The 54,295-nt window shown below is 43.3% G+C and overlaps 1 long non-coding RNA gene across 1 annotated transcript; it reads left to right on the top strand.

Moving 5' to 3' along the window:
* The first annotated feature begins 23,793 nt into the window (after nt 1-23,793).
* On the top strand, nt 23,794-48,557 carry LOC125164684 (uncharacterized). The gene is made up of 3 exons (XR_007151855.1): nt 23,794-23,865; nt 24,528-24,828; nt 48,392-48,557. It is a non-coding gene; the product is annotated as an uncharacterized LOC125164684 (long non-coding RNA).
* Nucleotides 48,558-54,295: the final 5,738 nt, after the last annotated feature.

Here is a 54,295-nt window from a genome sequence, read left to right as displayed (position 1 = left end):
GTTGGTAGAGTGTGCAACTCTTGATCTCAGGGTTGTGAGTTCAAGCCTCACGTTGGGTGTAGAGATCACTTAAAAATAATTTTTTTTTTTAAAAAAAAGGTAAGTTGAGAGGAACAGAACCAATTTCATAGAGGAACCTATACACAGTTAACTTTAAAACACATCGGTGCCCAGGTGGCTCAGTCAGTTGAGCATCCAACATTGACTCAGGTCATGATCTTATGGTTCGTGAGTATGAGCCCAACATCAGGGTCTGTGCTGACAGCTCGGAGCCTGGAGCCTGCTTCGGATTCTATGTTTGCCTCTCTCCCTGCTCCTCCCCTGCTTACACACACTCTCGTTCTCAGAAATAAATAAACACAAAAGAAAATTAAAAAAAAACACAAATATATATTCAACAGGTTCAAAGAATGCTGGTCTACTTTGGCGTTAACTACCAAACCTTTGTCATTAAGGCATTGATGAATCTCTCAGACAAATGACATAATTATCTGGGTACTGATCCTTCTTCAGTTGTTTCAAATGCTACTGATATTCGAGTGGAAAAGAACTGACAATTGTCCATTGGATGTATTAATGTAGAAGTGACCTTATTAAGAGCAGTTTCATCCAAAGGGTGTTGGCAAAAGCTTGACTAGAGTGTGTTCCATAGAGGATTTTCCATTTGGGTCTAGCTGAAATGCTAAAGAATGGGGCCTTCTTCAGCTATATTTCCATAGATGTCTATTTTTATTCAATTATAGTTCTGTCCTTTGCTACTGCATGAATCTATGCAAAGGCTGGAGATGCGGTTCTCTTCATATGGGGGGAGCACTCTGTGGCAAAGTGATAAGACTGCCTTGAGTGTGGGGAGCTAAGAATAACTGGGGTCTGGGGGAGTCTCTCACCATGTAATCAAAGCTCGCACCTGCAGCCCTTCCTGCACCTGCCTGCAGAGCTCTGTGAAAACAGGCAGCCCTGTGAGTACAGACAGCTTGAGATGACCGAGGGCCTGAGGATGTGGTTGGTGGTGGGTAGGGGGGGAAAGGGAGGGTAACCAGGCGGGAGAGAGGACAGGTGAATTTTTTAGTGCTTCCAAGAACTATCTGAACAGAGATTAAAGCTCTGTGGAAGGGGCCAGGGAAGAACTGAGTGAGGCAAAATTGGGCTTGAACTGGAGCCCCATGTGGCCTTGCCGTGACCCTCTGCTCTCCCAGCCACAGTGTCTTCAATTATAAAGTGATGGTCTCCATAATGGTGAAGGTCCCTTCTGGTGCTCTGAGCTGGTATCATACCACTGCATGGGTTGAGAAGTACTTTTTTTTTTTTTTAATGTTTACTTAGTTTTGAGAGAGCACAAGTCGGGGGGGAGGGCAGAAAGAGGGAGACGGAAGATCCAAAAGCGGGCTCCACGCTGACAGCAGCAAGCCGGATGGGGGCTTGAACTCACAAACCGCAAGATCATGACCTGAGCTGAAGTTGGGCATTCAACCGACTGAGCCATCCAGGTGCCCCAAGAACAGTTATTTTTTTTAAGCCTTTTTTGTTTTTCTTCTCCACAAGAAGGAAAGAAGATTTCAGAAGTGAAGTTTATTTTGGAGCCCAATACTACATTCAAAGGATAATAACATGAAACTGTGTTTTCATTGCTCTTCTAATATGTTTCTTCTAGGCTTTTTGAATATTTAACATGATATTCTATGATATTTAAATTTTTACTATTGAAGTATAGTTGATATACAATGTGATATTAGTTTCAGTTGTACAATATTGATTCAATAATTCTTTATTTTTAAAGATTTTTAAGAGTTTATTTATTTATTTGTTTATTTAGAGAGAATGAGTGAGGGAGGCGCAGAGAGAGAGACAGAGAGAGAGAGAGAGAGAGAGAGAGAGAGAGAGACTCTCAAGCAGGTTGCATGTTATCAACTTGGAGCCCCACACAGGACTTGATCTCACCACCCTGAGTTCAGGACCTGAGCCAAAATCAAGAGTCAGGTGCTTAACCAACAAAGCCACCCAGGTGCCCCCAATCCAACAATTCTATACACAATTCAAAACTCACCACAATTAAGTATAATCACCATACGATGTTATTACAATATCATTGGCTATATTCTTTATGCTGGACTTTCCATCTCTGTGACTTCTGTATTTTTTCAAGTTTATTTATTTTGAGAGAGAGAGAGAGAGAGCAGTGGAGTGGCAGAGAGAGAGGAAGAGAGAGAATCCCAAGCAGGCTCCCCCCTGTCAGTGCAGAACCTGATGTGGGACTCAGTCCCATGAATCGTGTGAGATCATGACCTGAGACAAAATCAAGAGTTGGACACTTAACCGACTGATCCACCCAGATGGCCCTGTGACTTCTGTGTTTCATAACTGTAAGTTTGTACCTCTTAATCCCCTTCATTTATTTTGTTCATCCCCCACCCAACACCCTTTTGGCACTCACCAGTTCTCCATATTTATGAGTCTGATGTTTTATAAATTTACATCAAGGGCATATGGTATAGAAGTTAAAAGCCAGGTTTTAGCATCATCAGATTTGAGTTTAAGTTCTCTCATGGCTATTTGTTAGCTTATTGACCAAAGGCAAATTATGTAGCTTCTCAGAATCCCTGTTCTTTTTTCAAATATAAATTGGGGTTATGCAAATACATTTCTTAAGGGTTTTTGTGGGGATTAAGTGAGATAATGAGTGTTAAGAGCTTAGCATAGGGTCTGGGACATAGTAGGCATCCATTAGCCACTCTCCCCACCATCACTTCCACCACCTGTGAAGTAGCAAAGGGCAAAAAAAAAATCAACCTCTTTTACAGGTAGGGAAACCAGAGTTCATATGCAACTGGCAAGATATAGGACGAGAACTGAGTCCCACTAAGCTCGTCAATGAAGCTGTCTTTAGTCAGTAGCTCCTTTCTCCATTAGTTAATAATGTTAAACCACAAAAGCATTCTAAACCTCCTTTGGAAGAATTTCAGAGTGGATGGAGGGGCTTCTACTCAATGGTAGCATCCAGAAAGAGGGAGATCTTCCTTTCCACATGAGCCAGTGTGGGATATGCTGGGAGCTGACTGTGACTAGACACGCTGGCTGTGAATATTCTATCCCACAACTCAGAACCAGGACAACTGGGGTTATCCTGTTCTGCCTGGTTGGGTGAACACACCATCCTGCCCTCACTGCAGAGTAAGGGTCAAGGATGAAACCTGTGTTTATTTCCCCTGATACAATCTGATTTGGAGCTAGAAGTGTTGGCATTGTGTTTTGTTCTGTTTGGTTTTTAACGATGAGGGATGAGTGTGGGTTTGGGAGTAGGAGTAAGGGAAATACCCTGAGTCTAAGCATTCAGATTGCAGGTTTTAAGAAAACAAAGTTATTTGCTTATATAATAACTTGTTCTTATGTCTACCAACAATCATTTAAATTTGTTGATAAATACTAATATAATAATATATTGTGCTTCATCTTGAGTAATGGATTACAAATACTTACAGTTTTTATGACAGTGTAGTATAAAGATCTACATTTTCCAAAATTAGAAATTATAGTATACTTGCTAATTTTTAACAAGTAATTAAAATGATTAATTATTGTTAAAATCTTATGAACATGGGATGGCACTTATCCGATATTCTTTTCCAGTTATTTTCAATGTATAGTTATATTTTTATAGTTGTTATTAATGTGTATATACTATTTTGTGTACATATTTTTTTACTTAACATAATTTTCTGAACAAATTTCCATGTTTTCCCATGGTGATATTTATTATGTGGCTAAATACTCCATCGCATAAATGGATGCTGTAAATATCTAAGTGTTTTTGTCTTTACATTATATTTCTCTGGGATATTTTCAGAAGGTGTTTATACTTTGATCAAAAGGCATAAATATTTCATAATTCTGACAAAAGTTGTTATTTAGTACTCTACAAATTGACATTGCTTTGGTCCCTATCAGTTCTCAGGGTAGTTCTAAAGTAAAAATCTCCTTTATAATTGGCTTTCTTTGGTAGGAACTTTCTAGAACAATGTACAGATTAGACATAATTTTTACAGGGGAAAGGGACTAAAGTAGCTTTATCTGTATCTGTCAGAAGTATTTTGCATCCAACTGGGCACTATGCAAGGATTTAGTTAAGTAAGTGGGAAATCTGGGATTTAAACCCTGGCAATATAGCTCCAGAGTTTATGCACTAAACCACTATACTGTTCTGCTAAACTGAACTCAATTCTTAAAGAATCCTCTGAGGCAAGAGTACTTAATTACACTTAACAGAGAACACAGAGGCCAAGAAGGGTTAAGAAGGGCTTACACTGAGAGGTTCATATATGGAGTTGGTGGATATTTTGTTCTCTATTCTCTCATTTTGCTTAGAATACATAGCTCTCTCCATCTCTATTGATAGTCATGATTGTAGGAACTATGTTAGTTTGCTCTTATCACAATTATGAGAAAAACAACCCCTCAAGAATGATAATTAATGTCATCTATCACTCAGCTACTGGGTCAGAGAGACAGTAAAGAACAGTGGCAGGAACAGTGGGGAGCTGCAAAACTCGTGCTTCATTCAAGGGCTTGCTCACCCCAGTCAAATGTTGCCGTGAGGGACAACAGGCCCAATGTGGCTGGGTATACCAGTTAGCTATTGCTATGTAACAAAGGACTCCAAAACTCTGTACCTTAAAATAATAAGCATTTATTATTGTCAGAATCTATGGATCAGGTGGGTGGTTCTTCTAGTCTTGGGGTCACTCATGTATATCAGTCAGCTGGAGGGTTAGCTGTGGGCTGGCTTTGCTGACCTTGGATAGGCTGTCTCCATTCTTGGGTCTTGGCTGGAGCAACTGAGACAGCTTGTCTTTGTTCAGTATGATTGCTCATACTCCACTAGGCTGGCCCAAGCTTGTTCACGTGTGGTCTTAGCAGGTTTCCAAGAAAAAGCAGTAAACAGGTCCTTTTAGGTCCAAACTCAGAACTGGTACACTGTCATTTCTGCTATATTCTATGACCAAGGTAAGTCACAAGGCTAATCCAGAGAAAAAGTGTGGGGATATAGACTCCAGCTCTTTATGGGAAGAACTAAAAGTGACACTGAAAAGTGTGTAGACAAGAGGAGGGGTGAAGAATTGAGGCCATTTTTGCAATCAATCTACCACATCAAGTCTTCCAAGTTTTTAGGAGAAGCCAGAAATCCAGCTGTCTGTATGAAATCTCCTGAGTTTTAAGTATTGTTCACTATAATTTATGAACTTTTAAGACACTGGTGGACCAATACTGTATGGGCCAAACAGCTCATGTCTAAGCTGTTAGACATAGTAGTATGTGGGCCATCAGTTTGCAACTTCTGGGTAAGAAATCTGCTCAGGTTCCACAATAATTGGATGAAAAGGAGATTTGCACATAGGGCTATTTGGACTCCAGGTCCTTATTCGATCAGCAAACATTTGTGTGCCTTCTAAGTATAAGGCTTCCACAAAGGAAGATAAATCAAATATGATCCCTTCCCTTAAGGGGCTTATGGTCCCGAGTGGGAGACAAAATGTAAAAAACCATTTAGCTCATGTGATAAAAAGCTACAGATGCTTCTTAGTGGGGAACACTTCTTGCCCACTCCTGATGCTCCCTTCCTGTGAAGAAAACTTGATCAGTGTAACTCCGGGTCTCTCTCTATTCTTTTGGGGCCAGGCCTCACCAAGGACAGCATGTTCTTCACTGATATTTCATGCCAGAAGTCCTGCCAGAGCAGGCCTTTCCATGCTGGCCTTTCTCACCCCCTGCCCATGGTGAGCACTGCTGAGAAAGGATAGGAAACATACCTGATTCTGGGCTTCAAGAAGCAAGCCCACTTAGCTCTCATATCAACTATGTCTTCCTATCTAGCTTTATCAGTAATAAAGGTGAACTCTTGGCCTCTGGCTTTCTCTTCTACTTTATTTCTTAACTTTGTACAGAGCCTGGTTATGGAAGAGAAATGTTATTTATTGTCGAACAGCCTCAGCAGCCTCAACAGTGCTGTGATTATGATTAGAGTATACACGTATGCATACATACAGCCTTCTGTACACATACACATGCATACACACACAGTGCTGTGAGCACCTGACCTCGACACGCTGCCTCCCAGAACTCAGGCTTGAGTCTGAGTGTGCCTAAGTGGGGGTGTATGTCTCATAGTTAAGCAAAGGAGACAGAAATGTTCTTAACCCAAGTAAAAGCTGGTGTTGATAATGTGAAGCAAGACATTCTATCACATTACAAAATTCCCCATTATATTTTGACACCTACATTTTCTTTCAGGAACCTCTCTCTCGATATCATCTTCTCTGATCAGACTGTAGCTTCTGTTCCCACATTGCAGCACCTGTACTTTCTTAAGCTGGGGGCCTATGTTTCCCAGGAGAAAATGGGTTTGATTTCAAAGGACTCCTTAGGCTGCATTCTGGGTCTCAGAATTTCAGGAGTTTACGCACCAAAAGGGTCCTGGGCGCCCACTAGGTGGTGGGTGCTGTGCTGAGTACAGAGGAAACAACAGAAAGGGACGCTGCATCCCTGCCCTGGGGTGGGAGTTGGGAATGGGGAGCTGGCATCTCTGAGGGAAACAGGAAGCCAAGAGAGGGAAGTGAGCAGCCAAGGGCCCAAGGCTGAGGAAAACTTCAGGTCCTGAGGTCCTCAGTGAGAGACCGAGAAAGCAAACTCTGACAAATTTCTTATTTCATAGTGTTTCTTTTTTTCCTGGTAGGGCTCAGGGTCTGTTGTGTTGTGAAGACAGCTTGAGGGGAACCATTCAACTCATCACATATTTTCCATCTGTTGAACATAAGAGGCAGATTGTCAGGTTGTGCGGGTTGGGGAAGCCCAGCTTCCCTGTGAGCTACAGCTACAAACTCACCCACTTGCTCTCTTTTGAAATTTTCTTTGCTTTCCCCCCTCCCTGTGTGCTGCAGCCAAGATGAGTAGAAATCTAGTCCATGAAAGGAATTTTATGTCTCTCTAGCAGTTTGGCAAGATAAGTTTGAAAAGAAAGCCACATCAAAAGAGGAGACTGCTGCCACCATTAGGTATCTCCAGTACGTATGAGTCAGTCACAGCCTTCATTTCCATGAGGTGCTGTAGCAAGCTAAGGGGCAGTTAATATTTTCCATTCACCAAGGTATCTGTGACCATTTTACAGTATATGTGTAAGAGTCCCCATGACACAACATTACCCATGTCATCTAGGGTTGACATATCAATGCTAGGTCCAAAGTAAACTTTGGTCTGATCACCATGTAATGGTCTAGTCCCATTCTTTGACCAGGGAACGATATCTGGGGAAGTAAAAACCATGGAGTCAGATGATCTGAGTGTAAAATCCTGAGTGACGTTGGGCAAACTATTAAACTTCCTTTTTAAAAAATATTTATTTGGGCGGGGGGGTACAGCACAATTTGAGGAGGGGCAGAGAGACAGGTGAGAGGGAATCCCAGGCAGCCTCCATGCTGTCAGCACAGAGCCTGATGTGGGGCTCAAACTCACAAAATCGTGAGATCATGACCTGAGCGGAGATCAAGAGTAGGACGCTTAACCGATTGAGCCACCCAGGTGCCCCAAGTTATTAAACTTTCTAATATCAGCTGTCTGTCCTGGATGAGATAATAATAGTACCCACCTCATAATGAAATTAAATTTAAATGAGGTAATGAACTTAGTACATGGGTGGGCCATATGAAGACTCAGTAAAAAGTTCACCTCTGTCATTTCTGGGGCACTCCCTGGCTTGCTGATGACAGTGAAATACAAGGGATGAGAAGATGCACCTATTGGTGTAAACTAGGTTGCCCAAGGTGCATGGAATGCACTTGTCCTCCACAGGGCACTGGAACATTCCCCAGTCCAGCAAGGTCTCACTGAATTGGATGAAGACCTTAAAAACAAACTAGGGCACAGAGCTGCTGACGTCTTTTCTCGTCCCAGAGGCAGCAGGTGGGGACAGGGTTCCTACTGTCCTGACACACCTGGATGAAGCAAGAAGAATGTGTTTTCCAAGCACCTTAGGCCAAAACACCAAGCAGAAAGAGATCTCAAGACGTATCATGAGAGGAAGGCTCTGAGGTCAAGTTGTTGGAGAAATGACAAAAGAGAGAGGAAAACAAGAGAATGAAAACAGAGGAAGTTTGACTTAATCCTCACTCTCTCTCTGCTTGATTCTCTCCCTTTTTTTCCTCACCTTCTTGAAACCGGACAGCTAGCTACCAGGCTGCATTTGGGATGTTTAGGAAGGTGAATACGGCACACGCCTGACCCTTATTTGGACCCTTATCTACTTTGGGAGAGAAACTTCTCTTGGGAAGTGCTCATTGGGGCTCTTGCTCTTACAAAAGGATGGGAAGCCCCAGTGGGTTGGGCACCCCCTCGGCAGGGGGCATTCTTTTAGCACCCAGGGTGCTGTGGCTGATGGGTGCATGGAGAGAATGAAGCACCATTCTTCCTCACATTGACGTAGGCTGATTTTCACGGTTAGACTCTTTAATAAAAACCCTGCAGTGGGTTGCCATGGTTATGCTTGTGTTAACAGTGAGGAAATTAGGGCTAAGTGGCTTCCCTCAGGTCTGGCAGCTTTTAGCTGCTGCATTTGGATTTTTAATTTCTCCTCCTGGGAGATGCTGCTTGGCAAGGGCGGGGGAATGGGGGAAGATCACAGACAGGTGCATCCTGGGAGCCACTGGGGAGGTGGCTATGAAAGAACTTAGGCTTTCTCCATAGACAGAAGGTAGAAAAAGGTCGGATAGCTTCATCTGAATCCCAGCTTCATTATAAGCCACCTACGGGACCTTGAGCACATGATCTAACCAACCTCTCAGAGCAATGGGGACCCCAACTGCAGGCACTCACAGGATTGAGTGAGAAAATGTGGGGCCTGTAGGAAGCTTCCAGGTTGTGCTGGTCCACCAGGTCCTTCTACTCACGTAATCTCAGGGGCTCCTGGAATAACTCCCAGATGCTGGTCTCAGTGCCATCTTGATTTTCAAGGGAGGGATTGAAGCGGGGGCTCAAGGACTTCCTAAGCTGGCCTTTAAGACTGATATGTGCATGCCTCTCTGCCTTCATCTCCCTTAGCTGCTGAGCCGGCCGGCCTCTCACTGTCTGCTCTCTTTGTGGAACTCTTCCCTGGCTTCTCATGAGATCAGCTGCTTTTCTTCCTTTGGGGTTCAGCTGAAAAGGAAGGCCTTTTCCAATCACTGTCATCAACCACCCTAATTGCTAGTTAATCTCTATCACTTTATTGATTTTCCTTAAACAATTCATTATAATCTGAAATTATTTTATTGTCTTTAAACAACTCAACAACAATCTGAAGCCTCCCCCAAGTAGAACGTAAGCTCCTGTGTTTCCTACTATATCCCCCAGATTTAACCTGATCTTGGGGACCCTCTGGAGTCTGTGGATAGAATTTGCACTCTATGAATTTGGATAGAAAAAAATGACACCTTGATTTTCGCTAACACCTAACTGAAATTTAGCATTTCCTTCCACTGTGAGTGTAAGCAACAAACCACAGTGGTATGAACTGTACTTGAGACTTTGTCACACACTATCCTTTTGCAGATATCTTGAAATATAATTTGTGGGGTGCCTGGGTGGCTCAGTCGGTTAAGCATCTGACTTAGGCTCAGGTCACGATTTCACGTCTTGTGAGTTTGAGCCTCACGTCAAGCTCTGTACTGACAGCTCAGAGCTTGGAGCCTGCTTCAGATTCTGTCTCCGTCTCTCTTTGCCCCTCCCCCACTTGCACACGCTCTCTCTCTCTCTCTCTCTCTCAAATATAAATAGACATTAAAAAATTAGAAAAAAAGAAATATCATTTGTGCTGCTCACTAATAGGAAGTTATAGTATTACTTAGGCCCACTGCTAGATTTTGTTATTTAATGCAATAATAAACAGACATGTTACTATATCACAATTTAAAAAGATTTTGGTAACTATTTCAATACATTTAATTTCTTTTTTAATCCTCCATATTTATTTTATGCATTTAAAAAGTGTCAGCCTGGGACACAATTCAACTATAGCAGCTTTCTTCTCCATCTTCACAGCCAGCAGTGGGGGGTCAGGTCCCTCCAGGTTTCAAATCTCTCCTTCCATTTACCTAACTCTTCTGCCTTCCTTCCTCTTCCACTGTTAAGGGCCTATGTGACTATATTAGACTCACCTGAATAATCCAGGATAATCTTCTCATAGGGACAATCTGCCTATATGAAAGTCCTTAATTCTGTTTGTAAAGTCTTTCTGCCATATAACATGGCATATTCACAGGTTCTAGTGGCTAAACATCTTTGGAGGTGGGCATATTCTGCCTATTGTACCAGTGTTCACTGTAATATTCTTTTCAACCTTGTTTGTAATATGTTGGGGAAAAGAAGGGGTACAATAATATTTACCTTATCTAACCATAGGCTTGTGGGGAGGTCCAAGTGAAATAAGGAAACAATTGATATAAAATGACATTTAAATACAATATCATCATCCCTAAAAACAAACAAAACCAAAAAACATTAGCCTGAGAAAGCGGCCCATAGGTTTCACCAGATTGCTGATAGGGTTCATAGTACAAAAAATGTTATTTACCGCTAAGACATAGGACAGGGCTTGGTATATAGTAGCCTGATAAAAATGTTTTTTGGTGAATGAGTTAGATGAAGGGAGGTGGAGAAGGAAACTGTCTTGGGCAGAAGAAACAGCATTCAAAGGCTGGGAGCTCTGCTCTAGAAACAGAAAAACTGTCTGGTGGTTTGAGCTTTGAGAGAGCTGCAGGCATGTTATAAGCTGACACAGACGGTAGGCTGGTTGAACCTCATCCTGGGGCAATGGGAAGCCAATGGGAAGCAGGGACAGGAGTAATTATATTGGGGTTTTTAAAAAATCTCTATGGCTGCCGAGAGGAGAGGAAAAGGAAGAGAGCAAGTGTGGACAGCACTGAAGAAGCTGTGGTGAGTGGGAAGTAGGCTGGTGGCAGAGCCAGTAGAAAGAAGTGGATGGATTTGAGAGCAATTCCGGAGACAAAACAGACACCCTGTGAGTACTGATTAGAAGTAGGGGGTGAGGGAAAACAGGAAGTACATAATGACTGTGGCTTTCCTGCCTGAGTTCCTGAGTGATGGTAGGTGGCTTTCTGAAAGGGGGACACAGTGGGAAGGAAGAGGGGGTACAGGGCAGGCTCCAGGGGAGCTGAAACTACAAGAAAAGTGTTCTTATTTTCTCAGCCTGGGCTTTGCTAAAATGCCTTTGAGCTCAAACGAGGCACTGTTCTCAACTTCTCTGTTTTCTCATCTGAACGATGGAGCTACTGATACTTGGTGCTACACACCTTGAATGCTGGAGGGACACCCTTCTCCCACCCACTTTCCTCAGGTCAAGTCCGAAACATTTGAGCCTGTGACTTTGCCAAAGGAGTCTCAAAGTTAATGCTTTGCCTGTCAGACTTGAATAATAGAGTCTTATATTAATATTGTCAAAAAATATTAATAATAAAAGTTAGTATGTATTGACTACTCATCATACGTCACACAATCTGCTGCATGCTTTATATGCAATATTCCTTGTAATTCCCTATGATAACACTATGAGGTAGTTATTACTATAAGTAACTTCTGTCAAGTCATATAGTTGTAGATGGTAGAGTACAAATTGGAACACATGGAGCGCCTGGGTGGCTCAGTTGGTTAAGCCTCCAACTCTTGATTTCAGTTCAGATCATGATCTCATGGTTGTGAGATCAAGTCCCACATGGGGCTCTGCACTGGATGTGAAGCCTGCTAAAGATTCTCTCTGTCCTTCCTCCACTCCCTCTCTCCCTAAAAAAAATAAATTAAATTAAAAAAATTGGAGTACATGATGCCAGACTCTAGAATCTATATTCCTTTTTTAAAAAAAAATGTTTATTTATTTATTTTGAGAGAGGGAGAAAGCATAAGCACTAGCAGGGGAGGGGCATAGAGCCCCACATGGGGCTTGATCCCACGAACCATGAAATCATGATCTGAACTGAAATCAAGAGTTGGAGGCTTAACCAACTGAGCCACCCAAGCGCCCCTATAATCTATATTCTTAATCACTACATATTCCTGCCTTCTTGGATCAATCACTGTTTTGGTCCAGGTGTTCCCTGGAATTATCCTGGCCCCAAAGATCTAGATTGCACTGAAACATCCTTCCGTATCCATATCCATATCCATATCCATATCCATATCCATATCCATATCCTCCCTGAGATGTCTGTGAGTTCAGATGAGCTTACATTTTTATGTTGATCTTTAGCTCAGAGCTCCTACTTCTGTGGGGTTATTTCAGTCTATGGACCATCTTGCAGATGTTCTCACTCTTGTCTGTGCTCTGTCACTCAGCTATGGGACCTGGTTACTCTCCATGATTTCTACCAAGTCTCTTTCTCACACAGTGAGTGTGTAACACATTTTGCCAAAAGTCAAAAGATGGAGGGTTTAGAACACAGAAAAATGCAAATTAAAAAAACTGAATAATAGTTATCTCTATTTTTCAAAAGTGCCGTAGTGATTTTTTTTTAAGTCCCCTAGTGATTTTGCCAATGTATCAGTTAAGGTTTAGGCTTAGCTGCTGAAACGATGAGATTCTTCCTTTAGCCCAGAGGAAGAACAGTCCAGGATGAAAGGCATCTTTGCTCTCTACTGTCACTCCAACCAGAGTGCCTTCTATCTTGTTGCTTTGCTAATGCCCTGGGGATGGCTGTGTCCTCATCTGCATGGTCAAAGCTGAGTTAAACCACATCCACAAGTAGCCCATTGGACACAGAGAAGAAGAGGAAATGGAGGCTAAGGATTTCTTTGTAAGCAAGTGCTTGCTTCTCATTTCATTGGCAAGACATAGTCATGTGATCATACTCGCTGCAAATGGAGCCTGGGAAATGCAGTCTCTAACAGGCTGTCAACTGCCCAGCTGGAACTCTATTACTACGCAAGAAATGGAGAACAGGTTTTTGGAGACTGGAGGTCTCTGCTTCAGCCAATCTGGGTTCCAGCCTCTTGATTTTTGCTTAATCTCCTTCTCTCTCTTCTTTCTTTCCACTATCCTTTAATCTCTAATCTCTTTCTCTCTCTGCCTCCTCCATTTCCCCCCCTTCTTATTTATTTCTAAAGCAGAACATTTTTGCTATCTCATTCCCCCCCCCCCCCATCTGTTCTCCCATGTCTCTGGATCTCCCTTTCCATCCCAAATGACCTATGAAATTATTGCCCTAAACAAAGACATTATATATTCAAATTGGGAGTTGGTGTCCTCTGTTAAGATATTTTTTCCTACCCTGCTACACAGTAAAAATAAAACAAGACATCATTTTAAGGGATTTTCCCCAAAAACACTGAGTGAAGATGCAAAGAAATCTATTGGTCTATAATGTAAACATCCCAAATCATAAGTGACTTTACAAACCTTCAAGAAACATAGACTTCCCAAGCTTAAAAAAAAACAACGTCACGCTACATCAGAGTGTAAAATCTGGACTTCCAACAAAGCTTGAGAAGGAGCAGCTGTTATTCTTATTACTTGAAAAGCAAAACGATCTTCATGAGAGAGTTTCGCACTCTTCTTCCCCACCTTCCTAGGGGCTACCTACCCTCAGTTCAGCCAAATCACACAAGCATTTAAAGTTCCTGCCAGGATGGGTATTTGTCATGTCTGATTACATTTCATTGGGCAAAACAAGTTATGTGGACAAACCCAAAAGTAAGTGGAGCAGGAATCTGTATTCCTCCTGTTGGGGGGACTACAAGTCATAAGACAAAGGACGTGGATGTACAATCTTATTAGGAGGAAATGAGTGAATTCTGGTGCATTATAATCAACTTATTGAGCATGAGAGGTAAGACAAGGAATGGAGATTGAATCTAGGGCACAGAGACCTCTGACCATTAGACCATGTAATTGGGGCTTTATTGGAAAGCTACAAAGATTTTAAGCAGGCTGGTGATGTGATCAGAGCTCTGCTTTAGGAACGTTGAGTAAGAGCATGACTTGCTCCACCTTCCAAACTCACTATTGTGGAAGGAAGGGTGGTGAAGCTGAACTGGTAAAAGGTTACACATCAGCATTTTGTTCCTGCCTCCATCTGGACAATGGGGTAAGCCACTGTATTTGTCAGGGTTCTTCCGAGAAATAGAACCAATAGAGATAGATAGATTAACAGATAGATAGATAGATAGATACGGATATGGATATGGATATCGATATGGATATGGATATGGAGAGAGATTTATTTTAAGGAATTGACTCGTGCAATTGTTGAGTCTGGCAAGTCCAAAATCTACAGTATGGGCAGGTAGGTTAAGGATCCAGGAAGAAGTGGCAAACTGCAGGCAGAACTCCCTCTTCCTTGGGGGAGTCACTCTTTTTTCTCTAAGGCCCTCAACTGATTGTATGAGGCCCACCACGTTATGAGGGGTAATGTTTTCCTCAAGTCCACTGATTTATTTAAAAAAAAATTTTTTTTCAACGTTTATTTATTTTTGGGACAGAGAGAGACAGAGCATGAACGGGGGAGGGGCAGAGAAAGAGGGAGACACAGAATCGGAAACAGGCTCTAGGCTCTGAGCCATCAGCCCAGAGCCTGACACGGGGCTCGGACTCCCGGACCGCGAGATCGTGACCTGGCTGAAGTCGGACGCTTAACCGACTGCGCCACCCAGGCGCCCCTCAAGTCCACTGATTTAAAAGTTAATCTCATCTGAAAAATACCTCACAGAAACATCCAGACTAGTGTTTGACTAAATATCTGGGTGCCTCTAGATACTGGCCTGCCCAAGTTGACACAAAATTCACCACTACAGCTACATACCTCTTTGTCCTTGTGTTCAAAATAGGAATCTTTACAGCTGGGCTATTGGCATCACATGGGCAAATGGCTGCTGGAAAGAGGTTGGTATGAATGATGGGCCATGAGATTGCTGATAGGGGCTGACATCCACATTAGACAGCCAAACCTCCTTCTATGAGACCCCCCAGGGGAAAACAATCTTCTGAAAAATAGTATTTGTGAAGTTCTCCAATGACTACCTTCCTCTTGCCATGGCCTCTGCCTTAGTTCAAGCCTTTATGACCTTGCCTCCAGATTAAGGCACTTCCTTCATATAATGCCACTCTCTTTTCCAAAGTACAACTCTGAACACACACTCCTCAGAGGAAAAACCCTCAGCGGTGCCACACTGCATTCCTACAAAGGCTGAGTAAATCAGGCCATCGGAGATCTGGTCCCAACCAGTTCCTCTAACAGAGTCACACTCTCTGTCTCTGCTACAGGATCTCCAGCCCTATCTCCCACCCCCTTGGAGCCTTAGGCCTTATGAGAACATGCTTCAGGGACCACGTCTGGGGAGAGGTATCCATCACAGGCCCTACACAACCAACCTAATTTTGTCTATTTTATCTCCTGGGCTCCCACGTATGATTTTTTTTTTTTTTTTTTTTTTTTTTTTTTTTTTTTTTTTAAGAAAGGATCTGTGTGTGAGGTGGGGCAGGGAGAGTTTGAAGAGTACTTATTGAGGTGCCTGAGTGGCTCAGTCAGTTGAGCATCTGACTTCGGCTCAGGTCATGATCTCCTGGTTGGTGAGTTCGAACTCCACATTGGGCTGGCTGCTGTCAGTGGTGAGCCTGCTTCAGATTCTCTGTCTCCTTCTCTCTGCCTCTCTCCTGCTTGCTCTCTGTCTGTATCAAAAGCAAATAAACACTTAAAAAAAAGAGTATTTATTTGGTAATACCAAACTGCTTGTAGTTTATTGCACATACCAATGTCCTTTGACACTTTGCTTGTTTGTTTACGCTGTTCCTGCCTCTGGGAACGCCATCTTTCTATCTCTGGGATTGACTCTTTCCTTGCTACAGAACGTTGCCGTTCCCTCCAAATTCATATACCTAAAGCCATAATCCTCAGTGTATTTGGAAGTGGGGCCTTTGGGAATCGATTAGCTTTAGATGAGGTCATGAGGGTAGAGCCCCCAATGATGGGATTAGAGCATTTAGAAGAAGAGAAACAGACCAGAGCCCTCTCTCTCTCCTTGGTGGGGAGAAGGCAGCTGTGTGCAAGCCAGGAAGAGGGGCTCTCCCGGGACATTGAATCTGCTGGCACCTTAGCCTTGGACTTCCCAGTTTTCAGAACCATGAAAAACAAATATCTGTTGTTCAAGTCACCCAGTCTGTGGTGTTTTGCTATAGCAGCATGAATTAAGACATTCCTCAAGCCTTTGCTCAAGAAACTTGACTTCTAACAAGTTGATCTGAACCCCAGGGTGAGCTAACGTGTTTTCCTGCATTTCCAGCAAAACCTGTGCCTGTAGCTATGTTAGTGTTTGCGGTGTTAAATTGAAAGATTACTTGTTTATGTGTATACTTCCCCCATTAGTCAATAAACTCTTGAAAGCAGGGATTGTTTCCTTCAGCACCTGGTGTAGTTGGAGCTCAAAACAGTGTGTGTGTGTGTGTGTGTGTGTGTGTGTGTGTGTGTAGTTTGACCAGTGTAGAACTGGTCCTCTGGAAAAGGGCCCCCATTCTCCTGTTTCTACCTTGAGCTCCACCATCCCTGAGAAGCTGGCCATGACTGAAGAAATCTCTGATGATCTCCATCTAACAGTCTACTGAAGCTCTATGACACCTTGAGTCTGTACCACATGGCTGAGCCTGAATACATACTCCACCCTCATGTGCCTCGACCTAAAAATTCCACTAAGTCAATTTGTGAAAATTGAAACACTGAAAATAAATTTAAAACATTAAAAAAGTTATCCATAGGGGCGCCTGGGTGGCGCAGTCGGTTAAGCGTCCGACTTCAGCCAGGTCACGATCTCGCGGTCCGTGAGTTTGAGCCCTGCGTCAGGCTCTGGGCTGATGGCTCGGAGCCTGGAGCCTGTTTCGGATTCTGTGTCTCCCTCTCTCTCTGCCCCTCCCCCGTTCATGCTCTGTCTCTCTCTGTCCCCCCCCCAAAAAAAAAAGTTATCCATAATCCTATCATCTAGTATCCACCTTCATTTAAAAAAATAGTTTCTATTGAAATGATGTTTTGAAAAAAATTAATGGCAAAGCTAATGAAACGTAGGATGTTTTCAAAACATGTAAGATGAAAAGAAAGAAAATAAAGGGGCACCTAGGCGGCTCAGTGGGTTAAAGCTTCGGACTTCAGCTCAGGTCGTGATCTCGTGGTTCATGAGTTCGAGCCCCACACTGGGCTCTACACTGACAGTGTGGAGTCTGCTTGGGATACTGTCTCTCCCTCTCTCTCTGCCCCTCCCCCCACTTGTGCTCTCTGTCTCTCAAAATAAATAAATAAACTTTAAAAAAGAAAATAAAAAGAATCCATAATCCTACGGCCCAGAGATAACTACAGTAACTCTTTGGTGCAATTTCTCCCATCTCTTTTCTATGTGTCTTATGCATATGTATGGATTATTATAATAACCAATACTCATTGAGCATGCTTCACTCTAGTCATTTACTTTTCAATAATCCTATGAGGAAAGTATTATTATTTCCATTTTAGACAGAAAAAACTGAGATAGTGAGGTTAGGTAATTTGTTCAAGATACATAATAGGTAAAATAGTGTGGCCCTGTGTGTATATGGGCTTATGTTTATATGTATTAATATTTATATAGATACCCATTTATGTTGTAGGTGCTGAGGGTTGGAAGTTTTATATCCACAGGTGTAGACAACAAAGTAACTCCTAGAAAACACTCAACAGTGGCTGATGGTTTGCAGAAAACCTCTGCATTATTATTTCACAGCTTGACCTGCTGGGGCTACCTAGGGATCAGGGCTCTGATTCTCTGTTGGCTCCAGTCCTGCTTCAAAGAGGGCTTCAAGGATCAATTCATTCTAAAGCTTCCCTACTTTTGATGGCTTAGGGAGCTAAAAAAAAAAACTCTTCTCAGGTTTATTCCAAGGAAAGGCTTCCTACCTGCTTCTCCCTCAGGAGAACATATAAAGTGACTCATATTTCTAGTTCTTATTACAGACTTATTTTGAAATAAATTGATAAGAATGATTACTGTGGATTGTGAAACTATTTGATAAGTACCTAACCCAAAGTATTGTGCATCATGAAAATAAGTGCTAAACTAATAGTTTCTAAGAAACTAAAATCAATAGGAACATAAAGCTCACAGTAGCCAACAGTGACCCAGAGGCAGAACTTTGTGAAATATATTGTAGTGTCCCGTTATTTATTGCAGTATAACGAATCACTCCAAACTCAGTGGCATAACACAACAATCGTTACTTGTTGCCTGGGCTCAGGAGGTCGTTCTCACTTGGAGCCTCTCACCAGTTTGCAGATGGATGGTGACTGGGGCTGAAGTCATCTCAAAGGCTGTTTGTTCTCTGGGACTTCAACTGGAGCTGAGGACCACAACACCTGTACCTGTCCTCTCCATTGTCACTGGGCTTCCTCCTGCCATGACAGCTGGGTTTGAAGAGCAAGCATCCCGACAGAGAGCCAGGCCAAAACACCCTTTATAACACAGCCCTGGAAGTCACATAGTGTCGCTGGGTCCAGCCCATATTCAAGGGTAAGGGGATTAGCCTCCACCTCTTGATGTGAGAGGGGTGTCAAAGAATTCACAGACGTGTTTTAAAACATTTTGCAAATTTTATGGTTCTCATCAAGGAGTGGTCATTCCTCAGTTCACTCCGCACAGTGAACTCATTCTCTGAAATGTCCTGGGCACACATAGATCATGGGCATCTTGTTTGCAGTGGCCCCCATTTGGGTACGTTACCTCTTCTGACAAACGGTTCTGTGATGCCATCTTTCTCCTGGATTTTGTCACTGCCTTTAAAAAATCCTTGATGGGAAAAAAATAAAATTAATTAATTAATTAATTAATCAATAAAAATCCTTGATGGAGGATGCCTGGGTGGCTCAGTTGGTTAAGTGTCCCCCTTGGGCTCAGGCCATGATCTCGCGGTCTGTGAGTTCGCGCCCCGTGTTGGGCTCTGTGCTAAGAGCTCAGAGCCTGGAGCCTGTTTCAGATTCTGTGTCTCCTTCTCTCTGCCCCTTCCCTGCTCGTACTGTCTCCCTCTGTCTCTCAAAAATAAATAAACATAAAAAAATTTAAAAAAAATCCTACATGGTTCTGGAAGTGCTTGGTGGGCCTGCCATGATCCACTGCATGAAGCTCGAAAGGGGAAATCCTGTATGAGGAGGATGGACGTGTTCTTCTCTGTTTTGTGAATTTCCCCTCCCCAGAACAGCTGCATGGAGTGATTTGCATGAAATGGAAGGCTCTGCTTAGGTAAACGGTAGGTAGTAACTGGAAAGAGGATAGCCATTACAGAAGTAAAGAGGAAGTGGATCAATCCTTTGGGCCACAATATGTTGCTAATAATACTCAACATTTATTGAGCTCTTCCTGTATGCTGGGCACTATGCAAAGCATGTTACCTGAATAACCTCATTTAACTGCTTTTCCAACCTTAAATGATAAACACGATTTTTATCCTTACTTTACAGAAAACAGTGGTCAGATTTGGGTAATCTTTGGCAATTAACCTCTGTGTTTCTAATTTTCTCTTTGGTAGAGAGGGGAATATATATGCATACACACACACACACACACACACACACCCCATAGGGGTTTTAGCATTTAATAGGAGGAGGCATTTAAGGGTTTAGCATTCAGCAATGTTACTTATTGCTCCTCCCCGTCCTCTACTTTGTCTTCTAGGATGGGAATTAATTAATTCTGTGCTAACAAAGCACAGAATGAGGAATCTGCCACAGACCCACTGTCCAACCTCAGCATTCAAGCCACTCATTTCAGTTTCTAGTGACTCTGTTCCCATCTGCAGAACGGGTACAAGGCTGGGATTCTGTGACGATGAACAGAGGGTCTGAAACACTTCTCTACGGTGGCGTCCCAGTCTTTTCTCTACTTCCAGGTCCAACTAAATTTGCCAGTTACCAAACCAAATACAAATGACACCTAGCAAAAAGTGATCCAGGAACTCAGAGTCCAAAAGGAGGCCTGGTGGCAAGCCCTGTCCGTCTCCTTGCTGTGTTCAAAGCTCTGTCCAGTTCACAGTGTGGCCAGATGCTAGTGTGTATCCGTTAAACTCTGAGGGGTGGGGAATGCTCTCTTGGTGAGGGCTTGCGCTGCAGGAAAGTGACATGGTCCCTCTGCAACACGACTCCATCCATGAGTGACACGGGGGCTGTGGCTGGAAGGCCCCACTCGAGGTGGCAAGGGTTGCGGCCTGCCCTTTACCATCCACGTGGCTCAGCTCTGGGTCAGTGCTGTCTTCTGTACCCAGAGAGGCTGGGAGGTTTTTACACAGGCCCCGTGTTCTCGCTCCGTGTGGTTCGGGCCCCTCCCAGGCAGGCTGATTTGTGAATGTGTTGAACTCCAGCACACTAGACAGCCTAACCACAGACTGGTGTTTTGTTTCTCTACCGGATACACCTGCCCAAAAAGCAGGGTTCACTCATGCTGCAGGCTCCGGTTTGTTTCACTTTTGAAAAATCGCACCCTCCAGATAAACCAGAGGGTATAATCGTGAGCCCTGAGAACCTGTGGAGGCTAACGAGTAACGGAATTGATTTTCTTTTCTTTTAGGGGCAGAGGACCATAGTATAAAATTGCTTTTTTCATCCAGATGAGCATTCTCCACATTCTGTCGGTCATCATTTCCCAAATCCTACCACCCAAGAGGATTTTACGGAGATGCGGATGCAGCATCAAAGAGCATTGAGTCACGGACTGGGAAAATCAGTCCCTTTTTAGTTTTTCCAATCTTCCTGGTTTTGTCAAGAAAAAAAAAATCTTCATTTGATGCCAGTACTTCTCTACCATCTAACACTTACTAATCTACCCTTAAAAAGCCCCAGCAACAACAAAATGAGCGCAGATCTCAGATTTTGAGTCCTTAGTTAGATGTGGTGTCTACTTAAACGCTATGTTGTCTAGCTCAAATTTGACATTATTGTTTCATTTATACTGTGATTATTTTTAGGATTCATTTTCGGCAGGGATAGCTGTTTGCCATTTATTCTTTTGAAATAAATAGCCTCAAGTTTTTAAAATGATAAAGAAAAATAGGAAGTAAATAATTGCACAGGTGCTATTCATCAACCATGTAAGTCATGAGGGTAGTATATGGTGATCTTCGGCTATGAGAGAAATTGGGAGGGAATACCCAAATACCTGACACGTGAACAACTGGGCTTTGGAGTCAGATGAACGGACGTGGGTTTAAATCGCCATCTACCACTGGATACTTGACCCAGAGCAAGTGATTTAACTTCGTTCCACATCTGCAAAATCAGGAGAATGGCCGTTCACTAACCACCTTGGGATTTTTGTGAAGACAACGTACGTAAGCTTGCATGTGTAATGCATGGTCCTAGAACATACTCAATAAGGTTAGCCATTATTATTTTTTCTGGAAGTTTGTACCTCTTATTACCCTTCACCTGTCTGCCCCTCCCCTCACCCCCCTGCCCCCTTACACGCCATGTCAGTGCCGTGCCTGGCACCTAACACAGTGAGGTATAACCACTCCCGTAATTTCTGTTATCATTAGCATCATGTGTTAGTTCATGTCTGCTTTGAAGCAGATGTCAAAGTGGGATTAGATGAGCACAGGACTTACGAAGGGGAAAACCTGTGAAGGAGAAAGGACCAGAGAGCAGGGGAAAGGGAAGAGAAGTCCTGACACCTGTAACAGGAAGGAGGCTAGGGTTGGAGAAGCCTCAGACTGCAGTACAGTGACAAGCCACTGAGGAGTCTGGGAGCCAAAGTCGACCAAAGTCAAGCCAAAGACATCCCTTTGCTGCACTCTGTCATTGGTTGGGAGAACTCACGGGAAATGTGGTCTTCACGTGGACGTGGTGGCAGATCTAGAAGGGCCTCCCCACCAGAGGATATCTGAGTGGCACATTCATGGCTGCTATGCCTATCATTTCCATCTTGCACGTGAAAAATTCAACCTGAGAGTTTCCTCCAATTCATTTATCTAGTTAAGTACCCGGTCATTGCAAGCCAGAGAGAGATTGAAATTACTTCACACCTAAAAGTGAAATATGATATTTGAAGGATGAAAGAAATTCATGGCCAACTTACGATTTTTTTGTTTCAATGACCAGCTAACAAACCAAGAAATGATTTACTTTTGAAGAGTTTGTCTTGATCACATTTTTTTTTTTACTAACCCTATTTGCCTTTTAGCTCTAATTTTGGGTTTCTAAGGTTTAGCATTTCAGTCAGAGTTAAGCACAGTTGATATTTTCATGCAAATTGAATCTAACCCAGGGGCCCAAATGTCAATCTACAGGTATGTTCAGCTCACACAATGTTAAAAATATTATTGAACCAACATCTTAAAATTGGGAGATACCATATTTAAAAAAATTATTTTTGGTCTCAAAAGCCAGAAGATCTGGAACATTGAGCCTGAATTTCAGCATGACAATATGACGTAGGGTGAGGTCAACTGCCCCTCAAAGTGGGGCTTTCCTGTTTGCTCCACCTGTAGGCTTCACTACCCGCATAAAATATGCAGACGTCCTTACACCCAGCAGGCTTCCCTTATTTATACACCGGCTTGGTCCTTTGGCCAGAGTGGTAAGTGTGCCCCCATATCACATTCTACCCTTCTTCTGTAGCAATGTTTTAGCTGGACTCATGGGTGCCCATCTAGGACTACATTTCCCAGTCTCCCTTGCAGCTTGCAGCTAGTGTGCTCATGTTGCTAAGTTCTGGCCAATGGTACAAAAGCAGAATTGATGTTTGGAACTTCCAGACTTTTTATTTTATTTTATTTTATTTTATTTTATTTTATTTTTAACGTTTTTATTTACTTTTGAGACAGAGAGAGAGCATGAACGGGGGAGGGTCAGAGAGAGAGAGGGAGACACAAAATCTGAAACAGGCTCCAGGCTCTGAGCTCAGCACAGAGCCCGACGCGGGGCTGCAACTCACGAACCACAAGATCATGACCTGAGCTGAAGTCGGACGCTCAACCGACTGAGCCACCCAGGCGCCCCCCAGACTTCTTTTACAAAAAAGCAAGGTGCCCTCCCTTCTTTCTTTCCTTCTTCTTGCCACAGCTGGAATGCGGATGTGATGGTGGGAGCCAGAGCAGCCATCTGACACCACAAGATGGAAGCCATATATATTGAGAACAGCAAAGCAAAAAGATAGGAGGACACCGGGGGTCCAACACCAAAGCACACGTACCAGCTCTGAAAAGCTTGTGCTCAGACTGTTACACCAGAAAAATAAAATTCCACTTTCGTGTCCCTTTTACACAGCAGCCTTAACTGTATCTTAACTAATACATACCCATTTGCAATTGAGTCTGGCCTCAGACTTAATTGGAACTGAGGTGTAAAGGAAAAGAAAATTAGTGATTTTGCAATTTTTTCCTCCTAAAAGGAACCTGTGTGAGCAGTATCAAAACAAATTGCACTGAGAGCTGAGATGAGGCATAATCCTCTCTAGCGTAAAAGCAGTACGGAAAACCCGTCCCTGTCTTAACAGGCTCTGTTTGCAGGTGGTTCCATTTTCCGGTCATGAACTGGTTTGTGCAAATGGCTCCTTCGGGGCCACTGTTTCCCCCACAGCTACATGTCGCGGGTTCACAGGCTACTGTGCCACATTCTCACTTCTTTTTCATCTCCAGCTTGTCTTTGAAGGCCACACTTGAGCAGTCAGCCCTCCCACCTTTTCTGGGCAGTGCCCTGTGAGCAGAAGAGAAGTAGAAACTTCTCGTTTGGTACTGTTCTGGCTCCCAAGGGGCCATCAGAGGTTTCCCAGGGCTAAGCGTGAAACCATTGAGGATTTTCACAGTTGCAAACTGAGCAGAGCCTGCTGCACTATGTGAAGGTAAAGGGCCAGTTATGGAAATTGATCTATGACCAAAAAAAGATGTCACTACCTCCCCAGAGGCAGGTGCCAAAAATGAATGTTACTGTGTTCCCTAGAATGATGAATGAAAACATTGAATGAAACCTGAGTAATAATTGTGCTAGACTATTTAGTGTAACCTGTGACAAAGAATCCATTAAACCGGGACTATTTGGGGGAATACAAGAAAAAAACGTGCTGTTTAATGTGCCATAATTGTGGGGCACCTGGGTGGCGCAGTCAGTTAAGCGTCCGACTTCAGCCAGGTCACGATCTCGCGGTCTGTGAGTTCGAGCCCCGCGTCGGGCTCTGGGCTGATGGCTCAGAGCCTGGAGCCTGTTTCTGATTCTGTGTCTCCCTCTCTCTCTGCCCCTCCCCCTTTCATGCTCTGTCTCTCTCTGTCCCAAAAAATAAATAAACGTTGAAAAAAAATAAAAATAAAATAAAAATAAAAATAATGTGCCATAATCGTGACGTACATTTTCTCGTTCCACCGTCTCAAAATTCCTCCGAGGTAGTATTATAGCTGCTGGTTTCTTGAAGCAGGTATGTTAAGTAACTGCACAAAGATCACACAGCTAGGAGGTAAAAAGCCAGGATTTTGACATCCTGGTGATCTACGTTCATTCCATATCATGCAGCCTCATGGATGCTCGAAGACTGGCCTAATCAGAAGGAGGAGGCAAGTGAGAACACAGACAAAACTGCCAGGGATGGAAGTATCTGGGTGAGGAGGATGCAGAAAATGGATGCAGGAAAGCAAGAAAAGGAAGTGGAAGAGAGAGATGTTGAGAAGACTATATACCGGCATCGGATCATCCTAAAGCCCCACAGCTTACAGAAGAAATCAAGATGAGCACAACTCCCTGGTCCGTGAGGGAGAAGGGGTCATGGAAGAGGCAGTTGGCAGATGTGTATCGGGAGGGCTGAGCCGGCAGCAAGGTGAGATAAATCTGAAAAATAAATTTTACTACGCTTTTTACCTTGCTGATTGGTTGGTATGCTATGGAGTGGAGAAGAAATTATAACTTAATAGTTAGCCAGACTGGAGTTAATGTTTCTGCTTATTTGTATATGTGTGCTTTCCCCCTTCCTGGCAGATCTTTTGTTCTGCCCCATGTACCCAGGTGATTCTTTAGATAGTTGGCCTCTATGTCCATTCATACCGCAAGATCAAAAGGGAAGATGATTCCCAAAGCACTGTTCTGGGACACTGAATGTCACCAAACCTCACACAAAATTATACCAACTTTTCTTTTCTTTCTATTATCACTTAACTTCTGCCTCCTCAGAGAGGCAGTTCATCTTTATTTTCATTTAGAGGTAAAATATTTTCTAACAGCATCAATGAAACCACATTCAAAGTCGATGACGACCCGCTTTTCATTTTTTAATTTTTTTTTATTATTTTCCTTCCGGCTTTTTTAGACAGACGACAAATGTGAGTTCTGTTTGGCACAAAGTGACTATTCACAAATCTTTTTATGTATTTCTTTCTCCTTCAGCCATTGACAAGTGCCTGACAGCTCCAAACTCCCTCAACATCGAACCAATTAGACAGATGAAACCCTCAGAAACAGGGAGGTTGTTTGAGATGTAGACGGTTACATATTTGTGGTGGGGGCGGGGGACAGGCTAGGGTCCCGATATCTACAGTTAGGCTGTGATAAGAATGATGTTCTCTCCCCTTGGTCAGCCAAGCTTTTTCTACAGAATGAGTGTCCTCTCCAGAGGAGAAGGAAGACAAAAAGATGTAATGAGGTACTAGGGAAAAACAGTTCTCCCCGGCTGTGGCCATGGCCTGGTTTGGAGAAAGTGAAACTAATTTGGGCAAAGTCATGTCCTGTTTGTCCTGTCCGTTCTGTCTGTGAGGCCCTGGGGCAGAGGCAAAAGGTCACGCATATTGGACTAGAATATTAAGGAAAGAGGAAACAAGGTCTAACGTGAGACTGTGGGGTCCGGGATATTTCCAAATTTAACAATTTTTTTTTCTGCTTTAGGAATTGCTCTTTCAACTCACCTTTTCTTCCTTCCTTCCTTCCTCTTTCTTTCTTCCTTCCTTCCTTTCTCCCTTTCTTTCTTTCCTTCGTTCTTTCTTTCTTTCTGTGAAGTTTCCGAGAAGAAAAGGCAATATTTGCTCTAAGTGCTACAATTTACTTCAAGCTAACTGGGTTCTGAACATGAAAGCCCTTTTTACTTTCACAGCAATTTAAAATACTAACAGTGATAATGGAGTGTTTTCATACTAACTGGTAGGGTCCCCACTTAAAGCTACATAACCCTTTGAGACCCGAATTTCTCCTCTCTTATCAGAGACACTCGGGGCCTTGCCCAAGGTCACACAGCTGGTAAGTGGCAGAGTCTAGGGATTTGTCTTCCGCCACACCTGTCACCACAATTCTCCGGTGTGAGTAGCCACTTTAGATAATTCTCAGGTACGAGCCGCTTTGGGCTCAATGTGACAAGGACACGCTCTGCAGCCTCCCACAGGGGTGTTGTGAGACCCTTCCACAGACTTGAGTTCTTCTTCCCGACCAGTGCGGCCAGAGCTACAAACAGCTGAATTTCTTTATCATCATTTTAGAAATGATAAAAAAAAAAAAAAAAAAAAAAATTCCAAAAGACATTTTATTCCTCATGAAGAATTGGCAGTCTTTATTTATGAGGGATGCGTTCTGGAATGTTCTGCCTTGGTGAGTGAGAAGGAGACTTTCGTAGAACTGAAAGCAAAGAAGAAATGGGGATAAGTCAAGGAGAGCTGAAAGGAGGATTTCAAGTGAGATTGGGACTCTTCACTCTTATTCCTCCTCGTCTTCAGCTTAGGAGGTCTCTGCCTCCCTGCTCCTGGGAGAAAACAAGGGCTACAGCCTTTTAAGTCAAACAGAACTTGGCTCAAATCCTAGCTCTGGTGAGAACTGTTGAGGAAGCTATTTAATCTCACAGAGCCTCATGTCTTCATCTGTAAAATGGTGATAATATTATTACCCTCTTTGTTGGGTAAATGGGGGGGGGGGGGGATTGACGAAATTATGCAGTGTTTCTCCAAGCATACCACTGGTGGTAACAAGAGGGTTTTCTGGTGATACGGTCGTATTTTAATGTAATATTTATGACACAACAAACCCATTATTTCACAGGTCTTATTGCTTAGTGCAAGGCTAAGTAAAAAAAAAAAAAAAAAAGCAAACCAGTGTAAAGCCTATTTTAATAAAATGTTGAATGTGCGATGTAGAGCTGGCAAAAAGGGGCAGAGGGCGGGAACGATTGTCAGGGAGCCCTGAACTGATGCTTATGAAAGCTGCTGGCTCAGCCTCCTCTGCTTAGGGACGCGACTCCTTTCCCACTCCTCCTGGTAAGGGGCGGGGGAGGGGGGGGCGCAATTCTGGACAAAGAAGCAGAAAGACCCAGGGTGGATGGGCCAGCTGCGTTCCCTTGGGGACCTGGAGCGAACTGCGCTGTGTGGAGCCCCTGGAATTTCACCACCCGCTGCTGCCCTCTGGTGGTCATGTGCTGTCGCAGCATCCCAAGGAAGTTAAAGTTAGACCCACAGCGATTTAGCACCCAGCACCTGTGCACCTCCCTTTCTGACACCCTTTCACCTCTTCGCTGTCCTGCACACCCACCCCATCAGTCCCACATGGTCTACCCTCCACAAAGAGTCACTTCCTCAAGCCTAGACACCACAACACCTGTTCCCCAAACTCCTTACAAATCAGTAGGGGATGTTCTGATTCTCAGATGTGAACAGTTGAGCTTAGCTTTCCCAGGGAACTCTTGTTTTAAAGGAGAAACTGGTTTAAAAACCAAATGAAGTCAAATCAGCAGAAAGCGGCTATATTTTATGATGGGACCTTTCCTTGGCTCCCACCTTTCTCTGTGAAATAGATGCTTCTAAGTAGGCACTAGGTCCAAAAGACAAAAGACCAGGACTCAGACATGAGTACATTGTAAGGCACACTAGGAAGTGTAACTTTTTTTTTTCCTGAGCAGCCTTGTGCCCTGCTAACTTTGGCATTGTATTACTGAAGAATGGGAGAATGGATTCTGGACACAATTAGAATCTCCTCCACAAGAATATTGCTGGGGTTGTGAGAAATACTCAGACTCAAGTAGGATTGGATCCAACAACTAAAGTCAGCCTCGTCTGTATTTCTTCTGCCATTGTGAAATGCCCCTGGAGTAAGGGTTAGTACTTTAGACCTGCAGCCCAGGATATTGATGTTCTAGTTTTGGCTCCACTGCAGGCCAATGTCATGGCCTTGAGAGAGAAGTCTAATGTTCCAGGCCTCAGTTTCTCTGAAATAGGTTAGCTAATTTGATCTCCAGGGTCCCTTCCTGCTCTAACATTATGACTTCTTATAGCCGTACCTTGGCATCTATAATCAAGCAGTTAAATAGAAAATGAACATACCGTTTTTCCTACTAAATGCTATGGATAAGCAAGAATAGATAACCAATTGCTAGCCCTAGCTGTCCTTTTAGCCTTGTCATCCTTCAGCAGGACTCCTTCATGCAGGAATTGGTTGGAAATGCAGTTGTGGACCAGGAGATGCACTTTATTTTCCCATGGCACTTTGGAAGCCGAAGGGCTAAAGCAACAGACAAGGAAGCTTGTGGTTGTAAAGTCTCTTTATATCCGGTGGTAGTGGCTGCAATTGCTTGTCTCAAACTGCTGGGAGAGGAAACATCTGTAGCCAATTGATAAAGAGGGTATCTGCTGTGCGCACTCTAATCTTGAGGAAATGGGGATCCCAAAGTCACCTGGATTAGCCACAGACCAGAAAGGAGCCCTTTTAGAGTTCCTTTCAGTTGCTGAGGCACACGATGTTTGAAAACCCCCTCCCACTCCGTCCCAGAGGTAGAAACGCATAAGTCACCATTGCTCGACTTCCTTAGAAATAGCCAATGAACGCTAGCATCTGGGCCTTAATAAGTGGCTAATCTGTAAACACAAACACTGCCTTGTCTGCTTCTTGGAGCCACATAGTGAACGGTTTGCTGGTTAATCACCAGAGCTATGAGATATTACCCGTCTAGCTCTATGTCACAGAGTGGATGAGCTGCATGGTGGCAGGAAGAGGACACAATTGGACATCCAACCAGGGAAGGAGGCAGTGGTCCACATGCCTATGAGGCCCCCAGCCCAGGGTGAGCATTGCTCCTGACTTGAGAAAGGCTTCCCAGAGACTGGCAGAGGCAGGGAATGAGAACGGGCACTCCCAGGTGTAGCATCTGGGGTAACATCTTTTTTTGCCAGGACGACTCCTTGGGGTCAGGAAGACCATGCCTGGAATCAAAGAAGAAGGGATCTAGAAAGTTCTAGAGCCAGGCAGGGTAGCTCTGCAATTCCAGTACAAAGAATCTGGCTTCAGCTAAATGACAGCGATTTCTTTCCTGGAGCTGGCCAACATTTGAACTCTGTCTACCTGACTGGTGGCTTAGATCCTTTATGTCACTCCCACTGTGGTGTGAGTCCTTCAAACACCTCTTTCTTGAATGCCACATAAGTGATATTGATAACTGATATTTATTGAGTTCTCACTTGGTAGTTACTGGCCTAGGTACTAGGTAGCGTCCTAACATGTATTTTCTTATTTAACCTCACAACTACTATTATACCCACTTTATAGGTAAGCTGACTGAAGCACAGAGAGTTTAAGTAACTTTCTCAAGGCCACACAGCCAATTCCCAGCATAGCCAAGACTCTAGCCCAATGCCATCTGGCTCTGGAGTCCATGCTTCTAACCATGCTGCTTCTCTATTCAACAAATATTTATTAAGCACCTACTATGTACAGGTACTGTGCTTGCTGCTACATATAATCCTGGGGTGGACACCTAGTTTTCCTGCTCTGACCTGGACCAGGGCAGAGGCACAACTTGGACACCAGCGGAGTAGATCCAGAGCCTTGATTAGAGACATTTTTATTTTGGACAGAGTGGAGGGCACAGGGTAGGTCTGCATCAGTGCTGGTTGTTTATGCTGTGATCTGTTCTGATGGGCGTCCATGCCCTACTGGTTGTAATTACTTTGAATATCGCCCTTGCCCACACAAAGTTAAAAAAAAAAAATGAGCTTGAATGCTTGAGTTGGTCATGAGAGCACAGCTCCTGCAGTCCTCACTATTCCCTATTACCTTCTTATTTGCCTCTTCACTCATTTTGGCTACTATCTTCCATCTGAGTTCATAACTCCTACCCCATCCCTTTTGCATCCCAAGTCAGGCCCTGCATTGGCTCCCTAGTTCCCTGAAGGCTAGGTGGAAAGACTCCGAGTGGGCCTGGGGAAGACATTTAGAGCTGGGGGAGGTGAGATAAGATGGGCAGGGAGTCAATCCTGATTGTGTTGAAGTGATATTTAACGTTGTGAAATGCTATCAATACGTCATGGGGTACAGTGCCTATTGGTGAGTTTGTCCGCTCCTTGGTATAATAAGGAAAACAAGAAGTCAGAGGGCAGGGGAGACACAAGGGCAAAACACAAAGTGTATGAACAAGGAATAGTCATTGAGGGAATGAGATGCTGCCTGTCTGCCCAGAGCCCTTCGATCGGCCTGGGGGTCCTTTTCCTCCTTCTAGTCTAGCTCACTTGCTACTTCCTTTGAAACTCCCATAAAGCTTACATCTTCCTTCTTAGAGCACATCTATTTACTATATTTTATTTTAACAACAGCCAACACCTACTGAGAGCTTCCTGTGCACCAAACACTGGTTTGAGTACTTTACTACTGACTCACTCAGTTATTACAGCGGTGCTACAAGCCAGACATATCATAATGGTGCTCAGTGTACCGATGGGGCAGACTGAAGTGCAGCCATGTTAGGTAACTTGCCAAAGTCAGACAGCTGTGAGCGGGAGAAAGGGGTTTCACTGCAGCCACTGGGGCTAGGAGTCTGTGCTCTCAGCCACTGTGCCACACTGCCTCTCTTGGCTTCGTCTGTTCGGACATCAGTCTGTTGGACTGGCCTGTGTGCTTCCGGAGCTTGGTCTTACTTGAGTCCCCATGTCCAGTGCATAGTACCTGCCCCTCTGGAGGGTTCAGTAATTAAGCCAGCACGTACATAAGCACCATGTTATCTTTAACAGAGACATTTTCGTTCAGAGATTTTCAGGGTGAATCTTTCTTCATATCTTAGGACTATCTTGGGCAGCATGCTGTTTCTTTGAGGGAGAGCTCCAAAACCAGGGCTAGAAATGGGCTCTTCATTTGGAGAGGTTGCACGGCTAGAGCTTAGAGCATCTACAGATTTCCCCCTCTATCTGAAAGTACAGTGTTCCTATGAAACCTTTCATAAGCCAAAATAGCGTAAAGCAAAGAAGCAATTACCACTTATTTATATGGAGAAGTTCTGAGTGTTCCCCAGACTCAAAAAATAACCTTTCATAGGCTTTTCTGATGCCTTCGGGACACTTCTCGCTAACAAATACACAGATGTTCGTGACACAGTTCAAAGCTATGGTGGCTTGATGCTGAGATGCTGAGTGTGGTTCCTGGGGAAGGAGCTCAGACGGGGCCCCCCTCTCATTGCTGCGCTGCCTCTGTAACGGCTTGCTGTCACCCAAACACTGAATGCTATTTTTGCTTTTCACCTTTCTCACAAAAGCAAAGCCTCTCTCGGGTTTCTTTCCGTTAGTGAAAACAGGTACTAACGTGGGTCTTTTGCAAAAGCCGAGTGGCATAATGTGAACTTTCGAAAAGTGGATACCTGTATGTGATCTCATTTTAAAAGAGGTGCATAAGGGGTGCCTGGGTGGCTCAGCCTGTTAAGTGTCCGACTTCGGCTCAGGCCATGATCTCATGGTTCATGAGTTTGAGCCCCACGTAGGGCTCTGTGCTGACAGAACCCTCTGCCCCTCCCCCACTTGCACTCTACCCCTCTCTCTCTCAAAAATAAGTAAACATTAAAAAAAAAAAACTGCATAGGGACCATTGTGAGGCAGCTTCCAATGGGTAAGTTGGGGATGGTTTGAACATCAAAAGAATTAAAGACAACCATGGGTTATAAAGTATTGAAAAATTGCAATCCACTCATCCATACTAGGAAAGAGATAAGGGGGAAGAAAGGGCTCTTGCTTCCAGTAGAAAGCTGTGTGCTGGCTAAAACTGTGCAGGATGTGCTGGAGATTGAAAGTTACCAGTTACAATCCTCCACTAAGAGATTGGCCCAGGCAAGAATCATCAATGGTTGCTAAATCTAAATGGAAGTTTTGATGAGGAAGAGGATACTTGGGTGGTCTTAAAGTGCCACTCAAAGATTCCTTATTGCAAGGGAAAAAATAGTAACTGCACCGTGAAGAAGTCAGATCACACCTCGACTGTGTGATTAAAATTTATGCCTCCAGTAAGGGGCAGATGGACTTTGTCTGCTTCCAGATGTGATGCCCTGAGAAGGACACAGCATCTCCATAATGTTGGGGTCAGGAATATATAACCTGAGTTTAATGGTGAGGAAACATCAAAAGCCCCAAATGAAAAAATTCTTTTAAAAACAGGAGAGGAGGGGCGCCTGGGTGGCTCAGTCGGTTAAGCGGCCGACTTCGGCTCAGGTCATGATCTCGCAGTTTGTGGGTTCAGGCCCCACGTCGGGCTCTGGGCTCACAGCTCAGAGCCTGGAACCTGTTTCGGATTCTGTATCTCCCTCTCTCTCTCTGCCCTTCCCCTGCTCACGCTCTGTCTGTGTCTCAAAAATAAATAAACATTAAAAAAATTAAAAAAAATAAAAACAGGAGAGGAAACTAGTAGTCTTCAAAAATATCAGTGTCATAAAAGACAAAGAAAGACTAGGTAAAATGTGTCAACTTAAAGGAGACTAATGAGTCCCAGCAATCAAATACTCTAACTGACCCTGATCTCAGGCCAGATCCTGTTCTAAAAGAAAATAAAGTATCATACAGAACATCAGTGAGTCCATTAATAAACTAGGGAGAAAGATAGTAGGTTAGATATAATTACTTTACCAATGTTGTATTTACTAATGTTGGTAACTGTACTATGTTATACAAGACAATATACTCAAAATACACACTAAAGTGTTTAGGAGTAAATGGCCTACGATATACCCCCTTTAGATGGGTAGATAGATAGATGGACAGACAGATAATCAGATGAGCAAAATAGGAACTATAGAGGAATATGGGATAAGGGAATAGTATTCTTTGCTTTTCTGTAAGCTTGACATTAAAAACACATTTGTTTATTTATTTAAACTTTATTTACTTTGAGAAAGAGAGAGAGCAAACAGAGGAGGGGCAGAGAGAGAAAGAGAGAGAGAGAATGCCAAATAGGCTCCATGCTGTCGGTGCAAAGCCCAATACGGGGCTCGAAGTCACCAACTGTGAGATCATGACCTGAGCTGAAATCTAGAGTCAGATGCATAATCAACTGAGCCACCCAGGTGCTCCCCAAAAAGAAAAAAGTTAAAAAAAAATTTTTTTTCAACGTTTTTTATTTATTTTTGGGACAGACAGAGACAGAGCATGAACGGGGGAGGGGCAGAGAGAGAGGGAGACACAGAATCGGAAACAGGCTCCAGGCTCCGAGCCATCAGCCCAGAGCCCGACGCGGGGCTCGAACTCACGGACCGCGAGATCGTGACCTGGCTGAAGTCGGACGCTTAACCGACTGCGCCACCCAGGCGCCCCAGAAAAAAGTTTTAAAAGGCAAATACATGCTACTGTGATGCAGAGATTGTGGAGGGGAAAGGTCAGAAGCAGGGCAAATGGTTAGGGTGTCATTGCAATAACTGTAGGTAAGAGGAGACAGTGGGTTAGGCCAGAACAGTAAGCGGAGAAGGGGCAGGAAGTGCCCAGGTTCTGGATATGCCCTGAAGGTACAGCTAATGGATTTGCTAATGCATTCATTCCTTGTGGAGCTGAGAGAAGGAAAGAAAACCCGAGGAGAGACTTGAGGATTCTGGCCTGACCAGCTGGGGGGAACGGAGTTGTGAATAACTGAGATGTGGAAGATGAGGGAAAGAGCAGGTTTGAAATGGAAGATCATGAGTCTGGTTTTGGACACGTGCCTGGTTAAGTGGATTTATGGAATATATGATCTAACTTTAGGTAAGCTAAAGCTTATAAAATGGATAACTAGCCTTAAAAGATTCTTCCAAGGTAGCCATGAATCAAAGATAAACTTAATAATGTGAGCACAAAGTGAATTTTCAAAACAAGTTTGCATTTTTGGTGGGTAGGACTCTCAGTGGGGCCAGCAATGACAACCCTTAAAATCAACTGGTGGGGGGGGTGGGCTAAATGGGTGATCGGGTGATGGGCATTAAAGAGGGCACTTGTTGGGATGAGCACTGGGTGTTATATATGTGACAAATTACTGAGTTCTACTCCTGAGCCAAGACTACACTGTATGTTGACTAACTTGAGAAAAAAAGAAAAAAGAAAAGAAGAAAAAATATTTAATCATCAAAAAAAAAAAAAAAAGCAACTGTTGATTATAAGCTGAACTTAGAATCAGACCCCAGAATAACTGTAATACAAGGTGTTAAGCCAATATTTTTAAATATTTTAAATATAACAAAGCAATCACATTGCTCTTATCAAAAACAATAAAATGCTTTTATTATACATTTTAATATTATTTATTATTAGGTGAATTAATGTCTATTTCATCTTTAATTCAACCCATTAAAATGTCTATTTTTAGTGTATGTTCTATCATGTAAATAATATATTCATAAGTAGTACATGTATATAACATAAATAAATATACATAAATGGCTGGGGGGTACATGCTCAAAAATTCAACATGTGTGGAGATGAGAAAAGTTTGGAGATGCAAAAACAATAAAAGCAAAAATAAACAGGTGGGACTACATCAAACTAAAAGCCCCTGCACAGTAAAGGAAACCATTAAATAAATTAAAAGTCAACTACGGAATGGGAGAAAATACTTGCAAGCCACAAATCTGATAAAGGTTAATATCTAAAATGTAAAAGTAACTCAAACAGCAAAAACAAAATAACCCAGTTAAAAAATGGGCCAAGAATCTGAATAGACATTTTTTCCAAGGAAGACATACAAATGGCCCATGGGTCCATGAGAAGGTGCTTGCCATCACTAGAAATGCAAATAAAAACCACACAGAGATATCCCTTCATACCTGTTGGGAGAGTTATCATAAAAAAGACAAGAGACAATAGATGTTGGTGAGGATGTGGAGAAAGTGGAACCCTCTTACACTGTTGGTGGGAATGCAAACTGGTGCAGCCACTGGGAAAACATTATGGAGGCTCCTCAAGAAATTAAAAATAGAATTACCATATGATCCAGCAATCCCACTTCTGAGTTTTTATCCAGAGGAAATACAGTCATTATCTTGAAGAGATATCAGTATTCCCATGGTCATTGCAGTATGTTGTTCCTATAGTCAAGTTGTGGAAACAACCTAAGTGTCTGTTGATGGATGAGTGAGAAAGAAAATGTGATATATATATATATATATATATATATATATATATATATAATATTTAGACATACACAATGTAAGGATAATACATATTATATATTAATTGAATGCATTCTATAAAATAATTGAATATTATTCAGCTTTAAGAAATAAAGAAATCCTGCCATTTGTAGATTGACATGGATGAATGTGGAAGGCATTATGCTAAATAAAATAAGCCGGACAGAGAAAGGCAAATACTGTATGGTATCACTTACACAGAGAATCTAAAAAGAAAAAAATAAATTAAGAATGTCGAACTCATAGAAACAGAGGTAGAATGGAGGTTCCGTGGGGCTGGGGGGAGGATTAGTAAAAGGGTACAAATTTTTGGTTTGAAAACAACAACCAAAGAACAAAATTTTAAAAAAGGAAAAATTTGGAGACCTCTATAACCTACAGTGCGAATTCCAGGGGTAAAGCTGTTACCTATGCTACTGTCTGTTCCCTCTTCCAGCAAAGGTACAGTGTGATTGGAGTAGTGTCATATCAGACCCACTGCCCGGTACCCAGCTCAGTGAAAATATATCGAGTGCAGTAACAAGTTCTGTCCACAGCATGCGAGTGACGGCATGCCATCTAATAGAATAGCGTGCAACTTCTAAAAAGAAGAGACCAATTTGGATTGATGAAGAAAGACGCCCAAGATGTAATAAATGAAAAAAAGCGTGGTAGAACAGTGTGGTGTCAAATAAACAAGCATATATATGTGCCTTTATATTTATAGAAGACTTCTGGTAGCAGTGGGCAGTGGTTACCTCTAGGAAGTGGTACTATTTAGAAGAACCCTCTTTTACTTTGAATTTCAATTTACTTATTTAAAAAACATTTTTTATTTTAGAAAGAGAGAGAGCACGAGCTGGGGAGAGGGGCAGAGGGAGAGAGAGAGAGAGAGAGAGAGAGAGAGAGAGAGAATCCCAAGCAGCTTCCGTGTTGTCAGCGTGGAGCCCGATGCAGGATTTGATCCCACAATCCTAGGATCATGACATGAGCCAAAATCAAAAGTCGGATGTTTAACCGACTGAGCCACCCAGGCACCCCTCAATTTACTCTTTAATATAGTTTAAATTTAAAAATATATTGTAAACATGCATTAGTCCAATTTTTAAGAGTTTCTAAAAATTTCAGGCTTTTGAAATTCCTTTTATGATTTTATTATTATGAGATACATACTGTTTTGTACTAAGATGACCATGACAACACTGATCAAAATGGCGTAAGATTGAAAAAATAAAAGGTGTAAGATTGGCAATAATCTAAATGTCGAGCATTAAGGGAATGGTTAAGTAAATAATGGAAAATTGACTGTAATATAATGTGGTATTAAAAAAAAATCAATATTCTGAGAATTTCAGCCAGATGGGAAATGCTGACAATATACTAAGTGAGAAAAGCAAGATCTATGTAAATTCAGTGTTAATATCGACAATATTAAAAATACATAGAAAAAAAAGCCTGGAAGAAAATATCCCCAAATGATAACAGTGGTTGCCTCTGACAGTGAGATTATGGGGGATTTTTCTCTTTCTGGACCTGTGTATTTTCATCTTCCTTTCCATTTTTGTGCAACGAGAGTGCATTATTTTGTAATGTGAAAGAAAAAGAAAGTAAAATACTGAGAAAACCATTACATGCATTCCTGGCATGAGTCAGGAGCTGAATTTTCATGTTTAAATTAGTTTCAGAAACACAGGAGTGGTTTCTAGGCAACCTGCTTGGGAAATCATGCTCCTTTCCTTTGTTGCTGTAGTGTGTGTGAGGGTCTCAGAGAAAATGTAGGAGATGAATCTTTGTGAAAGCAGACTCCTGCTAAGGAAAAACAACTTTTGCCACTCCGTTTTGGTCACGGAGACTTGAGTTATCGTGACCCCAGAGACACATAGGGACCCGAGTTTTGTGCGGTTTTTGTGTCAGGGGGTTGTGTGTGTGTGAGTGGGTATGTGTTTTGGCAAACGAGTGATTGATTTTAATGACGATTGCCATAGGTAGGTACAATAGCTATTCAAGTCTCTGCCTGTGGTGTGAGAAATGGGTAGGGGGTGGGGGGCGGGGCGGGGCCAGGAGGCATAAGAACCCAGACCAATAACCCCGGGTTGATGGCTTTCCTGAGAATTCAGGGCTGCGAATTCAGACAGTGAGTGGCAAGGTTTTACAAGACGGATTGCAGCTCAAGATGTGAAAAGATTGCCTCATCATCATGTGAACCATTTACTATCATTATAGACAATCCTGCTGAGCCAAAGGGCTTTAATCAGGAGGAAACACTGAAAAATGGAATCGGAGCTAAGAAACCCTTGGCCTAGTCTGATGGCTTGTGGAGGATGGGATGAGTTAAGAATGCTTTTTAGCCTCAAGGGAGCCATGTTCTTTACTAAGAGTTAGCAGAAGGGTCAGAAGGTATTGTTTTCAGCTCACAGTGTATGTTTTGTAGACCCTGACTACATTTTTCATCAAGAATGACACGCATTCTGCTTGATAAATGGGGTCTGAGCTTAGATTCTTGCTCCTAGGCCCCCTAGTGGTTGTCTTTTGCAATTAAATAAATTAAGTGAGTAGGTAAATAACCATTTGGACAATGATAGCATTTGTCTAAGGGTTATGCCTTTGACTTTGGCAACTCCCAGACTTTGTCAAAGCACAAGAGGGGCAGTTGCAAATCAGGATCTCTGCCTCAGGGAGGAAAGACCCATTTCCTAATAGAAGGTGGGACAGGAGGGCAGGAATCTTCCAAAGTGGATGGTAATGAGCTTATTCTGTCTCCGCACTTTTTCTTTTTTTTCTGTCTCCACACTTCTGAACCCACATCCTGCATTCCACTTAGTAATAGTCCACTGGGTCTGCTCACCCCTCCTTTAGGGTGACAGACACCTGGAGGCTAAAGGAAGAGGGGGACTAATATTTACTGACCTCCTTCTCGCATGGTAGCTCTTGAGGACAAAACACTTCTCTTTTCATGTTTGTTTGCAGGGCTTAGCACATGTGTTTGTGCTAAATGTTTGCAGTCTTGAATGCTATATGGAGGCCATGAGAAAAGTGAGGTGCAGAGAGGTTAACAAATGTCTGAGATCTCTAGCGAATAAATGGCAAAACAGAAACTCAAACCCCAAGTTCAAAGAATCTACTCTTTTCTTTCTACCAGGATGTCCCCCAATCTCACCCCATGCCCTCTGGCTTGCTGGTCCAACCTGTCAGGTGAGAGCTATGCTGTCTCTGTGTCTTTTGAGCCATCACCCTGGGGGCCAATGGCTTCTCCCTTCTCTGAACTTCTCTTTGGTAGAGAGTGAGTCACCCCTTTGAGGCATATTCTTCTCGTATTTCTTGTTTAACTCTTGTTTATTTGTTTATGATTCAACTTTTCTTAGAAGTTTGTCTTTTTTCTCCATTAGCACCTTGAGGGAAGGGGCAATGTATTAATTTTTCCATAAACTCTCTGCCCAGCACCTAGTAAATATTTGCAATGAGACTAGATTAAGTAGCAGGGCTCTGGTCAGAACTTGCTCCCCGGGGGCCTTTTGTATTAGGAAAATAGCAAACAATTTTAATTTTTATCTAAAAATATTCCTTTTCATCAAAAATAATTAAGCGATGTTTCCCCCCTGCCAAGGGGCTTGCCACCTAAGGTGAGTTAAATACAGATCTTTCTCTAGGAGCTTAGAATCTTGAGCATATATGTAGCTTGACTGTTTACTGCACTGCACTGGGGTCAAAAATGGAACCTAAACTCACTTAGCTCCTTCCATTCTGACTGGAATCTGTTGGCTCCCAGGCCAAACACAGGGCACCCCTTCCAAAGCAGAGTTCTGCTCTGACAAGCCGGAACACTGATGGAGCTGGGAACAAATAGCTGGCTTCTCTACCAGGTACATTTATATCCGGGTTTCTTCTTCCTCTTAAGGCTGCCCTGCAGGGAGCCAGGTTGGCCCAGGTACAGGCAGAGTAAGGTTAGGACCCAAAGCACTCAGCTGCCACCATGCTTTCCCAGAGGACACCAGGCAGTGTCATTCCTCAGGGGAGGCTGACCAAGGCTGCCTGGGGAAGCCTGGAGTAGGAAGAGGTGAGCTGGCCGTCAGAAGACCTCTTGACAGACTCTTGTTCTTGCCACAACAATAGTGTATTTCATGAGCATTTATTGGGCCTCTTGTGTATGCCAGGCACTGGGGATAACAAGACAAATAGAGCCTTTGGGAGGTATTCAGTCTGGTTGGGGGAACAACCTTGTAAGCAATTAAACAGTAGGACAGGCATTATAATAGAAGCATGTCTGAGAAACCTCAAGAACATGGAGGAGGAAGCACAGAATTCTGCCCGGAGAGGCTAGAAATAAGCTTAATTGATTAGGCAACTCTCAGAATGAGTCTTCAAAGAGAAGCAATTGTTCAGTGGTTGGGCAAGGCAGGATGAGCACGCTAGACTGAAGGAATGACATATACGCAGCATGGTGGCAGGAAGGAGTGCTGCAAATCCTTCCTGGCACTAAAGCTATGGGGGGTGGGGGGAAGAGGCGGAGCTGAGAATATGGAGGACCTCATATGCTGTGTCTTAGGGTGGGGCTCTGCCCTATGGATGACAGGGGAACATGGAAGGATTTCGAATGGGGAGCAGGGAGTGTGTCATGGTCAGATGTCAAAAGGTCTACGTAATGACGATGTGAAGGAGGGACCAGAAGAAGAAGAGGCTGAAGTACAGGGACCAGTCCTGAGGTGATTTGCAATAGTCCAGGCCACACTCACTTGTCATGTGTCAGGGAAGATGAGAAGGGTGGTATGTCCTCAGGAGATGGGACCGATGAAGCCTGGTGACAGATGGGATGTGGTGGTTTGTGAAGGGAGTCTAGGCCAACTCGCAGTTTGGGCATGGAGAAATGGGAATGGTGGCTCCATGCACCAAAATCAGGAACGCGTGAGAGGGTAGGGGGAGGAGGTCAGGGCGACAGATGAGTTAAATTTTGGCCATGTCTAAAGTGTATGTGGGACACCTGAGCAGAGCTATCTAGTAACTGGTTGGTATGCGGGCATCTGAGCTCAGGGAAGATGCTGGTTTTTGATGGAGGAAGGCTGGATCAGGCAGGCTTCTCTCTCTGTAGACATTCAATAAACATTGTTTTGAATAGCTAATTAATGATTACAGGGCACTGGGAAAACAGAATGATGTTGCAATGTAAATGTGGATGCTCTCACAGTAATGGACTGATGGTTGCAGAAAAGCTCAAGCTAAATAACACTAATTTTTTCCTGCTATAAATAAACCTTCTTCTGCAGTCGGGGTTTCCAATTACACAGTGAAAAGAAATGCAGCAGTGGAAATGAGGAAGGGGGGCATATGGAAGGCATATCATGCCTGCAGCGTGAAAATGTTAGCAAGTTCCAGCCCAAACGGATAAGGTAGTAATTTGATCTGGTGGAAAAGAGATGAGAGTCTAATGCCCTCGGTCCAAGTACCGGTTTCTCAACTACCTAGTTAGGTGTCTGTAAAGCTCATCAATGTGCAGTAAATGTTTTCTACCTACCTTTAGAGACATAGTCATGTTTTAAGCTCTTTATGTGTGCTATTACTTCATTCAATCCTCAGAACAAACACATGGTGGGTCCTTTATTATGTTTCTTTGCAAATAAAAAACTGAACACAGAGGGTTTAGGTGACTTACTCAAGACCACCCAACTGAAAAATGGCAGTTCCAAGATTTGAACCCAGACAGTCTTGGGCCCAGAATCTGTTAAGAGGCAATTAACTTCTGTGCATTTCTGCCTCTCCATGTAAAAGAGTTAGGAAATTCCACTGTGCTGGGCTTTTGTGCCCAAAATCGGTGCACAGATTTTGTAAAGGGCAAGAAGCAGAATTTATATAAGTCCTAAATTATAGGTGCGTATTTGTATTATGCTCTCCCATAATTAGTCTTTCAAGGAAGTGGTATTTAAAGATTTGTCCCATATCTTCTTTTTGGGGAAAGCTCTGGGAGTTCCTAAAATTATGTGACTTTGTGTTTGAAGATGACAGCAGACTACCTGAGCAGCAGTATTGTTCAGCATTAGAGATAACGGTGTATGGAATTCAGCACAATAATAGTGGTCATGGGCTCATGAGTAAGAGAGACATTGCTTCCATCCCACATCTGCCACTTGGACATGTTGTTGAAAACTCTCCATGTCTGCTTCCTTGTCTGTACATGAGATAACACTAATAACTTAGTGGGGCTATAAGGGTTACAGGGGTACAGAGTTCACAGTCCAGGGTAAGAGAGTCACTGAGTGCGCTAAGCATAATACAAATAGGTGTATGAGAATTGGGGGAGGTGCAGTCTAGGAAAAAGGAAGAGCGGAAGGCTTGCTTTGGCAGGGAACTTGAGCACGTGATAGACTACAAGAAGGTCAGTGAGACCATCTCATAAACTTATTAAGCAACTAGCGTTTTTTTTTACATCTTCAAAGTCAGCATTTCTCTATCATGCACGTATAACTAATAAAGCAAAACTTATGATTTTAAGGAAATAATTTTCTCCAAACACTTAAGTGTTGATTGCAAGCCTAATTAAGTTCTTCTACCCATTCAACTAAAGTCACAACATGAACACATTGGATTTCCTTAAATGCATCAAATGTCTTAAAAACCGATAAAACACACACCAGTTTTGCAATGCTTACAGAAATTATTATGTAAAATTTATTTTTAAATTGCTAATATCGTGGATTTAAGGTTGCCTGTTCATCATCTCCATTGTTACCCATATCTTAATTCTTATTTTTATTTTATACTTTCCTCAGATTACAATTTTATACCAACTTATGGTTGCAATACCCATATAGATTACCCCCATCCTCCCCCTCCCCACCCCCCAAAATTTCAGACTAGTCAAAGTTGTGGATTCTCTGATCAAATGATTGATTCTTAGTGGGGATACCAGACCTAGCAATTCAAACCTGCACAATTGGTCTTTAGGTTGAACCTTTGAAAAAATAATCAAGTCTCATTTCTGATGTCACAGAAATTTTAAGTTCAAAGGGATTTTGAGTTTAGAAACCAGAAACATCTATTCCTTGAAGTTTTCACAATCTCTATTCCCCATCCCACAATTCAGCCATTATTATATATTGATTTGATCTGTCAGTATAACTAGCAACTTAGGTAAACTTTATCAGTACCTCATTATAATTATAGAGTCACCTAGAGCCTTGCTACTCACAGTGTGGTCCAGGTACCAACAGCCTCAGCATCGTGTGGGCTGAAGAATCTCAGGTTCACTTCAGATAAGCTGACTCAGAACCTGCATTTTCAACAAGACATCCATCCACCCTGTGATTTGACCGCACTTTAAAGGCAAGAAGCACCAGTATAAGGAATTCATCTCCCTGAGGGTGAGGGGTCAAGCCTGAAGTTGGCACTCCCTTTGCAGCACATTCAATTAATTTGTCATCTTGGAACCCAGTGTCTCTCCTTCTTTTCTTATAGTTTGAGACTGTATTTTTAACTGCCAAGATTTTCTGCTACACTGATCAAGAGTAGAGGGCCTGGGACTGAATCTGAGAAGTCCAGCACTGAAGAAGGGGGTAGATGAGGAGGAGTCGCCCGGAAAGCTAGGGGGGAACCAGGCGGGCTTCACTGTCATGGAAGCCCAGAGCAATGACCTTTCGAGGACATAATATTTGTCAGGTTCTCTTATCACACTGATAAGCATGTAGTGAGCACTCCCTAAATATTAGCCGTTGTTCCTGCTGTGGTTAGTAGTAGTAATTTAAAAATGAAGAATTTAACTTAAATTTAAAATTTGAGTAATTTAAAAATGAGGGGCGCCTGGGTGGCTCAGACCGTTGAGCATCTGACTCTTGATTTGGGCTCAGGTCATGATCTCAGGGTTGCGGCCCCGGGCTCCACGCAGGGCTCCACGCTGAGTGTGGAGCCTGCTTAAGATTCTCTCTGTCTCCCTATGCCTCTCTCTACCACTCGTGCTCTCTCTCTCTCTTTAAAACAGTGATGAAAAAATAAAATAAAAATGAAGAACAGATGCTGTCTTGGGCAAACTGCAAAACCTCAAAAGGAGCATCGTCACAGAGATTTACCACAAGAGCCATTTTCCCGGGCCTTGGGGGAAGAATCTACAGTCCCTTCCAGGGTGTTGAATGGAGAAGGGTTAATTTTCAGAATGACCTCAGAAAAAAATAAGGTCAGAGGAAATAGTCCATTGGCTTTTGGAGTATTTACATTTCCTTCCGAGGGCAGGATGAGGTGGCACGAGGGAGAGGGTGATAATGTGCGTAAACGTATTTTTTTATTTTTATTTTTTATTAAAAAAAAATTTTTTTTAACGTTTATTTATTTTTGAGACAGAGAGAGACAGAGCATGAACAGGGAGGGGCAGAGAGAGAGGGAGACACAGAATCGGAAACAGGCTCCAGGCTCCGAGCCATCAGCCCAGAGCCTGACGCGGGGCTCGAACTCCCGGACCGCGAGATCATGACCTGAGCCGAAGTCGGACGCTTAACCGACCGAGCCACCCAGGCGCCCCTAAACGTATTTTTAAAGAATACTACAACTTTTCTACCACTCTGTTTACTGACCTTTGACCATAGCACTCCATGCATTTGCTTTTTTTTTTTTTTTAACAGAAGCAAATGGTTTGGATGCTGTTTTCAAAATTCCCTGCCCTACAGGAGTGAGAGGTCTAGTCCTGGAAGCCTGGTGAAGAGTTGATTTCTCTGAGACCCTCCTGAAATATTGTTTTGGTCTCACAGAATTGTGCTGTTAGAAATTGATCCAGCTATGGGATGAGGAAAAAATAATGCAGGGACATCCTAGAAAGTATACTGATTAGGACAAACTGACTCTAATAATCTATTTCCTACCTTGAATATGTTAATAGATTGCATTATCACAAGCATTTAGCTATTAGCCTGCAATCCTGGACAGGTGGATGGGTCTCTGTAGATTTAATATTTGGAGCTGTTGCATCTCAGACCGTTTTGTGCCATCTCTTCAGAACGGGTTAAAAACCACAGATTTTATTTATGACGTTATCCTGAGCGTCTTGTGCGAGGGCCTGCGGGGAGTTTACAGAGACACCTGGTGGTTGGTAAGGTGAAGTACCCTGGCTTTGTTAGATAATAAAGGATTCGAATTGTATCTAAAATTTGGGTAATTTTTGTGGTTGAGAATTCCATTGTTTTTTTCCAAATAGTTTAGTAGGATTGCCATCACATATATTTAAAAATTAGACTTTGAATCATATAGATGATTTTTATAGGCTCCAGCCTCGCTTTCCTTAAAGAAACAATCAACCAAATGAATTGACCAGCACCATCAGCTGGGCTAAATCTAACCAAGGCCAGGACTAGGGTGAGGCAAGAGTGAATTTAAGGAGGCACCATTCAGTAATGAACATATATAGGTTTTTAATGCGATATTTTATTTATTTATTTCTTAAAGTTTATTTATTTTTGAGAGAGAGAGAGAGCACGAGAAGGGCAGAGAGAGAGTGAGAGAGAGAATCCCAAGCAGGCTCCACACTGTCACCACAGTGCCCGAGGTGGGGCTCAAACTCATGAACTGTGAGATCATGACCTGAGCCAAAGTCTGACATTTAACCAACTGAGCCACCCAGGAGGCCCTTAATGAAATATTTTGAAAAGTCAAAATTAATGCAAAAAGTCTTTATTAACAAAATGTCAAAATTGTAAATGTAGGATCAGTATTGCTGATTTTCTCTTTTATTTCGGGCTCCAATATGGCCAGAAAGACCCTGAGAAGAGTGAAGGTGTCTGTGGACTTATCCCTGACCTGGCTCATTTATGTCAATGGATGCAGGTCCACCCCTCCCCCAACCCATGGTTTCCCTTGTCCTTCCAGTGGCTCTCCAGGTCTCCTCCAATCCAGATCAAGAGTAAGGAGCCTCAGTCAATGGCAGTGCTTGGTGAGAAGAAGAAATGGAGAATAGAAAATTAAAAAGTGGCCCGGGTAAAAAATTGGGAATTCTGTCTTCCGGTTCTCCTGTTTGACTTATCAGGACCCTCTTTCCTCTACTTTCCTCCCAAGCATGCTTGTTAGAAACAGGGAACATTCATTCCCACTGAGCAGCGTTTTGCGTTTTGCTAGGTAGCACCAAGGGCAAGTGAGAATGGAGGTAGTGCTCTGGTGAGAAACCCCTTCTCAGGCCTTTTCTGTTAAAAAAATTTTTTTAATGTTTATTTTTATTTTTGAGAGACAGACTGCAAGCAGGGGAGGGGCACAGAGAGAGGGAGACACAGAGTTCACAGCAGGCTCCAGGCTCTGAGCTGTCAGCACAGAGCCCCACGCGGGGCTCGAACCCACGAACCATGACATCATGACCTGAGCCAAAGTTGGTCGCTTAACGACTGAGCCACCCAGGCGCCCCTAGATCTTTTCTGTTTTAATATGTCCCTTTAGTTCCCCTGGACCAGGACCAGGGTGGGTGGGGGGGGGAGGGTAAGCAAGGATCTGGGCCCAGGGTGACCTGCTGCTTCTCAGGGGGTGCGCACTTGTGTGAGATGTTGGTAGCCAGAAGCTCTCAAAATAGCCTGGGAGGGTGTGAGTTTACTGCACGGTGCCGTCTCTGCACTTCCGCTTCCCCTTCGTGAGGCCCGGCAACCGCAGAAGCAGCTCGCTATAGTTAACAGAAGTGACCCCTCCTGCCTCCTCCCTGCTCATCTCTCACCTAACCCTTGCACTTCATCAGAGAGATGGTCACTGGAAATCGCAGGAAAATATGGTGTAATTGTGACCACGTGAGCTGCTAAGAAAGGGGAAGTAAAGACAGTGGGGTGAGAACACACTGAGGCAGGAAGGGATCAGAAACTCAAGAACAAAGGGAAATTTCAGAAAGTCCCAAGAAGCAAGTGGCTTAACAAGGAGTCCAAAAGGGTCTTATAGATAGGGTCTCCTCACCACATGGTGAAGAAATCCCCAAAATAAGAGGAAGCCCAGGGGCACTCATCTTAAACAACTGTGTAAAGTTTTATGGCTTTCAAATATATTCCCTTAGGGGGTTTCAGGGAGAACAGTGCACCTTCTGACAATGCACCGACACCAGAGCCTGCCACGGTCTCCGGATCATTCACCTGGACACATCGGATACCCTGTCTCGTGTATCAGCTGTTCTCCTGACCCAGAAAATTGCATATCCCTTATCACCTGCTCATGTCTCTTCATGAACTTGGCTCTTCTGTTGGCAACATAATGGGTCTCTTTTTACCAGTGGAGGTTTTGCTGACTACCAGAGCCCCTGTGGTTCAGCAGGGGAGTGGCATTAATTTTTTTTTTTTTTTTTGAGTGGCATTAATTTTTATTGCGAGCCTGCTCTATGCCAAATACGTGCTTGGAGCTTTATCTGTTTTCTCTTTAATCCTCAAAATACCCTTTTAGGTAAATATTATAATTATCATTTTTAACAAATGAGAAAATTGAGACTCAAGGAAATTATGTGAGTTGCTCAAGCTCATTCAGGTAACTAGTAAGGGGTGGGGCCAGGACTTGAACCTGGGCCACAGAACTCCTCCTACATCTTTATGGGGTTTTGTTGTTGTTAGATTAAGTCAGCAGAGACAGGGGAGAGATGCCTTCACTCCCTCCTCTTGCATCCATGGCAGATTCTGCTAACTGATCTTGGCATATGTTTTCCTGAGCTGGGACAATGTATAAGGCACAGGATATATTTAGAGAAGTAGAAGTTATGATCTATGTTCTCAAGGACTTTTGCCTTGACCTAGGTTAAAATATTACATAATACCAGAATAGTAATGTAAGGCTGTAAATAACACCCTAGCCATAAGTGCTAAAAAGATTCTGGTAAGCTTATGAATCATAGGATCCACCATCCTTTGTCTGAGAGCTGGCCGTCTCCCAACTTTTTAATTCCCTGGATTTCTTTTCTCATTTTAGATATTACTCATTTATTCAATCAATCAATATCTCCTCTGAACCTGAGAGTAGAGCACGGAACAAGGCCATATCCCCACTCTCATGGAACTTAGTTTCTAGTAAGGAGACAGACAATAAACAAGCAAGCGCACACATGCACGCACGTACCTCAGCTGGTCATAAGTGCCATAAGAAAAGTAAAGCAGGAAAGATATATAGAGAGGGTTGGAGTGCTACTTTGGGGAGGGTCCTCAGGGAAGGGCTTTCTGATAAGGTGGCATTTGAGCTGAACCAAGAAGGAAGAGGGAGGGGGAGTTGGGAGGATAGGTCCAAGGATGCCCCAGGCAGAGGGAACCACCCTGAGCAGGGGTGGTGTGTTTATGGAAAAGCAAAGGAGACCATTATGGCTGTGGTGGAGGAAGCAAGGGGAACAGTGTTAGAGATGGAAAACCAGAGGTCTTGCAGTCACTAGCAAGGATTTTGGCTTTTACTATGGGTATATATATACCACATCTTCTTTATCCATTCATCAGCTGATGGATATTTTGGGCTCTTTCTATAATTTGGCTCTTGTTGATAATGCTTCTATAAACATTGGGATGCGTGTGTCCCTTTGAATCAGCATTTTTGTATCCTTTGGATAAATACCTAGTAGTGCAAGTGTTGGGTCATAGGGTAGTTCTATCTTTAACTTTCTGAGGAAACTCCGTATTGTTTTCCAGAGTGGATGCTCCAGTTTGCATTCCCCCCAACAGTTCAAGAAGGTTCCCCTTTCTCTGCATCCTCACCAACATCTGTTGTCTCCTGATTTTAGCCATTTTGACAGGTGTGAGGTGGTATCTCATTATGGTTTTGATTTGTATTTCTCTGATGATGAGTGATGCTGAACATTTTTTCATGTGTCTGTTAGCTATTTGTACGTCTTCTTTGGAGAAGTGTCTGTTCATGGCTTCTGCCCATTTCTGAAACGGGATTATTTATTTTTAGGGTGTTGGAGTTTGATAAGTTCTTCATAACTTTTGGATACTAGCCCTTTATCTGATATTTCACTTGCAAATATCTTCTCCTATTCCATAGGTTGCCTTTTAGTTTTGTTGAGTGTTTCCTTTGCTGTGCAGAAGCTTTTTATGTTGATGAGGTATCAATAGTTCATTTTTGCTTTTGTTTCCCTTGCCTCCAGAGATGTGTCTGGTGTCTTTCTAAGAAGAAGAGACTAGGACACAGATACACTCAGAGGAAAGGCCATGTGAGGACACAGGGAGAAGGTGGTCATCTACAAGCCAAAGAGAGAGGCCTCAGAAGAAGCCAACCCTGTCGGCACCCTGATCTTGGACTTCCAGCCTCTAGAACTGTGAGAAAATAAATTTCTGTTGTTTCAACAACCCAGTCTGTGGTATTTTGTTATGGCAGCCCTAGCATACTAATATGTGGGAGACAGGAGTCAGAGATGATGCCCTGGGGTGGAGTCTCTTTTCCGTTGTGGTTACGAAAGTTTGGGAGTTGGGTATTTTCTTCATAATGCTCAGAAGCACCAAGAGAAGTTGTCCTGCTTGCTTTTGCTATGAAGAGTTTCCAGTCTACTATGCACCTCCAGCAGTGCCAGAAGGCCGTGGGGAAGGAGGAAGACACAGACATATGCAGTTACACAGGGAGGAACAACCCCGCCATGCTAGCACCACGCTGAGATGCACAGCCCACTGTTCTGTTTTTCGGGAGGTCCTCCTTCCCTCCTTTCCTGAATCCCTTTTGTTGTGATTTCACCGGCATTTCCCCAAGCCAAATGGATTTAGGTACAATTGAGGGGTAGGAACAGAACGGTGCTCTGGGACTCAGTGAAATTGCTACAGCCCTGCCCCAAGCTCTGTCTATCTCATTCATGGGGACCTGAAAGGGACTCACAGGTACTTCAGAAACATTCCCCTGCTCTCAGCCCCAGCCTGGCCGCGGCCGCAGGTTCTATCATCATGGTATGTCACCCATAGTTGGGGATTCTGATTCCCTGCCCATGTGGAAGTGAGGAAGCCTCCCCAGCCTCCAGACATCGAACAAGGTTGCCGTGTGCTCTCTAGTTGCCAAATGTTTCTGGCTCTTCCATTCAAAGTCTCCTTTTATGCAAGAGCTCCCTCTCTCTAGGAATTTGAAGGGCCCCTTGGAAGCCTGCACTGGAAAATAGTTTGAATTTCACTGGATGAGCTGCAGTGTCAGCCCCGGCCTCACGACACCTCTGCCCTCAACAGGCTTGCACACTGTGACTCCCGTTTCCTTTCAGGCTGCACTCCTTCATCCGGGATGCTGACCCCCATGGCGGTTTTCTTGAGCCTGGGTAAGTGGTTGTATGTCAAAGGTCAGGAAACTATGGCCAGCTGTCTATTTTTGTAAATAACGTTTTATTGGAACCCAGCCGTGCTCATTCATTTTCACCTTGCGTATGGCTGCTTTCGCAGCACAACTGCAAAGAAGAGTGGTTGCTGCAGAGACCATATGGCCTGCAAAGCTGAAAATATTTACTATCTGGCCCTCTTCAGAAAGCATTTGCCAACCTCTGTGATAGATTTAGATCGGCTAACTTTCACAAAGTGGATAAGAGGATTAAAAAGACTACTACCAAAAAAAAAAAAACAAAAAACAAAAGTAAGAAAGCAAACATATAAATCCACTGTGGATTGACAGTAATATTAACGTTGCAATAAAAGAAGACAACAAGAAAGTGGCAGGGCTGTTATTCTCTCACTTGTAGGGCTGCTTGTCAGATAAAAGGATAATCTTCTAATTAAGTCTGTCAAGAAGTTGGGGTGGGGGTGTACAAAGAAATGGATGGAAAGAAAGATAGATGAGAGAGAGAGGGAGAGAGAGAGGAATTATGGCTACAGTTTACATGGAAATGCTGGAGTGCATTTCCCCCCTTTAATTATCACTTAACCCTTTTTATGGTCAAGCACTGTTCTTAGGAATTCACATATATTAACTTATTTGATCCTCAAAACAACCCTAAGAGGCAGGCTCTATTTTAGTTGTCCCCATTTTATAGATGAGGAAACTAAGGCACGGAGAAGTTAAGTAATCTGCCGCAAGTTACACAGCTAGTATGTGGCAGGCAGGACTTGAATCCAAGCAGTTCGACTCCAGAGTCTATACTCTTAAACTCTACACTATCCTGTGTCTCCTGATTATGAAAACAAAGACACAAACAAATCCCCAAATGTTTGGAGAGCACTGCCTTAGTGGGTAGCCCTCTGGGGAAGGCTTGGCATCCAACCTGGCAGCCCTTATCCCAAACTCCGGTGTGTGGTGAAAGAATTTGGAGACCACCCCCTTTAAAGGGACTTTGAGTTCTTAATTTTGAGACTCATGTCCAGGATGAACCCAGCAAATGTAGAAAGTAGCAGTGAAACAGGTGCTCCTTGCTACCAGTGAAATAGGGTGTGGAGGCCCACGGGGCATTTCCTGAGATTTCAAATGAGTTGAGAAGCACTGCTTAGCAAGTGTCACAGCTCTGAGCACCCAGGACAGCTGAGAGCTCGGGCCCTTGCTAGGAGGGGCCGAGGGCCTCCGGCACGGCTCTCTCGGCTCTCGGTGGAGATCTGGCTCCTTTCCTATCTACCCTGTCCCTAGGCCCCACTTATCTCATTTGTAAAATGAGGGAGCTCAGCTAAATGATCTGTACAAGCTCTTCATGGGTTAAAACTATCCTGATTTCGTATTTAATAAAATGGAGAAAATATTCATGCCATGTTAATTTGTGGGGTTTTTATAAAAATAACCCTTTACATTATTTTTGACTTTTGCAATGAAAATGTAGCAGAAAGAAGGTATTTGTCCTCCCCCACCCCTCCTCTGCTACTGGGAAGAGAGTCTTTCAGCAAAACAATTCACTAGAGTTCTCTGTCAGGCAGGAGTTCTATTTCCAAGGGGTGGAAACACTGCCATCATTCTTCTGGAATGGAGCCAGGGATACCGCCTCCCCCCCCCCCCCCCCCCCGGGGAGGCTTGACCACAATGGGCAAAGCTTCAACCCAAAAGGGTTGAGTAGGGACCCTGGGGGTGGGGAGAGGGACAGGAAAGGCTGGGAGACCCTTGAAGGTAGACTGTGTGTGAACTACAATGCAACCCCATGGGAACAGGAAAAGAGTATTTAGAAGCATCCTCTGCACTTCCATGTGTTCATGAGCAAGACAGAATTCTGCTAATGGCCTGTGTCCTTCCAGGTCTCAAAGACATGACAACACAGTTCCATGGGCATTTAAAAAAAGATGGCTGCCGTGTGAACCTTATCTCTCTCTGCATGGTTGGATTCTTCTGGGTGACCTTTTCCCTTCATTGTGCTTTTCTGTACTTTCTAATTTTTCTGCAATAGATATGTATTGCTTATGTAATAAGTTATATTGAAAATATTGTGGGGGTGCCTGTGTGGTTCAGTTGATTAAGCCTCTGACTTCAGCTCAGGCAATGATCTCATGGTTCGTGGGTTTGAGTCCCACGTCGGGCTCTGTGCTGACAGCTCAGAGCCTGGAGCCTGCTTCAGATTCTGTGTCTCCCTCTCTCTGTGTGCCTCCCCTGCTCATGCTCTGTCTCTCTGTCTCTCTCTCAAAAATAAATAAAACATTAAAAATTTTTAAAAAGTATTATGATCTTATAGAATGTCTCTAATATCATTATATTACATTTTGGCAACAAACAAGTACCTCAAAATTGGTCCATTAGGGAGGATTTGGCTCCCAGAAACTCTGAAGTGGCTAGAATACTTTGTGAACTTGTGGCAAGGGACTGCCACTTCTCAAAAGGTGCAGATGTTGAAAAGATTATTGTGCTCTCCAGAAATTCTTTTTTTTTTTTTTAAGACTTATTTATTTGTTTTGGGAGAGAGAGATAAAACATGCTTGGGCACACACATGTGTGCACGGGCAGGGTAGGGGCAGAGAGAGAGAGAGAGAGGGAGAGAGAGAATACCAAGCAGGCTCTATGCTGTTAGCACAGAGCCTGACTCGAGGCTGGATCTCACAAATTGTGAGATCACGACCTGAGCTGAAATCAAGAGTGAGATGCTTAACCGACTGAGCCATCCAGGTGCCCTGTGCTTTCTAGAAATTCTTTGAATTGTGGGTCCCCTTTATCTGGCCAGAGTATACTCTATTGGGTGATGATTTTGCATAAACTATGGTGAGATGCTGTTCAGAACTAGTACCATGAGCTGGGAGAAGGTAGCTGTTGGCATGAAAACCATGAACTTCCAAACTTAAATATCTGAGTGCTTTGTTAACCTGGATAAATATGCCATTGGATATGGCTGACCCTAAGTTAATGAGGCACTCAGGAAATGGGGTATATTTGGAGGGTCCACATTTCTGGATGGCTAAGGTTTATTCAGATTATATTCATTGTAAATCAGTCTAAAGAATATCCACCTGCTTCTCAGCCTTAACCCTAAATAGTGAATTCAACAGATTTCTTTTTTTCATTTAGTGTCCTGAAAAGCATGGGACTGCCATATTACAGGTTTCTTTTTTATACAGTTTGGAGCTGAGAGATTGGATAAAGATAGGCAGGTCCCTAGGAAAGCACCTAATAGTTGTTTTTAGAATGCATTTTTAAGCCTATTTTACATCTCTGTTGAAATTCTTCGTTCATGCATTGTTCTTTTAGAATGAATTGGGGTGGAGTTTGCTTTTGGCCATTAGCATCTTTGCCCTAAGAGGCAGAATTGCCCCCACCCCCAAAAGTACTGATTTAACTTGGATTGTGTTAACATTGGTAGGTTAGTATCAAATGTTAAGTATTTAAACAAATTGTAAGTGACCAAAATGAATGAACCGAGTTAATTAAGAACAGTAAGATCACCAGGGATGATCACCTTCCAGGCAGCAGTACCAGCACCAAGTGTTCACTCAGCACCTCTCCCCAGGGGCTGTTCTGAGTGTCAGGAAGGATCAAAGAAACACAGGTAGAGACTCTCTAAGCAGGAGACGTCATCACCCAGCTGCTGTCAATTGCCAGGTGGGTGAACAACAAAAGGAGGAGGGGCTTATTAGCGTGGGGAGCACCCTGGGTTGGGGCAGGCGGCCTGGCCAAGTGCTGCTAGAGGCAAACTACTCAACATCTCTAGACCTCAGTTTCCTCATGTGAAAACAAGGTGTTCAACTCAATTTCAAAAGGACCTTCAGCCTCTGAGACTCCAGAGCAGATGTTTGTTGAAGGAGGCCTGAGGGTTTATAGCAGGAACTGTCATTTGATGGGTGAGTCAGACTGGGGGCAGCAGGAAAATAATGTCTTCACAATCCACACAAGGGCACAGGCAATTAGGAAACACACTTAGCTGATGGCTTGAGTGTCTGTTCCACTCGAAGGATATATTCCTGAAGAGGGACAGGGTGACTCATCAGCCGGCTGTAACCTGATGAAATAGAGCTATCCAATTTCCTTGCTCTGATTCCAGGCAACCCAAGGATCTTAATTTGGTTTTCCAAGGCAGTTTCCCCAGGCAAGCAGAGGAGTAAGTGATGGCAATTGGAAATTGACATTCTTTCGTGGGAGCAAAATTAGATCACGTGTGAGAAATGACTGTGAAATTAAATAAAGTAGCATTCAAATTCAAAGAAACAGCATTCTCAGTAATATCCTCATTAGTTATGAATCATTTTTGTGCTGATTTGATTGGCCTTTGAACCATGTTTCTTTTTTAGAGCTAGTAAACCCTGGGTGACTCGATAAATATAGACATTCTGGATCTGGAAAATGAGAGGCAAAAATTACTAACATTTACATGGTGCTTTACAATTTTTTTTTAGGGTGATTTCACATAAAGATCCCAGTAGCGCTGGGAGCGAGAGAATATTATGTTCCTGGTCTCCAGCTCAGGAAAGCTTAGTACTGGAGAGCTAGGAAGGGTTCGAGCTTGCAGTGAAACCTAGGTCTTGGGCTTCAAATCCTGATTGCAGCGCGGCTTCCGAAGGGAGTGAATGCTCTTCTCCCAGCCCCTCTCCCCATATTCACTCACATTACCACAGGAGACACATGCCAGATCTTGAAGGGGTTGAAGCAGAAGGTAATCTGTTCTGGAGATCATGAAACTGATCTCTTTCCCTCTGCA

The sequence above is a fragment of the Prionailurus viverrinus genome, chromosome B1, assembly GCF_022837055.1.
Source record: "Prionailurus viverrinus isolate Anna chromosome B1, UM_Priviv_1.0, whole genome shotgun sequence".
Lineage (NCBI taxonomy): Eukaryota > Metazoa > Chordata > Mammalia > Carnivora > Felidae > Prionailurus > Prionailurus viverrinus.
Note: the sequence above shows the minus strand (reverse complement) of the source record. Positions and strands in the feature narration are given on the sequence as shown.